This window comes from Lygodium microphyllum, chromosome 11 (assembly GCF_053477565.2).
Source record: "Lygodium microphyllum isolate KBCC chromosome 11, Lygodium_microphyllum_v1.1.10, whole genome shotgun sequence".
NCBI lineage: Eukaryota > Viridiplantae > Streptophyta > Polypodiopsida > Schizaeales > Lygodiaceae > Lygodium > Lygodium microphyllum.
In genome coordinates, this window is record NC_141145.1 from 110,000,388 (window position 1) to 110,072,476 (window position 72,089).

Consider the following 72,089-nt stretch of genomic DNA (forward strand, 5'->3'; position numbering starts at 1 on the left):
TTTTAGATGTTGCATATTTACATGACCAATTTGCTTATGACAAATTTTAATATGAGCCACAACTTTTGAACATTGTGCAAAGATAATAGCATGCATTTCAGGCAGACCTACATAGAGGATAAACAATTTTCCAGAACACTTACCTTTTGCAATCAACCTACAATCATTTCTAGAGTCCTGCACATAACAACCATCAAATATGAATCACACCTGCAATCCTTGTTCCACCATTTGATCTATAGAAACCAGTTCTTAGCTATGTTTGGTACATGCAACACATTAGCTAAGAACTTTGTTTTACCATCCTGCATACTCAAGGGAGCATTTCCAATGTGAGTAATGGAATGGATTGTATCATCCCCTATTTTCATATAGCTTGGAAACTCTGGATTGCGTATCTCTCTAAACCACTCTCTATGAGAAGTCACATGGTTAGAGGCACCTAAGTCTACATACCATACGTAATTCTTAAACAAACAATCAGTAGTCATAGTATTCATAAAATGTTGCATGACAAGATGCTACTCACTTTTTTCTCATCATTTTTGCTAGTGGAAGCATAGTTTTCTTGTGGCTTTTTTCATTTTTTGATTTCAACTTTCTTTTTGAAACAACTATTGGAAATATGCCCTTTCTCACCATAATGCCAACATTCCTTATTATCACTACAATTATGATGTTTTCGGTTAAAACCTACAACTTGTCTTATTTGGTTCTCCGTTCATTAGGATTGCCCTCTCCTATTTTGCTATGCACCATAACTTTGACCATGATCACCACCTTGGCCTCGACTCACAACCTCTACCTCTACTAGTAGAGTAAAAGAGGAATCCAAGCCAAGGTTCTTCTCCTCAAGTATTAGTATAGAGATCAAATCTACAAAGTCAGGGATATCATTCATGATATTCATAGATGACCTAAAGATCTTGTACTTATCTCTAAGTCCATCTAAACATGCTTGCACAACAACATCATCATCAACTACTACACTGATAGATCGAAGAGATTCCATAATACTCTTGATCTCTAATGCATAGTCATTGATGGACAGATTCCCTCTTTTAACTTGATTAAGCTATGACTTGAGCTATAGCTTTGTAGCCTTCGTCTTTACCTCAAACAACCTTGCTAAGTTCCTTGACGCAATAGCAAGAGATTCAAATTCTTGCAAATAACCCATCGTACAATTTGTGATACTCATAGATAGCCAATAAATCACTTTATTTTGTGTCTACTCCTTAACCTTCTTAGCATTTATCTGATTTGCATTAGCATTTTATTGAGGGACTTTGGATGCCATTGTCATGTTTCCTTCAATGTAGTTCAAAATGCCTTTGCCTTGCCCTTCAAGAATTTTGTCATCCTAAACTTCTATGCATGATAATTATTGTTATCAAGCTTCTCACTAATAATATGATTAAAGTTCTCAAACATTTTGATAAGACAAGCAACCTTACAAAACTTGCAATGTGCAACCAATCCAATACCATGTGCATTATAACCAAGACATGTAGCCTTTTTTAGTGAATGATTGCACAATAATAGCTCCAATCTACAAACTATATGTAGATACCCTCTGTGCCTATATAACTTGGAATAAATCTCAAACCTTGTAGATTGGAAATCTATAACCTTAGCACCTATAAATGGAAAATACGATTGAATTTGCTTTATATCCAAAAACTACTTTCAATTAACTTGTAGGACTAGAACAAAGGCCGACATGACATTAGATAGAAAAATTCACTACGGAAAAGCCCCAAAGGGCTTATCTATACAATACATATTGCTCTTCAAGCTCACCAAGTTTCATTGCAATTAGAGATTGTAGCTTTACTAGCCTCAAGAGCCTCCTACGATTATATTCCAAGGTAAATCCATAAGATGGAAGAGCTTCTTACCTATTGCTTGATTTCTTTCTTTCATGCTCTGTAGCCTTTACCTCAGTCTTTACTTGGCTCCTTGTAGCCCGTAGGGCTTCTTTGATACCATATAAATAGACGAGGAGAGAGAGGTGAAGCAACCAAGAGCACACACACACAATGGAAAGAAACACACAAAGAAGTAGGGTTGTAATCTTCTTCTACTTCTTTCTTCTCACAAAAGAACTTAGTTTGCAACATGATAAAATACTAATATAAAAGTCCTAGAATATAAGTACAAATGGTCACTAAGTGTGAAACCGCTAGTAGGAATAGATGAGGTGGCATAATAAATGTGCCATAACCAAGAATGGACTATGTGGGTGTAGTATAGTTATAAAATCACTAATATATTCTCCGTATTGGTTACCTAGAGTGCTAGTGACTAAAGTCTTACCACATCACTAAGGCATATAGTAGATGCCAACTTATGTGGAGCTTGACATCTCAATAGTCTACAACGCTCAAAGACTTCTCGAAACACTCCCCCATGGCTGAGTCTTGGAGGTTGTTAGCCTCACACACTTATTCAAACTTCTTCTAAAGCTATAGGGATTGTCCCCATACTTTGTACTTTCATATTCTTTGTGAATGATACGAATTTTTTCTTGGTTCCTAGTGTTGGGTGCTATTCCTAATCTACCTAGGATTGAGGCTACTAGTATTGCACTACTTCATTCAACATTGCCTGAAATATCCCAATTTCTTTGTCACGAGTTGAGCCAAATTGAGGTCCTCAGACTCTTTCCTTATTGGCATTTTCTCGCAAACAATTTCTTTGAGTGAATGCTAAGATCCACTAGACATGGTTCATCTTAATCTCTCTCCTTTAACTGTCAATCATCTGTGCCTTTATGAACCTAAATGTATTCACAAGTTCACATATTATTGGCTGAAAATTATAAGGCAAAAGTGGACTTGATTGCTTTAGAAATGGGACCCATAGATGTGATACTAGGGTATGATTGGTTGATGAGATTGGGTATGATTACTATGGATTTTTCACATTTGTATATGGATTTTATCAATGATGGATAGCTTGTTCGTTTTTAGGGAATCCATAACAAATTTTATTTTCAACTTATCACTACAAAATAGCTTAAGAAGGAGTTCAAAAAGCACTCACAAATATTTGTATTGCACCCAAATAAAGAGTATCAAATTAGTCCAAAGATTTAGTGAATAATTTAGCATTGAAGGGTCTTCTTGAGAAGTTTATGGATTTATTTCAAGTACATATAGCATTAGCTCCTATGAGAGAAATTGATCATCATATTGATTTGGTATCATTCAAAGCCAATTAATAAGCCACCCTATAGGTTGTCTAAATGCGAGCATGAAGAGGTTGCTAAGAAAATCAAAGAGCTATTGGAAATTAGATTCATTGAACCTAGTTCTTCACCTTATGCTTTACCAGACATGTTAGTAAAGAAGAAAGATGGATCTTTCAAGATTTCCATAGATTATAGAGATCTTAATGAGATCACAATAAATAATATGTACCCTATTCCTAGAGTAGATGATTTGCTAGATGAGCTCAAGGGGGTTAAGTACTTCATGAAAATAGACTTGAGGTTAGACTACCACCAGATTTGCATGAGAGAGGGTGATGAGGTGAAAATAACCTTTAGGACTAATCATAGGCTTTATCATTTCTTGGTTATGCCAATTGGATTGACCAACATCCCACTCACTTTTTAGAGTCTGATGAATAGGATACTACAGTCATTCCTCTTTAAATTTATCTTACTGCTCTTTGATGATATCCTTATTTATAGTAGATCATTAGAAAACCATCTCATGCATATGTGAAAGGTATTTGATGCGTTGAGATACAATAGACTCTTTGCTAGGGAGTCAAAGTGCTATTTTATGTAGATAGAGATGGAATACTTATGATGTATTGTTAGTGAGAAAGGTATGTAAGTTGAATCTAAAAAGGTACAGAGTATTAAAGATTGATCAACACCTACAAGTACTACTCTTAGAGGATTTCTTGATCTCTCATCCTTCTATCAGAGATTCATCAAGAATTATGTGACCATAGCAGCCCCTTTTACTGATAGATTGAGGAAGGAATCTTTCTTTTGGGATGCCATTGTAGATAAAAGCTTCAATTCATTGAAGGATCTCCTCACTTATACTCTTATTCTAGTATTCCTAGACTTCTCTAAGGATTTTACTATATAGTGTAATGCTAGTGGCAGAGGCATAGGTGCTATATTATTATAGGAGCATGGTGTTATTGCTCTTATGTAATGAAGGAGACCTAACTAATCTAACTAAGAGAGATAAGAGACCATAGCCTTGATCTACTTGAGCAATTGCAAGTGATTGAATCATTGAAAGGAGCGTTAATAGATTTGAAGTGTGTTGCACTAATTGTAGCTCAAAATTTGTCCATGCACATTACATTCAATTTAGAAAAGCAAACACAAGATTGAGCACCATCACCACAAAGTGCTTACATTGCATTGGATCATTGTGATTGAGGAAAAACAGAAAGCCCAATTATTCACAATGCCCTTGTACCCAAATGCATTAATTGGTAAAAGATTGATTGCTCTTAAAAGGAACATGAAACACATAAGTGGATTGATTTGAAAAAGGAGCCACAAAGGAAAGAGCTAAACCAAATGAAGAACAATATTTAAGCAAGAAAGGAGAAACCATGGGAGTTGAGAGATAAAGATCCTAGAGCTTGCATGTTATAGAAACCATAGAGTTTAACAAGCCTTACTAGCCAACAAGGGTGAATTAGGCAACAACCATTTGAGCATCTAGTCTGTAATGATATGCCCACTTGGCAAAATCCAAGTGAGAAGTGTCTTTCTAAGAAGCCACCATCTCCCTACTTCAATTGATAAACCTTATCGAGACTATTCAAATAAGAAGGCTTAAAGACCATGTTAGCTTTGAGCTCACAACCGCGAGATAACCTAGGGTTCGAATCTAGGAAAATTTTGAAAAAAATTCAATAGCTATTAGTGAAATACGTGAGGAGATTATCACATGACACAATAATAGAATTGGAAGAGGAATGGAGACTAGGAAAATATCTATTGCAACAAGTCTCTCTCAACTTCTTCTTTTTCTACATCTTCAAGGATAATAATTTGCCTCTTGAAAGTATTTAAACATGGTTAGATGTAAACTTTTCTCCATATTTAAAGCATGGACCCTTTTCTTTCCTTTATCTAAAGAGATCCATTGGTATAAATTTCTATCCACCACTAACTAAATTATAATAGTGCATATTCTCTCCTTGCTTATGCTCAAACTTAGGGCTGACTACTAATTTGAAATTTCTTTGCTATCTTGAAGCATTAAAGGGTAGGTATATAGGGACTTTAGGACTGCCAAAAGATGTGCTAGATCCACCAACATTTCCCCCAAAGTTACCAGGTCTAATTATAGCCTCATGCTATCCAAATAAGGGCCAACTAGAAACATTCTTATGCTACCCAAATGAGGGTTGAGTAGAAGCATCCTCTCTATAATTGAGAGCATACCATTCAGATAATTCTATTACTTGGAAAAGTGTGACTGGTTTTTCAGCCATACCATCAGCTACTAAGAGGCTAGGCTCTAAATGATATATGTACTTGTGTAACTTGACATTGTTGATCACACTTTCCATATGCATGGTAAGATTTGAGAACTAAATGGTATACTTTCTACAGAAAGTTGGGATGTCGTGTAAGGTTATCATGACATATCTTAAGGGCTATAGAATTGTGCCTTTGCTATGGCATCCAAGATATGGAGTTGTGGGTTACACTAGCTTAGATTATGCAGGACATGTAAACAATAGGAAGTCCACCTTTTGCTACATCTTCACCTTTGTTGGAGGTATTATTTCTTGGATGTTTAGGGTGGAGGAATGCACTGTCTTGTCTACTATTGAGGCTTAGTACATTGTAGCCACCACTAAGACTTGCAAGGAGGCCCTATAGTTAGGCTATTTGGTTGCAAACCTTGACATTACTTCTATGACTCCTACCTTGCATATGCAGATTCTATGAGTGCCATCCACTTGGTATACAATCCAATCTTTCATGCCAAGACCAACCACATTGGAGTGCATTATCACTTCATCAAAGAGGTGATTGAGGACAAGCACATAGAGCTTATCAAGATATCTACATATGAAATTCCTACTAATTTTCTCACCAAAAGTCTCCTAATGGAACATTATGACTCCCTTAGGAAGTTAATAGGCATAGGTTGTACTCATATGTACATATTGTACTTTTCTCCTCACATAAAGCACATTCACCTTTAATTGGGAGGTTGTTGGGGGTTAAAGGTAACCTCTATTTACCTTATACTTAGTGCTTGCACACCTACACACTACAGGTGGCGGCTGCCCATCACTGTCATCTTTATTCCTTGTTATTTACTATATTTGAATAATAAAGAGAAGGTAGATCATACGTTGTGATTGTTGGATGTTTCCATATACTGATCTTGCTTTATCTTGTTCAAACCTCCATAATGATTTTTTTTCTTTTGCTTGTGCTATTCTCTCTCACTCCTACTTACCATTTCACATTGCATATTAAATCTTCATTAGCTCATTAACAAAACCGAAAAACTCAAAGATTACCAAGGTTTCGATGTTCCATAAGCTGAAACCCTAGTGTTGGGAGGATTGACATCTATAAATTGGAGGTTGCCTAGCTATTCTTTTCATCCCTTTTGTGTAGGTCATCACTCCTTTGCAGTTCTATCCATTATTTCACACCATCCAATGGTTCTCTAGTGCCTTGTCGATTGTTGTTACACTCCTTTCAACCCCAAATGACCAATCTATAGCTGACTTCCTACTATTTGGAGACTCTACATTGTTGCATTTTAGCCTATCACTAGTTGTGGTTCCACATCTCCCACCTAATCAACTTGTGTTTTCTACTACTACTACCATGCAACAAGAGAGCTACTCTTTTTGACCTAGATAGACTCCATAACAATGATTAGCATCATATCTATCCCCTTTAGCTTGTTGTATTGTAGAAGTGCTCCTACTATTGTTGCATATTCCTAGATATCTTTGATAGTTTGATACACTCTCCTACAAGTAATGTTTTGTTGCGTACCTACTTCACTAGTGGTTATAATTTTTTAGATTTGTCTTTGGTGGACATCACTCTCCAACTACTCCCATTTCTCAACCTTTGAGTATTCTATGCATTTTGTGTTTTTTCAGTGTAAACCCTAGCATCACTTCACATGGTATCAGAGTTTGTGCTCTTCTAAAGAGTATCCTTTTGAGCTTGTTTTGTGTAAGGTATACTAAAAATACGTTGTCACATTTTTTTTGAAAAATAGAGTTTGTGCTCTTCTAAAGAGTATCCTTTTGAGCTTGTTTTGTGCAAGGTATACTAAAAATACGTTGTCACATTTTTTTTGAAAAATAAGAGAAACCACTTGTATATATTGTAAATACTTTAGTTTTGTATAGATTCTAGGTGTGTATGAAACAAGTTGTGTGTGTTATATTGCTAATCTGACAAGATCAAAGAGTCTTACACAAAGTCAAAAAGATGGGAAGCGAACAAGAATTCACAAATAGGATCATTAAAATTCAAAAGTTTTGAGAAGTAAAGTTAGTATAGGAATCAAGAATCCAAGATGGAATGTGTTGAAGCACTAAGACTAAAAATAGCAAGAAATAATAAATGCCATGTACAAAATAGTGAGCTTAATGATTAGACATTCTTGAACATTTAATATTTCTTGAGCATCAAGCTTTCTTTAATGTGCATTTAAAAGAACAAAGAATGAGTGAGCTGAGTCCCTAAGGATGCATAAGGAAGGAGTTCTTAGCCATGGGCACATTAAGGGAATCGGCCCTATCCAAATGTATAAGAGACCACCTAAATTTAAGGTGGGAAAAAATAGTAATTAAACATTCCACCAATGGTTGCACATTAACAAATATTATCCTTCTCTTCATATCATGACTCTTCTCTATAATAACTTCTCTGTGCATGTAAGCTTGGATATTGAAGCAAGGAGTGTGTCTCTAATTAAGCTAGTCTTGTTGTGATTCTCTAATTACTATTGTGAGGTTCTCCATCTCCTCTCCTCAACTTCTTCGGCCACACTTGAATTTGAGAGATAGAGAGTTCGTGATAGAGTGGGAATGCTTGAGAGCTTGAGAGATTCAGAGAGTGTTAAAAATGGAATTGAGAGGAGAGGAAAAGACTAGGAATAGAGATAACAAGAGAGAGAAGCCATGAAAGCTGCAAGAGAATGTGAGGTGAAAGAGACTATCTTGATTATTTTGCTGAATGATGAAGAAAATAAAAGCCTCTTACATCTCATACCCAACCAATGTGGCATGTAATTTCTTTTTAAAAAAAATATTAAATCTTCACAATCCTTTACATTCTGTCTCCATTTGAAGGTTTTAACAAAATGGAGACTTATTACAATGGTTGGAATGATAGGCAAGAGAGAGTACTAGTCTATTTTTGTTAAATTCAGTATTTCAAAAAAAAAAGAGGGAAACCTCAAGAATTTTTGTTAAATTGAAGATTGAAGAATGAGCCTCTTTAATATAAAACATGTAGATGTCTTCAAAATGAATTCTTGGCCAAAAGAAGAAAAAGATGCTTGCAAAAAGTAGTACACAACTTGTTGTCTACTACTAAAAACCATGCTACACAAAATATAAAATAACTTTTCATAGGCTAGTCCGAATCCTACATGCTATGCATCAAAACAAGGCTATTTTGAAGTAGTTTCAATCATGTATGTTGCAATTCATTGTATATATGTACCATAGAAAAATCTACCAAAAAACAAAAGGTTATCTACAACAAAATAAGGCCAACTATAACTAGCTCTCAGCCAAAAGAGCATGTTGAAGATATGAAAACTCTTCCAAAATGGATGATGGCCTCCAAGAAGCTTCCTCAAGTTGTAAACCCTTCCATTTAATCAAGTATTCAGGCCACTTTTAGCAATACTAACTCTCCTTCTTAAAACTCCATGGGGCGCATTTTTTCATCAGCATCCAACTTCATCTGCTCTTGGTCTTTCTTGAGATTCAACTTGCACTATCAAAGAAGGGCATGCATTAAATCCAACTCCTCTTTCCCTTGAGGATTTATCATTTCACTAAATAAGATTGCAAGAAATGGCACCTCATAATTATACAAGGCCTTGAAAGGCAAAACATAAATGTTAGAATGGGTAGAATTATTATAAACAAACTCAACCAAGTGGAGCCATGAGTTTCATGCATGTTGCATGTCATGACAAAAATATCTAAGATAAGTTCCCAACCATTTATTAACTATTTCTTTTTGGCCATTAGTCTAAGGATGGTATGATATAGATGGAGCTAACTTAGTGCTTGTTGAGCTAAAAACCACTTGCCAAAAAGTGATCATAAAGTTGGTGTCCAAATCTGAACAATGATGTGTGGTAATCCATGCAATTTAAAGATATTCTCCATGAATTGATTGGCAACTAATGATGTAGTAAATTTTCTTAGTGGGAATAAAAATGGGTTGCCTTGGTGAGTCTATCCACCACCACATAGATACTATTGCACCCTTTCTTAGTTGTAGATAAGTCAATGATGAAATTCATAGGTGCACATTCATTTTCCCTTAGGGATAGGCAATGGCTATAACAAACCACTGACTTATGACTGATATCCGTATTTGCTTGGCATGACACACATCTAGAGACATAATCTTTTACATTCTTCCATAAGTCCTTCCAGTGAAAGCTCTTGGAAATCTTATCATGAGTCTTGAAAACATCTAAGTTTCTAGTTGTGGGCAAAGAATGCATCGCCTCCATAATCTTCAGCTTGAAATAGAAAGTATAAGGGATAACAATCTTATCATTAAAGTAAATGATGCCATTTCTAAACTAAGAAGGATAGTTTTCCTCTGTGATTCCTTACTAAAATTTCTAAAATACATGGTTGACTTCTTCATCCAATAGATAGACTTCATGCAACTCTTCAATCCATTCACAATGAAGATTAGTAATGGCTAAAACTTTACATACTCACATTCTAGAGAGAGAATCAGCCACTATACTATCCTTGCCTTGCATATAAGTAATGCCAAAGCTCAATAATGGTTGAAACTTTACATACCCACATTCTAGAGAGAGAATCAGCCACTATATTGTCCTTGCCTTGCATATGAGTAATGCTAAAACATAGTTTTGTAGTGTAGCCACCCATCTACACTACTTGGAAGTAAGATTTGACTAGGATAATAAATTATTAAAGACCATATGATCACTTTTAATCCTGAATCACCTACTATACAAATAATGGTGCCATTTCTTTATTGCATAGAGGATAGCAGGCATTTCTTGGTCGTATTCATCACCGCTCTCCTTTTTTGTAAATTTGTGACTTTCGAATGCAATAACTCCATGCTCCTATAACAAGACTACACCTATGCCTCGTTACTGGGATCACATTGAATGGTAAACTCCTTAGAGAATTTTGGGGACACTAAAATAGGAGCATAAATAAGCAAGTACTTTGACTACTTGAAGCTCCGATCAACAATGGCATCCCAAAAGAAAGCTTCCTTCTTGAGTCTATTAGTCAAAGGGGGTGCAATAGTCGCATAATTCTTAACAAATTTATGAGAGATCGATGACAAGCCAAGAAATCCATGAAGGAAAGAAGTATTCGTGAGGGTTGATGACCTTTGTTTGCATGAATGAAACATTTGGTCTCCTTAACAAAATGCCTATGGTGCCTCAATACATCAAGTACCTTCATCATGTGTAGTAAATGATTCTCTAATTATCTACTATAGATAAGGATATCATCAAATAATACCAAGACAAACTTGAAGAGGAATGGGTACAATATCTTGTTCATGAGGCTCTGAAAAGTGGTTGGGGTATTAGTAAACCCAAATGTCATTACCAAATAATACTAGAGCCCTCAATTAGTCCTAAATGCTATTTTTATTTCATTATCCTCTCTCATGCTAATCTCCTTTTTGATAGCTTGATCTCAAATCTATCTTTGTAAAGTATTTTTTCTCCTTAAGCTCATCCACCAAATCATCTACTTCAAGAATGATACACATGTTCTTTACTATGATCTTGTTGAGGTCCCTATAATAAATGCACATTTTAAAAACCTCTATATTTCTTCTTGACCAACAAGACTCGTGATATGTAGAGTAAAGAACTAGGCTCAATAAATCCCATCTCTAATAATTATTTGATTTGCTCAATAACTTCCTCATGCTCAAATTTGGATAATATATAGGGTGGCTTATTCACTAGTTCTAAATGAGGTTCCAAGTCTATAGGGTGATCAACTGCTCTCTTAGGAGGAAAGGATGTAGGAACCTAAAATATGTATTTGTACCCCTCAAGATGAGCCTTCAATACTAACTTATTGGTTGATTCTTTAGATTGATATGATATCTCTTAATTTAGCTACAAGACAAATACTTGGGAGTGCTTTATAAACTCCATACAAAGTTGAGAATAATTCATAATAATCTTTTCCAAATAATTCATCACCCCGTCACAACCCAATACCATATCTATGGGGCTCATTTCCAAAGCAATCAAGTGCACCTACATGTCATAGTTTTCAGCTAAATGTAAAGGAACTTTGAGGCACTTTTGGGTGTTGATCTCCTCATCACCATTATCTACATGCACCTTAATGGGTTATTGTAATTCAATGGAAAGACATCTCAATAGGTCAATGCATAATTTATTAATGAAGCTATAGTACTACCATTGCCTACCAAAATAAAGACATTTTTCCAATGGATACTATCCTGAATTTGGAGTGTATTCAAGCTTCTAGAACCTATCCATTCATCCATAAAGATAGAATAAAGTGTTGCTACGTCTTAATCCCACCTAGATCAAAAGGAAACCCATTTGAAGTGTTGTAAAACTGCTCTTGATCAAAATCCTCATCATAGCCTTCATTTTCAATATGCATCATGGCATTTGGATATTCAATCATGTCTTCCAAATCCTCTAGAAAAATCATATTATTTGCAATCTTGTAAACACATTTTGAAGCATGATCACAAGTGAATATTTTTTCCCACACTTAAATCATAACCTTTTCTCCTTGCACTATTTAAAAATGTCAATGGGGATAAATTTTTGTGTACATTGGGCTGGAAGATTCTTTGATCTATTTTCAACTTGCTTATTTTTCACCTTACAACAGTTTGTTATCCTAAAATTTCATTGTTGCCTTGATGCATTAAATGACGGGTAAGTGGACACTTAGAACTACTATTGGACACATTTCTTCCACCATAAGTCACTCTAAATTTTCCATGCCTCATATTAGTCCTTGGCTATCCAAAAGATGGTTGAAATAAATGGCTCTTTTTGGCACTTCCTAGAATACCTCTCGGCTACCTCAATAGATTTGAATAGATTGGGCCATTACATCAACAATTTTTTTTTGGATATGACCCATACATGTACTTCTGTAGCTTGACATTTTCACTAAATGTTTTCCATATACATGGTAAGGTTTTGAAATTGATTAGTGTACTCCCTCACGGAGAGTCCACATTGTTCTAAGTTGTACCTTCGAGCAAGGCTTTCCTTTTTAATTGGGGAGACAACAACTTATGCCAAGAGTACCTTAAACTCATCCCAAGTATCTATAGGCCGATTTTGTTTTTTCATAAAGTGCTATCATGTGTGAATCCTTCTAAATGTAAAGTAAAAATTTGTATCTTTTAATCAACCATCCTTGAAACTCATTCCAAGTGTCTATAAGTTAATTTTCTTTTTTCATAAAGCACCACCAACATGTGCGAATCCTTCTAATATAGAGTGGCAAATTGTATATTTTGATCATCCATCCTTGAAACAATATCGATTAAGTTTCCAATTTAGCAATCCATTCTTTAAGTCCATATGGAGATGAAGATTGACCATTGTACTTGGGCTACACAATCTTATCTCGTAACTCTCATTCATTATATGTAGACTTTCCATTATAGAGCTCATTGTTACAATTACCCGTAAGGCCAATATTACTTGAGTAATTTCTGTCATAAGAGGGATGAGGTCTTACTATAGGAATGAGTGGTATTGGAGGATAAAAATTTACCCCATTAACATTTTCAATATGGTCCTCATTCTTATGAGGATGCTCTCCCACCTCATAGGTACTGCTATGAATGCCTATTTTTCCAAGAATGCCTTGAAAATCAACATTTACTAAAAATTGAAATTGCACTCTTTCCACATGTATTTGTGGTTTTTTTCATCCCCCCCCCTTAATTTGAATTCCTCTTTTCTTTTCTTGGAATTCCATCCACTTTTCAAATTGCTTTGCAAGTCTATGAATAGAGGACATGGTCTGATTCATAGCATTTAACAATTGCATATGCTTTGAGGAGTATTGGGTTTCATGCTCACATGATGTAGCATTCAATTGACTAAGCTCCCCATACATTTGAGCATCATCTAGGGGTCCTTGGGTATCATCCTCCAAGAAGGAATTCCTAATTTCAAGTGCATGCTCCTCTAGAGCCTTATTTTTACCCTTATGCCCTGTCATTATAGTGCAGTCTTGCAATGCCTACTATCACTAAATCAGCTGTGACTTTTTTAGGAAACTTTGACAGGCAAACCTCTTGATTCAAATCAAATCTTACTTTACCCTCTTTCAATAAGTACTTAACCTTCCAATTGGTTTAGTACAAAAAAAGTTCCAACTTCTAAAAATTGGCTAATAGAATGTGTCATAGACCTCCCCCTATTTGAATAGACCTATGGATGACCTATATGCTCAATTCTAGCCCTGTCAGCTCTCTTAAATGCTCAACAATGGAAGATTGCATCATTTCTATAAGAACCTTGAAATTCTTCTCCATGGAAGCTTCTTGAGATCTATTGGGTTTAAATACTCCAAACATTTGCATGTACTTGAAGTAATCTTACTATAAACGAGATCCAAGAGTCAAAATTTTGAAGAAAACTTCAAAATATGAGAATCTTGAAGTAGATTATCATGTGTTCCCTGATCTATGATAGCTGTTTGCAAGAGAATGCTTGTAGATGGAAAAGAAGCTCTTGATGAAGCTTAAGAAGCAACAAAGAATTCTTCAATGATTCAAGCAATGAGCAAAAGCTCAATAGAAGAAGCGTCATGTTGATATCTTCTTGTCCTTGGATGATCACGTGAAGCTTTCAATTTCAATTTTGGATATCTAGTTGATACTTATGATGAGGAGAGTCAAGCTATGTTAGCTATTATAGTACTAGAAGCTCAAGTAAAGAGATAAGAAAGAGATTTCACCATGGAAGCTTCAGCCAAGCTTGAAGGGGAAAGAAGAAAGACTCTTCCATAAAAAGTAGTTGTGGTTTAAAACTCTACTAAGTCCTATAACCTCCTTTTTTACTCAAGTACCTTCAAAATGGCAAGAAATTTGTTGATGAGCTGCTACTTTAACTGGTCTACCTCGAACTATGTCATTATCTCCTATGGAAGTCTTCAATGAGGCTTGTCTTCTTCATGTTAAAATGTGATTGGGATTGGACCAAAGACCTATACTCTAATACCAATTGTTAAGAAGGGGATTAAGAGAAGAGAGAAAGAAGGGAGAGAGAAAGATAAGATGAGGAGAGAGAAAGACTGGAAATGCAGAGAGAAAGAGAGCGAAGCTATGAAAGTTGCAAAAGAAGTTAAGATGAAAGAAACTATATTGATTATTGGTGAATGATGAAACAAATTAAAGTCTCTTACATCTTATACTAGTGTGGTTGGTATTTTATTTTCCCTAAATTATTTCCCAATCATTTACACACACACACACACACAGAGCATCTTGCTTGGCTTGATGAACAAGCAAGGAGATGAAATCAAGCACAAGCTTGAGGGGATTGAGATACACAGAGCTTAGTGAAAAGTGCAACTAATGGGATCAGGTCAAAACTTGGGAGATCTCGCGGACACGTTTACAGTTTCCTCACTTTGTCTATTGGGTAGATTATCTTTGCATATCAATTGCATTCGCATCCAATACATTTTGCCTACCTCATGTAACCTTTCTAAAAACAATGTGTTTCAAACTTTCCTAGTCATCTTTTATATTCATATTCACCATCCACCTTTCACAAGATCAAGACATAAGCACCTTTCTCTCTCTTTTACTATTTTCTCCAGTAAAATTAGGGTGGCCTCTAAACTTCCAAATTCTCACCTCACTATTTTCCCTTGCCCCCTCCCCCAAACACACACACACACACACAGACTACAAAGGCACCATTTCCATACATCATCTATCTATCTACCTTCCATGATTAGCCATCTCTTATCAACTCCATCACTATGTATCATCCAATACATCTCATATTGCAAGTAATGGTGATCAATCTTTTATTTAAGAACCCATCAACCACAACCCAAAGTACTTCATAATCAACTTACATCCCTTGAAATATTGCAAGCAAAGATTGATGGATATCTTCTAAATCAATAATGATAAAATCTCAAGCTAAAAACATCATTGTAATCTTGATTCTCTTAAAACAAATATGATTGGTAGAAAGTCTTTGTACTACAAAAGGAAATTCAATTTTTATTTGAAAAGGAACAAGAGGCTGAATTATAAGCCTAAAGTTTAGATCCTTCTAGGAAATAATTTTTGAAAAACAAAAATTAAAAATCATATTTGTTATGATTGTTCAAATGTGTTCTCATCTAGAATGTTGGTGAGGCTAGGGATGACGTTCTGAATTGGGCTATCACAAGAGTAGAACAAGAACGGCCCTACTCTATGGGAATAGTTGCAGTAGGTTCAAAGGAAAGTGTACAAGAAATTGGATCAAATATAGATAGAATGTTAGTCTAACATTGAGTTGTTTTGATTTCAAAAGCTTGATAAAAAGGGAAGAGATAATATTTGAAAGTCCTAGTCTAATAAATTGTTTGAATTTTATATGTCTATTATTATTCTCAATACCAATGTTCAAATAACTTTGGATCAATTATAGAGATTGGTACCCTACGGTGAATATGCTTTTGTAGCTTCAAAAGTGTAAAGAGCATGCATCTATGGATTAGAAAGGAGTTCTAACTAAAGTATTTTAAGTAGCACTAGAGGATATTGAGCTTAAATTTATTGCTAGTCACCATTTAATTACGACGCATAGAGTTCAATGGAGTCTTACTTGATGGTGGATTTAGAGTTGATATTCTATCAATGTCATGGGATTTTTGACATAGAGTGTGAAAGCGAGGTATGCTCTGTCTTATGGAAGAGTTCATGCTTTGTCTATAGAATGGTAAGTGACAGACTTCTTGGTTAGTGGACTTCTCTACCTTGCTTATTGTCATGATAATAAAAGTAAGTCAAGTGCAATCTTGGGAGTTAATGACCATGTGGCTTTGAGTATTGATTAGTAGTCACTTAAGTGACTTGCTTTATGGGCTATGTGTTGAAGCATGAGATCAAGATGACCATTCAACACAAATTTAGGGATGCCAATAGGACTAATTGGGCAACTGTTGTCCAACATGGCCACAAAGGTCAAGGCAATGACATGTAAGCAAGGGAAAACAGGGGAAGACAAGGCAGCGAGCTATCCTTGAAGATCTTCATACCTTACAAGGTTTTGGAGGCAATCTCTCACTTGATTCGTAGTCTCGAACATCAGAGGAACCTTCCTTGATCAAAGAGGAGTTTTGATGGATTATTTTGGACTATTCGTAGTCTCGAACATTAGGGGAACCTTCCTTCATGTGGACTATTTTGGGCTATGAATAATAGTCAAGAATAGAGCAACAAGCTATAAAATGGAGATTTGATGCTCAAACAACTTTTCTTGAGTTTTGCCACTTGATTCTTGATCTCTAACTTTGGTGGACATAATAAAGACAACAAAGATAGAGTTTCTCTTGGATTTGAAATAGCATCTATAACATGTTTTACTGCTATAATAAAACTATAATGACAATGTAAAAGTGCTTTTGAAGGCTCACAGAGGGTATTTACAAGGATTTATGCATTCCTATTCATGTGTCTTATCTACAGTGGTGCCACTTATCATCTTCCATCAACAAATTGATGTATGCATGATATTTTGAAATGTTACATACATCTTTTGGATTATGTTCAACAAAGATTATTCATATATTAGTGTGTATACTAAGCCACAGTGTCAATTTGTGTTGGGCTATCATCCCAAGTGTGTGCGTGTGCCTTTGTCTTGGGCATATCTATCAAATCTATCAAATGTATTGTAGATTGATTGCTCTGTTGAACCGTATGAAATGAAGTCACTTGGTTTCATCTCTATCTATCTCCATTAAATCTTCCAAATTCTAAATTCTCTTTCTTTCATCTTGTTCTATGTCTCAATCTCCCTACATCCTTCTCTCTTACCCCTGCGGTAGACCTTCAACCCTACACACTCCGACATCAAAATGTATTTGTCTTTGTTTGGATGTTTTGAAATTGAATCCAACATCTTTCCAAGTTAAGATGGTTATTTAGAGAAGGTTGTAAATAACCACTTGGTATTTTGAAGAATCAGGAGATTGCTATTTCATTTTAAAATATCAACCTAAATCTATTTGTCTTAGTTTGGATATTGTTTTGAAATTGAATCCAACACATTTCTAAGTCGATATGTTTATTTAAAGAAGGTTGCAACCACTTGGTATTTTGAAGAATCAAGAGATCACTATTTCATTTTTATCTTTCAAAGTTCATTTTATGGGTTTAAAGATTGTAGCCTAGAGAAGTTACGTATCATATGTTATTGGAAAGACCTTGGTTTAAGGTGGCTAAGTTGAGATTGGATTGGGATAATGAAGTTATTGCTTTGGAAAGTGATAAGAAGAAAGTGTAATTGCCCCTGATTCTTTGCAACAGTCAGTCGGATTGTTTTGGTCTCAAGAAATTAGTCTATGCTTATCATGCACATGCAGATGCTTTGAATTCAATGAACACATAAGTTAGGAAAAGCTTGGTTAACCTCCCAACCACTCAAGACAATAGCCTCTTTTAGCACCATACTAGTATCTTTAGGTAGATCCACGAACTCTATATTTAGATTAACTTTTAGTAAGTCTATTTACACTAATTGCCTATATTTTGACCCTTTGGTCCACATACCCATGTGCCCTAATGTAGGTAATGCCATGACCCCTTAACCCCATCAACACCTTAGCATATCTTCTCATTGCTTGTTATTAATGCTACAATCAAGATATTCTATGGACTGCATTTGTTTAGGACATTTGTTCTAGCATTACTCCCCCATTTGGGAGAGTTTTCTTCTTGGAAAACAAACATCCCAATTAGAACCTTCTTTGGGCGTATCCTTCCACTTAACCAAAATATGTTTGTGAACATGATTATGTGTATGATGCTCATGAAAATCCAAAATCTATTATGGTTTATGAGATCGAGTAATATAATATCTAGTAACACTACTTTGGTCCACCAACCTATCATCATTACCAAGTTGACTCAACAATTGATTAACATAAAAGACTAGATGGCACTACTTAAGGATGGTAGATCTAATTTGCATGCGACTTCACCAACATATTTAAGGATTGTAAATGGGCTACAATACCTTGGAGATAAATTAGGAAGTAGACTAAACTTCAAACTTTTTGAATATTTTGGAATACATATAAGTAGAGCTTATCACCTTGTTCAAAAGTAACTTTACATCTATGTTCATTTGTATACTTCTTATAGCAGTCTTGAGCTTGCTTGAAATTCAAGCATGCTACATTTAGCATATCAAGCTGATCCTAAAGGAAGTCCTTTAATGTTGGATTTTCTCATTGGACTATCCCACCATAATTGGTGACCAAGGTTGAAGTCCATACATAAGCATGAATGGATGAAACCCTATAGACATGGACTTAGCACTATTGTAAGAAAACTTTAAGATGGATAGATAATCTTCCCAATCAAATAGTTTTTTGCTTACATATGCTTGTTGTATATCTTCTAGAATTTGGTTTACCTGCTCAGATTGCCCAACTGTTTGAGGGTGATTAACATAACTTAGATTAAGTATTGTATTTAGCCTTTTGAGTTTAGCTATTTGAAAATGGCTATTAAATATTTGATCATGATTGCTTATGATATGGCTAGCAACCCATATAGTCAATAAATATTATCCACAAATAGCCATGCTAATTTGAGAGTTTTAATTTTTGTCTTCATTGGAATAAATTTACACATCTTACTGAGTCTATTCACTACTACCCTAATAGGATCATGACCATGATTAGTAGTAGGAAGTCCAATAATAGAATCCATCAAGAAACTTTTCCACTTGCCATAAGGAATCTCCAAAGGATGCAGAAGCCCACAAGCACTTAGCTTATTTCACTTGATATTTTTTCTCCATTTTTGGCATAATAACATATTGTTATATATCCTTATGTATTCCATATTGCTAAAAGTGTCTATGTACATGTGCATAAGACTTTCTTATCCCTAGATGACCTACACTAGGACTATCATGGCATTCATAAAGAATTTGGCACCATGTGTTTAAGTCCTAGGCCACACATATCATCGATTGAGCTCATCACTTATAAGAGAGGAGCCCTATGTAGTATTTACATCTTGTGCATGGATTAGTGAGGCATCCCTTCTTTTAACCGCATTCCATACATTTTCATAAGATTGGTCATGCTCACATTTGCCTCATGAAGATTATAATACATTACACTTCAATACTGTAAATTAGAGACCTTTGTGATATCATAGTGCAGTCAAACTCCTAAAGAAATTTAGCATATTTAACCTTTCTTCCTTTCAAATCCTTTTGTGTAGTAAACCATTCAACACTCTCTTGATTAAATACTACTTCAAATGTAATACCATAGAATAATGGTGCCATTTTTTTCAAAGCATGGATAATTGCATAGAGCTCATTTTCACAAGCAAAGTAATCCTATTGTATCCACAAGTCTACCATCTTGGAGTAGCATGGCCCCAATGTCTATGGCACTAGCATCAATTTCCACACAAAAGGTTTATGTGGATCCACTATATCCAATATTGGTGCAATAGTGATAGTGATGCCAGGAGGCATATTTCACAGTGGATTCCATGCCACAATGGATTACGTGAGGTTTTACGGTGGATTCTGTAAACTTTGTTGACCGGGGCTCATACACAAAGTGGATTCTTTGTGCGAGAAGTTGATGGGGATGCCTATTCTTTTCGGGCGTTTCATTAATTTAGTGTGTACATGGGTGATTCCATAGCAGGTGATTTCACAAAATGCATATTAAATTAATAAACGTTTATGAGTTTAGAGTGCGCACTCGTAATAAATTGAGGTTAGGATTGATTTCTAACCAGTTGATTTATTTATGTAGCTGAAGACTGCTAGGTATTCACTTTTGTCAGTTTAATTGTATTATTTTACTAACGATTGTGAATGCTTCAGTTGATGTGTAGAGATAGCAGCAATGGCGGAGGAAAGCATTGGAGGATAGCGAGTATTCGATTTATCATTTATATTTTGATGGGCGCATACCTTAGGCATGGCGCCTATATTTTGTCGCGCCTATTTATTGAGGCATTGGATATTTGTTTATTATTTTGTATGCGCATGGGCGCACGATTATGTTATTTGTACTTGGACATTGTATTGGGTATGCCTGACTCTTTGGGCACCGCCCATTAGCTTTATTTCTATTTTGTGTTAAAGCAAACTCAAAAGCCAAAAGCGAGCTATTTTGTAATATGGGCTATTATTTGAGCTTGAATATGATTAATACATAAAATACATGCTTTGTGGAGCGCTCACACAAGGCATGGGGGGAGATTGCACCCAATTGGTCTCTTGTTCATGTCGTGCAGGCTTTTTACCTTGAGTTTTGTGCAAAAAGTAGAGTTCTTTTGTTCTTGGGGACCTTCTAGCATTCACTACGCAAGCGTACCGCATCCGATCTACGCACCACTGGTATCAGAGCGAAGCTGAGATCAAGAGCTTCCAATCGCTACCCATCTTGTGCGAAGGCGGAGCTCCTGGAACGATCGAGCTCTACGGTCAATCTCATCGCGAACGGTCGATACGGGTGGATTCCTGGCGATCAAGAACCTCTGTTTCCATCATCAGATCGTGAAGGAACGGCCTGCAGCAGCGGAGGACCACGTGGATATCTCCTACATCAAGTCGTCTTCAAAGAGAGATAAGACTCATAGCTTAAAAGCTTAAAAGCTTTAATTCAAAGCTTAAAGAAGCTTTAAAATCTTCACGATTTTTATTTGGCGCCTCAGAGGATGATTCCGAAATTTTCGCCGGGCTGAAAAAACGCCCCCCCTAAAATTCGCTGTTTTGATTCTGATAAGCCACAAGCTTAATCACTTAAGCTTTCAAATCTCACAAGCTTCATAAATTCTGCAAGTCTTTCAAGTTCAAGTTCTGCAAGTCTAATAAATCAACCAAGTTCTGCAAGTCTTGGTACTCTACAAGTCACATAAGTCTGCAACTCTGCAAGTCAGACAAGTCATCTGAAGTCAGAACTGACTTGTGTTCAAAACTCATAGAAGGGCTGTTCCTGCGCAGAAACTCCGAACTGCGAAGTTGTTCATTGGAAGGTACTCTTCGCATATGTAGGTTTGCTGAACCATTTTCAGCACATGCAGAAGGATAAAACACAGATTTTTCAAAGATTACAAATCCCGCAATAGCCAAAGACGAAGATTGTGAAAGCCACACCCAAAAATATATAAGCCTTGTACACCCGAACTTGAGCTATGCTCATCCCGCTAATTTGATTTTGAGAGTTTGAGGTCTTTTGAGTTTTGCAGGATGACGGAACCACATATGGATGATTTAATGGCTGAAGGCGATCTTCCTGAACCTACGATGGAGCAAAAACTGGATTTAATTATGATGTAGTTGGATGAAGAACGACAAGCTAGGCAAGCATTACAAGTTCAATTGGCTAATTTACAAAGATCGACTACCGACAAAGAGGAACCTCAATCTGAAGACCTTATTCGACGTACCATCGACACGACTCTTGAAGCTCAATCCATCCGCAAGGAAACAAAGATAAGTAAAAGAAATTTCAAATTCTGTACTTTCAATGGCACTCAAGAGGGAAAAACTGTTCTTGCATTCATCAGTCAGTTTGATGACTACTTTCATGAGGAAACATATGCAGAAAAAGATAAAATCAAGTGTGTCACTAATCATTTAGTGGATAGAGCATCTCTTTGGTGGACTGTGGTTCATAAAAGTATAGATTGTCCCATTACCTGGGAGAATTTCAAGAAGTTTATGCAGAATTTCCTTCCTTCACAATTCCATGAAAAAGTCATAAAGCAATGGGACCTTCTTCAGCAACGAGATCGTGAGCCTATTCCTCAGTACACCGAATGCTTTTGGAATGCATTACTCCAGTTACGCATGCTTGAAGACGTACCTGAAGTGACACACAAGTGCAAGTATATGTCTGGATTACTTGGGCATTACTACGCTGAAGTTAATATGTTCAAGCCTGTAACTCTTGAATACACAATTTCTTTAGCTCATGACACTGAAGACAAGCTTCAAGGAAGAGACAAGCGTCCACAGCAATTCCAAACCAATGGTAACTATGGATCTAAGCAATTCAACTCAAATTTTAGAAGATTTAATCAAGGTCATTTTCCTTCATCATCTTTCCGTAAAACTTGGGCAAAACCACCTGCTTTACCATCCAATACCAACCAAAACCCCAAGCCTATTCCACAGCCAAATCCTAATATCCCTAGACTTCCTGCCATTGCAAACAATGTAACCAAAGCCAAACCTATAGTGTGTTATAAATGCCACCAACCTAGTCATCTAGCAACAAATTGCCATTCGAAGAAGCCACCTGTCCATATCAACTACTTTGGAGTAATGGAAGATGACGAACATGAAGAAATGCCTGATTTCACGAAAGATGAGGACGACATTACTATTCCTTCAGATACTTTACCAGGTATGCCAACTCCACATTCTTTATTGACAATGAAATGTTTAGTGCATGGAAAGGAAAAGATTATTTTGCATGATGATGGTAGTACTCATGATTTTATTTCTGCAAAACTAGTGAAAGAATTGAAGTTACAGACTGTTCCTATGCATTATCGCATTAAAGCAGCATTCTTAGGCACTAGGTATAATGGAACACAGGAAGTGCATGATTTAGAAATTCAAATTGGCGAATACACTGAAAGAAGGAATTTTCTAGTTGTACCATTACAGTCCAGTGATATTATTTTAGGTATGCCTTGGCGTCATCAGCATAACCCTGCTATAGATTATTCCACATATTCAATTAATATTCAATTTCAAGGAAAACATATTACATTGTATGGTATGCATGCATCTAATGTTTTTCCACTGCTTTCGCATACTCAAGCTAAACGTGCATTACGCAAAAGTAGTAAATCTTATCTCATTTGTGTGAATGAACTGCAAGCTAAAGAAAATCATATGCACCTTAGGCATAAAGAATTTCTTACACACTTTAAAGACTGTTTTGCAGAAGATCTACCACCTGGTTTACCTCCTTCACGTCCAGAAGACCATAAAATAGATTTGATTCCTGGTACACAACCACCTTGTAAAGCACCATATAGGCATAACCAGATAGAGCAAAAAGAAATTCAAAATCAAGTTGAGGAATTACTAAATAGAGGATTGATTAGACCTAGTAGTTCTCCATTTGGTGCACCTGTTTTGTTAGTAAAGAAGAAAAATAATACCTATCGTATGTGCATTGACTATCGTGCTTTAAATAAGATCACAATAAAGAATAGGTATCCCATTCCTAGAGTTGATGACCTTATGGATAAACTGCAAGGTTCTGCCATATTTAGTAAAATAGACCTTAAATCTGGTTATCATCAGGTAAGATTAGATAAGTCTGACATATTCAAGACTGCATTTAGGACACAATTTGGTCATTATGAATTTTTAGTGATGCCTTTCGGATTGACTAATGCACCTGCTACATTTAGTAGAATGATGAACCATATATTTCTAAAATATCAGCATTGTGTTATTGTCTTCTTTGATGATATTTTGGTGTTTAGTCAAAATGAGAAAGAACATTATGAACATTTGTCATTGGTTTTCCAGTTATTAAAAGATAATCAACTGTATGCCAATCCGGAAAAGAGTGAGTTCTTTAAAACAGAAATTGAATATTTAGGTCATATCGTATCATCAGATGGTATAAAGGTTGACCCTAAGAAAATAGAAGCAATATTGAACTGGCCTATACCTAAAAATGTGCATGAGTTACGATCATTCCTAGGTCTTGCTAGTTTCTACAGGAAGTTTGTGCGTAATTTTTCATTACTTGCTTTGCCTCTGACTAAACTTTTGAAAAAAGGTATTGTTTATCATTGGTCCGATAATCAACAGAAATCCTTTGACTTATTGAAACATGCATTAACCCATGCTCCTGTTTTACAATTGCCTGATTTTAATAGACCATTCTTTTTAGTAGTGACTGATGCTAGTAGATCAGGAATAGGAGCCGTACTTATGCAAGACAATCATCCCATAGCCTATTCTAGTTGTAAACTGAACCCTCCGAACTGAAATATTCCACATATGATAAAGAATTATTAGCTGTAGTACAAGCTTTAAGACAATGGAAACATTACTTAATGGATTCTGAATTTATGATTAAGACCGATCAACAAAGTATTAAACATTTACTTAGCCAACCTCAAATATCTGACTGACATATCAAATGGGCAGCCTTTATTCAGAGTTTTCATCCTATCATTCAATATCAACCCGGTAAAGAAAATGTAGTGGTTGATGCATTAAGTAGAAGACCTGCCATTCATAATATTTCTGTTATATCATTTGATTCTTTAACTCCTATGAAAGATACTTATCATCAGGACATTACTTTTCATGCTGATTGGAATAAATTAATTCAAGATAACTGGATTCCTATTGATTCACTGTCTTATAATGATGGATTCATGTTTTATGAAAAGAGATTATGTGTTACAGTTCCATTCAGATCTTTTGTTTTGAATGAGATTCATTGTCCTCCATATCAAGGTCATAGAGGTATCATATCTACTTTACGTACATTAACTGAAGATTTTTATTGGCCGCATATGGACACTGATGTATCTAACTTTGTTTCTGAATGTTTGATTTGTCAAAGAGTTAAGAGACATCATGGTAAACAGTATGGATTACTTATGCCTTTATCTATTCCATCAAGACCATGGGAACAAATTTCTATGGATTTCATTACTGGTTTACCTAATACTAAAGCTAACCATGATATGATTTGGACTGTAGTAGATAGGTTTAGTAAACAAGCATATGTCATTCCATGTAAGAAAACTTTAACAGCATCTCAGGCAGCACAATTGTTTTTGAAAACTATTTTTACTAACCATGGATTACCAAAGGTTATTATTTCTGATCGTGATTCTAGATTTTGTAACAACTTTTGGATTACTTTGTTTGCTAACCTAGGCACAAAAATTGATTTCTCATTTGCATTTCATCCTGAAACTAATGGACAAACAGAAGCCACTAACAGTACTATACTAGATCTTTTACGTGCTTATACTATTTCTAAACCACAAACATGGGATACACATTTGCATTTATTACAGTTTGCATGTAACAATACACCACACACATCTACAAAGAAAGCACCGTTTGAAGTGATTTATGGTTATAGATTGTCTACACCTATTGCATCTTTATCAAATAGAATTCAGAGTGCTGATGATATTGCTAGTATGCACGTTACTATTTTTGATGAGGTTAAAGACATGATTGCCAAAGCCCAGCAATCATATACCAAACAAGCCAATAAGAAAAGACAAGCAATGAATTTCAAAGTTGATGATTATGTTTGGTTGAGAATAGAAAAACATAGATTACAAAGTGTAGATAGACACCCAGTTGTGAAATTAGCCCCTAGATTCTATGGACCATTTAAGATCATTCACAAAATTAATGACAATGCATTTAAGTTAGAATTACCACCTCACTGGAAAATTCACAACACATTTCACATTAGTTTATTACGACCCTTTAGAGGCCAACTACCTATACACCCTGTTTATGAAAACCCACCTTTGTTAGAGGAAGAGACTGAAATACTTGAACCTGAAGCTATCATAGACACTGACTTTATGACCACTAGAACTGGCAGAAGATATTCTAGATATCTAGTCAAATTTAAGAACCATCCTGTAGAGGAAGCCCAATGGATGCACGCTAGAGACTTAAATGCTTTCCCCACTCTGCTAGCTCCACATTGAGCTAATAGCAATTGAGGTCAATTGCTATCCCACCCCTGGGGTATGATGCCAGGAGGCATATTTCACGGTGGATTCCGTGAGGTTTTACGGTGGATTCCGTAAACTTTGTTGACCAAGGCTCATACACAAAGTGGATTCTTTGTGCGAGAAGTTGATGGAGACGCCTATCCTTTTCAGGCGTTTCATTAATTTAGTGTGTACATGGGTGATTCCATAGCGGGTGATTCCGCAAAATGCATATTAAATTAATAAACGTTTATGAGTTTAGAATGCGCACTCGTAATAAATTAAGGTTAGAATTGATTTCTAACTAGTTGATTTATTTATGTAGCTGAAGACTGCTAGGTATTCACTTTTGTCGGTTTAATTGTATTATTTTACTAACGATTGTGAATGCTTCAGTTGATGTGTAGAGATAGCAGCAGTGGCGGAGGAAAGCATTGGAGGATAGCGAGTATTCGATTTATCATTTATATTTTGATAGGCGCATACCTTAGGCATGGCGCCTATATTTTGTCACGCCTATTTATTGAGGCATTGGATATTTGTTTATTATTTTGTATGCGCATGGGCGCACGATTATGTTATTTGTACTTGGACATTGTATTGGGTATGTCTGACTCTTTGGGCACCGCCCATTAGCTTTATTTATTTTGTGTTAAAGCAAACTCAAAAGCCAAAAGCGAGCTATTTTGTAATATGGGCTATTATTTGAGCTTGAAGATGATTAATATATAAAATACATGCTTTGTGGAACGCTCACACAAGGCATGGGGGGAGATTGCACCCAATTGGTCTCTTGTTCATGTCGTGCAGGCTTTTTACCTTGAGTTTTGTGCAAAAAGTAGAGTTCTTTTGTTCTTGGGGACCTTCCGGCATTCACTACGCAAGCGTACAGCATCCGATCTGCGCACCAGATAGCTACTTTGAGTTTATCAAAAGCACATTCTTGTTCCTCACCCCAAGGGAAGTGTGACCTTGGGCTTTCAATTGGTTTATCATAGGAACAACTATCTTAGCATAATCATTGATAAATTTGTGATGAAATCCTACCAAACCAAGCAATTATTTGTAACACCTCTAGATATCTAGGATGAGGCCATTGTAAGATAGTTTGAACCTTATCCTAGTCCATCCTAATACCTTCTTCATATACTATATGGCCAAGGTAGTAAAATTCCATCTTGAAAATTTCACATTTACTTTCCTTTGCATAAAATGTATGCTTCTTGAGAAACTCAAAGACTAAGTGAGATGTTTCCAATGTTCTTCTTTAGAATGACTATAAATAAGAATATCATTAAGGAAAACAACAATGAAACTTCCTAGTAGAATATCTATATTGTGCAATGTTCTTCTTTAGAACAACTATAATTAAGAATACCATTAAGGAAAACAACAATGAAACTTCCTAGTAGAATATCTATATTGTGCATTATAGTAAAACTAGAGGCAAACCAAGAGGAAAGTAGAGAATAAGAACAAGAGTTCATAATTGAATATCATAATGAGGAAACTTCTTTTAAAGGCAAGAGAGAGAGAGAGGAGAGAGCATGTAGTTAATTTGTCACTGGATACTGTTAAAGAAATATCCATGGCATCATCGATATAAGCGACAAAATTGTGTGAAGAAATAAGGGAAGACAATACATTGTAAAAATAGACATCTCCTATTTCATTATGTTTGGCCTAATAATTTAAGTTTAACTATAATATAAGAGGGGATAGCGGAACATCTTATTCACCTAGTAACAAAACATGCATACCATTCTCCTCAATTGCTTTAGTTTTATGCTCATAACTATGTTTCAACATGCTGCTCAAATTGTCCAACCACTCTTCGCCTAACACTACATGTACTATAGTCATTTTAATGACTTGAAATTTCACTTTCATAGTATACCCTTGCACCTCTAATGAAACATCCCGTACATCCTTGTCACTCCCATTCGTAAGAGAGATGACATAAGTATGAGTGTTAGGCACTTAGGGCAAACATAGCTTCTTAACCAACACATAGTAAAGAAAGTTATGAGTTGATCTATCACCCACTAGAATATGGACTCCATCATACCATACATATGGACCAAATCATGGGACCAAATGTGGATGACCAAGGGGAAGTAGTCAAACAACGCTCATACTCATCATTTTGATGGCTAGCTCATAGAACCGAATACTTAGAGCATGCTTTGAAAGGAAGCAATTGCACCATGTGCACTACTTTCTCTTTGTTCATATTCTTATTAGGCTCATTCCCTTTGAGTTGTGGACAATCCTTATGTTCATAAGGGCCTAAGCAATTGAAGCACAACTTCTCCTTACATGTTCTCACAAGCTCTTCACTTGAGAGTGGCCCTTTAGCCCCTTTGGGCTTCTTATTAGCATTCTCATCTTTTGGTGCAACATTGAGCATTATCCTTCCTACTAATGCCAATGCAAATTTTGAACATGCTAATACATATGCAAATGTTTTCCTATCTAATGCATCATAAAAAATATATGCACTCTTGATGGCATCTTCTAGTACTTTAGGATATTGAGTTCTCACCTTGGCCTTGTACTCATTGTCCAAGCCTCAAATGAATCCTCAAGAATGAATTCATGAATTGCATACTTTTGTAGGGTGCACTGCCATAGATAATTATGGTACACCATGAGGAATTCAAAAACTAAGTTTGGCCTCATGCAATGCACCATGCAAAAGACAATAAGAAATTCACTATTCAAAACATTTTCCCTCTAGGTTGACACTATTCGTGTTGCCAACTTTCAACATTGAAGATAAGGAATGTAATGATTTGAGCCCATGTCTCTTAAGCTTGGGACATGAAATCTCATCTTAGATGTAATGTTCTAAAAAAATCCTTTTCGCATGTACTACCTCTTGTTAGGAAATAAGGATAATGAAAAAATTTTTTATTCCCCTTATCCCCCCAGCCGACTGACGAGCTAGAGGGGGAGGGGAATAGAAGGAGTAATTAAGCTCCTTGGTGGAGCTTGGAGAGAAGGGGAAGGCATGCGTGATGCCACGCAGGGGAGGGAGGATCCCCCTCCCCTCCCTTATTTAAATCGAGGGGGACGAAGCTGAGGGGGGACGGACGACACACTGTGAAGGGGCCGCCGGAAGATCAAGAGGACGAAGCTGCCGTGAAGGGGGGGCGTCGCCGCTGAGCGAGAGGGGGGAAAGGCTAGAGGAAGGAGGCGAGTTCTGTTGGTCACGCCGGGGAGATCAAGAGGGAGTGAGGTCGCCTCCATCTGCCGTGCCACAGTCTACTGGTAGTCGCAGCCGTGTAACGGCCTCCAAATTTCCCCCACGTGGAGATCTTAGCCTCCTCCTCCACGTGGTCTTGAGCTTTCGAAGCTTCCAAAGGGGGGGCCTCTTTAACCCCCCTTCCTATACCCTACTACCCCCTTTCCCCCCCCTTCCCCCCCCCCCCCCGGTTTTTTAAAAACCCTTAAGGCCCTTTCACCCTCGTGCAAAAAAACCCCTTCCCTTCACTTTGGTGTCACTCCCCCCAAGAGCACAAAGGCCTTAAGGGTCTTATTTCTTTTCCCCCTGTGTATAATCCCTAAAAGCCCCTTCCCCCTAGCTTCGAACCCACCCCCCCTGTGATTTAACCTTTAAGCCCTTTCTTACGGGCTTTAAAAAAAATCCCTTTCACCCCCTTCATGTGCCTTACAAAACCCTTTTTATTACCCCCGTGTATAAAGCATTATATACCCCTTCCCATAGTTGGAACCCAACCCCCGTGTTTTTTTTAATTTTCCTTTAGCCTTCCTCATTGGCCTTGGAATCCTTTCCCCCCCCTACGTGTGTAAACCCTCATAAGCCCCTTTTCTCCTAAATTGCCTAAGGGTCCTTAGACGCTTACTTATAACCTTTACGGTTATTATTTTCCCTTAAAGCTCTCCTACACCTTGTGTCTTTTCCACACCTTGTTATTCCCGTTCGTGCGAGCTTACAAAGGCCATTAAGCCTTCCCCATGGCTTCAATGGGTCTTAGTTGTAAAAGTTTCTAAAACACCCTTTCGAATTCACGAATTCAGGGAGGGAGCCTTCCAAAAACTACTTTTGACGAACGGTGCAAGGGAGCGACGGTGGAATTCTAAGGAGGAGTTGTAAAGCTGCTTCCACGTTCGACGGACCACATTTGCGATGCCTCCTAAGAAAGTCCAAGGCGTAGCCGCGGGAGGATCATCTCCCGGTATCCATGTGGATATCTCACCCCAAAATCAGGTTTTTCTTCTTGGCTTTAATTCGGTTTTAAGTCGATCATGCAAAGAGAAATTGTTAGGGATAGGATATATTTGTCCGAGTTATTTGTAATGAAGGAGTTTAGCTTATTTGAATGAATGATAACGAATAGAACTTAGTTTCCTTCGAGTTGCATCAAGCATTATAAATTATGAGCATCCATTTACTATAGTAGTATATTTTAGTCCTAAAGGTGTAGAAATAATATCTTGCACCATTAGCCTTATTCCTTTCGCAACGAGTCATTGTAAATGGTTAAATTCATGAAAGGTTTCTTTCGTTGCCCAAATTACTAGAAAGTTATCTTTGCTAATTGCACATCTTAGCAAGGCAAATGTTGTTATTTGGCATGAGTTCATCTGTAAGGAAACAGAAGTTTAAATTGAACTGTATTGACTGAAAAAGTAAATTGTCACAAGAATAGCAAAACTGTGACAAGAGGATTAAGATTACCTTCCAAAAATTATCCAAACCAATCTAAACATAGAAATATTCATACCCTAAGCACTTGACTATTTTCCTTATTGTAGGGTCAAACAAATTCGTAAAGATAAAGAACTAGGGCTGTCCCCGAGATCCTTAAAAAGAAACCCTAGGCCCGACATACGTCAACTTAAAGGATCTAAAACGGATTACTCCATCGCAGGACTTGCGCAGCAAGTACGAAATCATTTAGTCTTGTGATTGATTCACAAGGAGAAAGGGTAAAAACCCTCATCAAGGATGGCAGATCCCTACGCAAGTTATCTTGCAAAAGGACGTATTTTTGGATATCCTTCTAATTAAGGAAAGTTGTAAACCGGAAACTAACATATCTAAGGAACTTTAGGGTTGACCAAGTTGGGTTAATAAGGTACGCCCTACACCAGAATGTAAAGGATCTTGCCAATTTACAAGACACCTTGGAAACGAGTGCTGATACACTCAAAAGGAAAGAACACTTCCTTAGCAATTTGCCAAACAACTCGGTTGATTAATGGAAATGTTTGTGCTTGCTAGAGATTTTAGGGCTCTGTTTGAATTATGAATTACAAATTAAATGAGTACCTATACTTAGCAGGTTAAAGGCCTGAAGGAAGAGGCAGTTTCAGTTACCCTCGACTACCTGCCTAACCCTAACCAAGGGGGTTGTTCACTGCGCCGAGAACGTGGACCGAACCTGCCGCGAGAGGTCTCTCCGTTGAGCTCTACTTGGAGTAGGAGGACGCTTGGGTGCCAGGGGGGGCTCGGGCCGTAAATCCCTCGCCTTCCAGGTCCTACACAAGAGGCTAACGTGACTCGGGATTGGATCTCGAGGCCCGCATACTAGTTTACGGGCAGAAGCTTGGAATAGTGATCCCTGGGAATCACTGGATAGCCTTCGGGCGGATTATGGACAAGCCTACGGGCGGAACTCCTTGTATTTCAAAGATAAAATGATGAAATGTTAAAAAAGAACTTGCTTGATATTGTTTTTCTATGTCACGTGATAAGATTACGTGAAGGAACCAGTGCTTAACAGGATTAATTAAAGAACCTGATTGTTATATGTCAAATTAATGTGTTAGATAATTACATAACTAAAACAAACCGAGGAAAGTGCGGAGGATAGACCATGGGTCCGTCCTACGGTTGGGTGGTCCCGGTTAGCCGGGAACTTTTCTCAAAAATCCCAAAGAACAGCGGGATGATCATCAAAACGAATAGCGAGAGCGATGACCTAGAGTTACGTCTGACCCGATTTACGCTGTTTTAGGGGAACGGAATGGGACTATGCCTTATGGCAGAGAGGTTGAGCCTTGCATCCCTCTCGTTTCCCATTCTCCTTGAACCAAGTGCAGCGTGAATCCGCTTCGGACCTGGCGTTTCTGCGTAAAGTAGTTCGCTCGGGTCTGACGCTAGTTGCTGTTAGCTAATGACCAATCAGGAAAACCCTAATTCCGATCGATCCTAAGTGGGGAACGGCCAGGATACTTCCGCTACGTGGCAGACGCGGAAAGACCTAGATCGCAAAACCCGTAACATTCCATGGGAGTGTCGGGCGGATTTTTCTAGACATCCTTTCCGATGGACTGCTAAGATGTGTCATGGATGATACTAGGGGACACGTTACAATTGGTATCAGAGCCGACCAATAACGGAATTGCTTTTATAAAATCTCAATTAAATGAAGTAAAGAAATTGTTGCTGTCCAAACATTTCCTTACCTTCAATGCTGTCTTGCAGAGTTATGAAGCATGGAACAAATTTTTAGTATTTCGGGTCATGTTTATGACTGCAATGCATTCCCCGCTTTATAGACAAAGAACTGGGATGATGAACATCCTGGAGCAGATTTATAATCCATCACCTTTATACATAGAACGAAGATGGACAGGGTCTTCAGGAATCTACTATATAGCCGCCCACCAGTTTGCTTATCTACAGACCAACCTAAAGAGGATCAAGTGGTTGGAAGACTTGAAAGTCGTGAAGCTGTTCATTTTTGTGGAAGCTCACGTAAATTCAACTTTACATATTCAAGGTCGGAAGGTTGAAATGAACTCATATGTATATGAGGAAGTAACCCGTGTAATCCCAGCCGACAGGATTAAAGTGTTGGGCCGCCATGAGAAGTATGGATTCCAATGGAAAGGGTATCCTAAACTTCCAATGAATTATCGATTCCTAAAGATCCATGACCCAAAACCCTACTATTACACAGTTCCTGTAGACAAATGCAATACAACGTTGTTCTCCCCAAACTGAATGTAATGATTGGATTATCATCACATGAAACGTTGTATAAGGCTATGCCCATGTAAATACAAATAAAGACTTCTTTTTATCAGTATCTGGCTGTGCATAAGAGTTGTTAAAAAGTTAAGTAGCTACATTGTTTACGAGATAGCTGAACTAAAAATGAAAGATAAGCTAACGTCGATTATCATACAATAACATTAAGAAAACTTTTATCTAGACACAACCCCAGGTACAAGTTCCAAATTCACCTCCTACATCAAATACTGCTGTGACCCAGGAGAAGAAGTTCCTCCTCAAGCAGATAAAGCCACCCGAGTTTGACGGAAGAGGCAAATTCGTCCATGCTGATGCTGAAATTTGGATTGAATCCATGGAGGATTACTTTGAAGCAGCTGGTACTGCACCTACCAATCAGGCCATGCTCGCCAAGTTAAAGCTCACTGGCGAAGCCAGACTTTGGTGGAAGCAATGGTGCAGGGATCAAGGGATTTCAGAGGGGTCCGTTACCTGGGAGAAGTTGAAGAAAGCCGTGCAGGGAAGATATTTACCACCTGCATATCGTACGCAGAAAATGAATGAGTTTTACGAGCTAAAACAGCTAGGACTCACTCTTCCGACATTGCAAGATTGTTTATCAAGGAGATATTCAAGCTACATGGGTTACCTAGAAGAATCATTAGTGATCGAGATTCCCTCTTCACATCACACTTCTGGAGAGCTATCTTTGAAGCTATTGGGACTCAACTCTGTTTTAGCACCGCCTACCATCCCCAAACGGATGGCCAAACAGAGCGAGTAAATCAAGTCATCGAGGATATGCTTAGGGCATACTGCTGTCGAGAGCCGAAGAGGTGGATTCAATACTTGCCATTAGTTGAATTTTCCTACAATGCTTCTTACCAGCAGAGCATTCAGATGACCCCTTTTCAAGCATTATATGGTCATGATTGCAGAAGTCCCCTAAACTTTTCTGATCCAACCCTAAGAGTTGAAGTGTCAAGACAGATGTTAGAAGACATGGATGATCAAATAAAGTCAATAAGACAAGACATACAAGCGGCCAAGGATAGACAAAAGGCATATGCAGATTTGAAACGTCAAGAAAGAGTCTTCAAAGAAGGAGACATGGTCTTCATTCGGGTACGCCCTAAAAAGAGTTCTCTATCCCTAGGAGAATGCAAGAAGCTAAGTCCAAGATATTGTGGGCCGTACAAAATCCTCAAATGCCTAGGACCCAATGCTTATAGATTGCAACTCCCAGAGAACCTAAAGGTTCACAATGTATTCCATATCAGCCTATTGAAAAAGTATGTACCCAACCCTAATCATGTACTTGATGACCAACAAATTGTAATGCCTAGTCAATGAGTCCTTGAACTAAGGCCGGATAGGATCTTAGATGTGAGGGAGAGACAGTTAAGATCTAGAACCTTAAGAGAATGCCTCGTCCAATGGAAAGATTATTCCAAAGAGGATGCCATCTGGGTAGATGAAGGCACTCTCATCCATCAATATCCCCAGTTTATCTCGAGATGAGGACATCTCGATTCCTCTAAGGGGGAGAGAATGTAACATTCTAAAAAAATCATTTTCGCATGTACTACCTCTTGTTAGGAAATAAGGATAATGAATTTTTTTTAAATTCCCCTTATCCCCCCAGCCGACTGACAAGCTAGAGGGGGAGGGGAATAGAAGGAGTAATTAAGCTCCTTGGTGGAGCTTGGAGAGAAGGGGAAGGCATGCGTGATGCCACGCAGGGGAGGGAGGATCCCCCTCCCCTCCCCTATTTAAATCGAGGGGGACGAAGCTGAGGGGGGACGGACAACACGCTGTGAAGGGGCCGCCGGAAGATCAAGAGGATGAAGCTGCCGTGAAGGGGGGGCGTCGCCGCTAAGCGAGAGGGGGGAAAGGCTGGAGGAAGGAAGCGAGTTCTGTTGGTCATGCCGGGGAGATCAAGAGGGAGTGAGGTCGCCTCCATCTACCGTGCCAAAGTCTACTAGTAGTCGCAGCCGTGTAACGGCCTCCAAATTTCCCCCACGTGGAGATCTTAGCCTCCCCCTCCACGTGGTCTTGAGCTTTTGAAGCTTCCAAAGGGGGGGCCTCTTTAACCCCCCTTCCTATACCCTACTACCCCCTCCCCCCCCCCCCCCCCCCCCCCCCCCCCCCCCCCCCGGGTTTTTTAAAAACCCTTAAGGCCCTTTCACCCTCGTGCAAAAAAACCCCTTCCCTTCACTTTGGTGTCACTCCCCCCAAGAGCACAAAGGCCTTAAGGGTCTTATTTCTTTTCCCCCTGTGTATAATCCCTAAAAGCCCCTTTCCCCTAGCTTCGAACCCACCCCCCTGTGATTTAACCTTTAAGCCCTTTCTTACGGGCTTTAAAAAAAAACCCTTTCACCCCCTTCATGTGCCTTACAAAACCCTTTTTATGACCCCCGTGTATAAAGCATTATATACACCTTCCCATAGTTGGAACCCAACCCCCGTGTTTTTTTTAATTTTCCTTTAGCCTTCCTCATTGGCCTCGGAATCATTCCCCCCCCCCCCCCCCCCCCACGTGTGTAAACCCTCATAAGCCCCTTTTCTCCTAAATTGCCTAAGGGTCCTTAGACGCTTACTTATAACCTTTACGGTTATTATTTTCCCTTAAAGCTCTCCTACACCTTGTGTCTTTTCCACACCTTGTTATTCCCGTTCGTGCGAGCTTACAAAGGCCATTAAGCCTTCCCCATGGCTTCAATGGGTCTTAGTTGTAAAAGTTTCTAAAACACCCTTTCGAATTCACGAATTCAGGGAGGGAGCCTTCCAAAAACTACTTTTGACGAACGGTGCAAGGGAGCGACGGTGGAATTCTAAGGAGGAGTTGTAAAGCTGCTTCCACGTTCGACGGACCACATTTGTGATGCCTCCTAAGAAAGTCCAAGGCGTAGCCGCGGGAGGATCATCTCCCGGTATCCATGTGGATATCTCACCCCAAAATCAGGTTTTTCTTCTTGGCTTTAATTCGGTTTTAAGTCGATCATGCAAAGAGAAATTGTTAGGGATAGGATATATTTGTCCGAGTTATTTGTAATGAAGGAGTTTAGCTTATTTGAATGAATGATAACGAATAGAACTTAGTTTCCTTCGAGTTGCATCAAGCATTATAAATTACGAGCAAGATTATCCATTTACTATAGTAGTATATTTTAGTCCTAAAGGTGTAGAAATAATATCTTGCACCATTAGCCTTATTCCTTTCGCAACGAGTCATTGTAAATGGTTAAATTCATGAAAGGTTTCTTTCGTTGCCCAAATTACTAGAAAGTTATCTTTGCTAATTGCACATCTTAGCAAGGCAAATGTTGTTATTTGGCATGAGTTCATCTGTAAGGAAACAGAAGTTTAAATTGAACTGTATTGACTGAAAAAGTAAATTGTCACAAGAATAGCAAAACTGTGACAAGAGGATTAATATTACCTTTCAAAAATTATCCAAACCAATCTAAACATAGAAATATTCATACCCTAAGCACTTGACTATTTTCCTTATTGTAGGGTCAAACAAATTCGTAAAGATAAAGAACTAGGGCTGTCCCCAAGATCCTTAAAAAGAAACCCTAGGCCCGACATACGTCAGCTTAAAGGATCTAAAACGGATTACTCCACCGCAGGACTTGCGCAGCAAGTATGAAATCATTTAGTCTTGTGATTGATTCACAAGGAGAAAGGGTAAAAACCCTCATCAAGGATGGCAGATCCCTACACAAGTTATCTTGCAAAAGGACGTATTTTTGGATATCCTTCTAATTAAGGAAAGTTGTAAACCGGAAACTAGCATATCTAAGGAACTTTAGGGTTGACCAAGTTGGGTTAATAAGGTACGCCCTACACCAGAATGTAAAGGATCTTGCCAATTTACAAGACACCTTGGAAACGAGTGCTGATACACTCAAAAGGAAAGAACACTTCCTTAGCAGTTTGCCAAACAACTCGGTTGATTAATGGAAATGTTTGTGCTTGCTAGAGATTTTAGGGCTCTGTTTGAATTATGAATTACAAATTAAATGAGTACCTATACTTCAGGTTAAAGGCCTGAAGGAAGAGGCAGTTTCAGTTACCCCCGACTACCTGCCTAACCCTAACCAAGGGGGTTGTTCACTGCGCCGAGAACGTGGACCGAACCCGCCGCGATAGGTCTCTCCATTGAGCTCTACTTGGAGTAGGAGGACGCTTGGGTGCCAGGGGGGGCTCTGGCCGTAAATCCCTCGCCTTCCGGGTCCTACACAAGAGGCTAACGTGACTCGGGATTGGATCTCGAGGCCCGCATACTAGTTTACGGGCAGAAGCTTGGAATAGTGATCCCTGGGAATCACTGGATAGCCTTCGGGCGGATTATGGACAAGCCTACGGGCGGAACTCCTTGTATTTCAAAGATAAATGATGAAATGTTAAAAAAGAACCTGCTTGATATTGTTTTTCTATGTCACGTGATAAGATTACGTGAAGGAACAAGTGCTTAACAGGATTAATTAAAGAACTTGATTGTTGTATGTCAAATTAATGTGTTAGATAATTACATAACTAAAACAAACCGAGGAAAGTGCGGAGGATAGACCATGGGTCCCGTCCTACGGTTGGGTGGTCCCGGTTAGCCCGGGAACATTATTCAAAAATCCCAAAGAACAGCGGGATGATCATCAAAACGAATAACGAGAGCGATGACCTAGAGTTATGTCTTACCCGATTTACGCTGTTTTAGGGGAACGGAATGGGACTATGCCTTATGGCAGAGAGGTTGAGCCTTACATCCCTCTTGTTTCCCATTCTCCTTGAACCAAGTGCAGCGTGAATCCGCTTCAGACCTGGCGTTTCTGCGTAAAGTAGTTCGCTCGGGTCTGACGCTAGTTGCTGTTAGCTAATGACCAATAAGGAAAACCCTAATTTCGGTCGATCCTTAGTGGGGAACGGCCAGGATACTTCCGCTACGTGGCAGACGCGGAAAGACCTAGATCGCAAAACCCGTAACATTCTATGGGAGTGTCGGGTGGAGTTTTCTAGACATCCTTTCCGATGGACTGCTAAGACGTGTCCTGGATGATACTAGGGGACACGTTACATTAGAGTAACCACCAGCTCTTTTAAGTTCTCCTTCCCATTTAGTGCTTATAGGGCTAGTAGAATTATATAGAGGTGAGTATCACATGTTGTTGTGGGATGAATCAATTCTGAGAAATTTAAAAGCTGATGAGTAGCAATCAGGCTTTTCTTTTGTGTCTTCTTATAGGTTGCCAATTTCGGTGCCTAAAAATTTAGGCAAGCACCTTCATTTTTCCCTAGTGTGGCCCCAATTTCAATGAGCCACTCTATGTAGTTGAATGAGACGTGTATTCAATAGTGGTACCTCTTTTGTTTGTGGGGGATTCTTAAAATGTTCTAATAATTGGTACTACCACACAATTGGTCCTCATACCCTAGGTGTGTTATATCTCTAGGTTTGTTGGTGGCCTTGGCACATGAGGTGTGATGATAGAGCTAGATGGAAGTGCAAAGAGAGTTAAGGTAAATGCTTGTTGGATCCTCCATGCTCTTAGCACACAAGGGGCCGTAGCATTACAAGGGCGATAAGAACTTGGCAAGGACAAGGATTGTCGCCTCACACTTGCAAGGGATTAACTTGAAGAAAAAGAAAAAGAACTTGAATCTTTATTGTAAGAGGATAGAGTATAACAATATATTGTAAGAGGAAAGAGTATAACAATATATTTCTTGATACATGATTTTGATACAATGATGTCTACAATGAAACTAGGTTCATGATACAAGACAAGGCAAGATCTCGATATAAAACTAGACTAAATACAAGATACAAGGCTTGAACTAAAACTAGAGAGGACTAACCTCGTGGGCCTCACAATTGGTATTAGCAAGACTAAAGGGCTTGTAGCCCAATATCCTTGACATAAACATGATGACCTCATCAATGATATAAGCATTGCTAATATAAATGGTGGTGATAGTTGATACAAGTACTATTTTAGAATCGTCAAAAGAATCTTCTAGAATCATCTTGGAATCTTTTGGAAGTTTCTCAAATAAGTCTCTAAAAGATACTAGATTTCTTACTATCCATGATGCATAGGACGTAATAAGCATTGCTTTTTTTTCATTGCAAGAGCTGATTGGCCATGGCAAGAATTCACTGTGTCGGTTGGCAAAGTTAAGCTTGAATCCTAGCATCACACTTGTTCTCGATGCTTGGTAAGCACATTCATTTCCATGTCAAATGTAAACACTCTATCTGTATCCATGAGTCCATCACCAAGGGCGTGTGCAACGAGCACCATGAAACAACCACCAATTTTTTAAAAATATAATGTGGAATATATTAGATAAATATGCACCAAGCCATACTCGAGTAAATTTTACATGCACAAGTTTACACAATCAAGTTTACTAGCATGTGGTTAGTTTATATGACCACTCTTAACTTTATGTTATGACTTTAGGGAGTTTTCACTTCAGGTTTCAACTTAGGCGTGGGGCGGCTCTAATACATAGGCAAATAATACTTTGCATCAACCACCAAAAAAGATTTAGTTTGCAACAGAACCTTATAATTACAAAATGAAATTATAAGATTAGATTGGGAGTTATGTAAGCTTATCTACTTTGGTAGAAAGGGCTCAGTGGAGGTTGCGGCTATGGCGACGGTGATGAATTTGGCTGCTCCAAGAGCCCTTACAGTCTTTCATCGTCCTCAGCATCAACAACAGCAATCCGCTACAGCTCCTAGCCGGCCGCTTCTCGGCTTGCGGCGATCGCTATCTTCACCCGCCGCCGGTGCCTTATCTTCTTCCTCGTCTTCATGTTTTGCAGGTATTATTCTTTCTCTCTCTCTCTCTCTCCTCTTCCCTTGTCGCAGTTTCACCGCATTTTCTTGTCTCTTTCATCAGTGGGCTGTTGCATTCCTTCCCAATGTGCTCTCTCGCACCTCATTTTTGTTGAATTGATCAATCCTGGCAATAGAAGGTTTCGACATTTTCCCATTTGGTAAAAGGGATCTTTTCCCTTGTTTTCCCCTACATTGTTCTACATCATGAGCTTCTACTCGGGAGGCACCGCATACTTTTCTATGGGCGATTGGATGCAGGGGGTTCCCGGCCCGATATTTTCTTGTTTTTCGCTATAGCATTCAACATCGTGAACTTCTGCTCGGGAGACACCTCATAAGTAGCTAGGTGCACTTGGGGGCAACGGGCTGCTGCTGGCCCGGGGTTCCCTTGTTTTTCTCTATAGTGTCCAAACATCATGAGCTTCTGCTTGGGGGTGGGACCCGGCAGCCCGCCATCCCCAACTGCACCTAGCTAGGTATGCGACTCGTGGAAGCTCATGATGTCGTCATAATTCACAATGTAGAAATTTGTCAAAAACCTCTTGTGTGGAATCTACCAGGTTTTTAATCCTTATTAATCACTCCTAATGTACTTGGATCCATTACCCTGTAAAGATGGTCATTTATTGTTAACGTACATTGTTCTATTTTCCTGATCGATGCAGGGTTCTCTTTGGTGCCAAGGCTCAGCTTTCAGGGGGGTTTTGTCAACAGAGGTACACTGGTGAAGGTCAGGGCAGGGAAACCAGCTCTAGGTTGCACCAAAAGGTCAAGATCACGCAAGTCACGTGCCCGAGCATCTGGGTTCAGAGTTCGTCTTCAAACACCTGGAGGAAGGAATGTTCTGCGAAGAAGAAGAGCTAAAGGCAGGAGGGTGCTTTGCCCAGCCAGTAACCCTAACAGTGGCAAGAGGGCTTAATCTGAAGTCCGTTGAATTTGTTCCATGATTCAATTGGCTGAACCAATGTATTAGAAGGCAAGCCGCAAATCTTCATCTTGCTATGTGAAGATTGTTATCAACTCTGCAAGCAAAGTTTCAAGGAAGCCATTCAACGGTGTTAATCTTATCATACAGCCATAGTGCAAGATCAATTTTCATGAAGATGATAGGGTTTTGATACGATAACCTTGTAATGCTTTTTTAAATCTCAGTTCTGATAACTTCATGAGTCACTCGTTTTTTAATAGGTTAGTGTTTCAATACCAGCTAAGTTAGTTCTTGCAAAACTCTTCCCTCATTTTTGATGACTCCATGTGCCATTCATGTTCTGATTTGTTAGTGTTTCAGAACCAGCTAAGTTAATCATTGACTGCCTGCATCTTTGTGTGGCACCATCGTTCCATGATCCATCATTTCTTGAGCCAGGTACTGAGCATGCACTTCAAGAGCACCCAGGCTTTATGCTGTCAGCAGTGGCCTTTTAAGCAGATTTGTTAGCTTATTAGTATGCAAGTCAACAGGCAATCTTATTATAAGATATGACATTGCCGACAAGGATGTGAAAATGATGTAGTAACTCAGGTCTGTTGTCAGGTAAGTTGTGTTGGAGCATAAAGAAAAACATCTGAAGTGCCTACTATTGTTTAATAGATGCTTGTGCATCCCAAGGGCATGATGATGACAATGATGATGATGATTTGTCAAGTTGATTGGAAGCCAGAGGCAACACGATGGCCTTGAATCAGCTTTGACACACTAGCATCTCCTTTTGTTAATCTAGGAGCAGCTCAGTTTTTGGGAGGTTTCCTCGACAGCGGTACACTGGTGAAGGTAAGAGCTGTTCTGTTAGCTTATTGGTATGTGAATCAGTGGGTAATCTTATGATAATAGTTGACACTGCTGATCAGGATGCAAGAATTCTGTAGTAGTTCAGGTCTGTTGTCAGGTAAGTTCTAGTGCAGCATGAAGGAAAACATCTGAAGTACCTAACTATTATTTAAAATATGCTTGTGCATCTCAAGAGAGGGACGGTGATGATGGTGCCAGTGGCGATGATGATGATTTGTTAAGTTGATTGGAGGCTGAAGGCAATGCCCTGGCTTGAATCAGTTTTTAAGCACTACTGTCTCCTTTTGGTAACTTTGGAGGTGTGTTGCCCCAACGTCAATATGTAACTTTTCTATTTGATAATGTTAGACGATAGAGTGTGCTTAGGAGGCACCGATGTGCAAAGGTTGACTAGGTCGGTGCAATCTTCACTTGGTTGGCCAGCTGTTCTTTGTCCTTGATGACATGCCAGAGTAGGTGCATTTTGCCTTTCTCTCATTTGGCCTTTTCAAGATCATGTTGTCCTTGGTGAAAATACCACTACTTTTTGCTAAGATTCAGGCTGGAGTAGTCTATGATTGGCTGGAAAAAAGTCTATTTTGAGTTTCAACTTCTCCTGCTCCTTTGCCTCATAAGAAATCATGATGCCTTCACATGCAGAAATATGATTGTTGTCCAATTGGTGGCATGAAGAGACTTTGTGATCAAGTATGTTCTGCATTTGAACAATATTGGATCCAAGTTTGCAGTTGTACACAATCAATTAGAGTTGTCCAACTGTGATTTGTGAACAATAGCTGTCCAAAGAGGTTGTTGTGCATTAAAGGTTTTGGCCAGTAATGTGCCTTAGTAGTCATTGGTATGTGCTTCTCATGTGGACTCTGGAGCAGCTAATGATTGTGCATGAGAAGTTGTATCTTGAATTGTTTGTCATTGATTTGGGTTAGTGTGTTTGGGCCAGAAGTTGGATTTTTGTTCTTTGTGCAAGATACAGTTGTAATACAGTGGGTTGTTTGTGTAGGCAATGTTATTTACCCAGACTAGATTGGATAGCAGTCGTGGGATAGGCTGCTGACGTACCCAGGCTCATGCGTGAAGGCTCATGGAGAATGCTGTTACTGTTTGGCGGAGTGTTGTCAAATTTTTTCCTACCAAGCTGAAGATTAGATTGCTGTCATGGGATAGGCTGCTGAACAGTAAGAAGGTTTGTGCATGAAGCATCAAAAATCATGCTCCACTACTGTTTAGGAGATTGTCATTCTCTCAATCATCAAGGGTGCGCCTTATCCTTGTCCTCAAATTGCAGTTTTGGGGTTTCTCTAGACTTTTCTTTCTGTTGTGACCTTTATATAGTCAATCACTTCATTTTCCATAGTTGCTGACACTTTCTTGTGCAAGTGCATGCCTAAGGTTGCCATGCTTGTATCAGAGCCTGCTTGTTAGGCTCCTCTATTTCCTTCTCCTCCATTGCAAGCAGTCTTAGCTGTGTTATTAGTTTTGGTATGTTTATAGGTGGCGCAAATGGTGGTAGAGATGGGACTAATACAGGTGACATTGCACATTTTGGTCTCAGAAAAGCAGCGGCATCACAGAGAAGCAGTGCCCCTGCTGGTAGTACTTTATTGGTGATGTGATAGCCATTGTGCTGATGGGAGACAGCTTATCTAATACTACTTTCTTCATGTCTCTGCCACCTAATTGTCATGGACTGCTGGCTTGCAGGGCAGGCTGTTTTGAGGTGGCAGATAGAGCAGCTATGGTGGCATCTTTGGTGGTGAAGGGCAGATCTGCAGTTTTTCTGCAGACCAGCTGTTGTGGCTTCTTCTTATCTTTCCCACAGTACATGTGACAACTCTGCACCTGCATTTTGACTTACAGTGGCACTCATGTTATGCGGCAAGTGGGACTCAAGTTTTCACCTGTGGTCAGACTATGCGGCTGGTTTAGTCTATGTGGTTGAAGGGACCTTCTTTTAGGCAGTGATGTGTGGGCTGTCTACAACTTATTTCAGGGGGGTTTTGAGCAGGTCTATGTCAACTGTTTGCTGGCCTCTAGCTGTTTTGTAGACAATTCTTGATGTAAGATGCTTGGTTGATTGACACAGTTGGAGGTTCTGGCCTCATTTTGATCCCCAAGATTGGCTTTATGGATCAGGGTAAACTACATGGTTGCAGGTTGTGAAATATTTTTGATGCAATGAGGTGCAGCCTGAATGTCCTGAGTGTCTTTGCAGGCCCAATGCTGACATTGATGATAATGATGTGCTTATTTGAATGGCTAGGCATTTGACCCAGTGTGGCAGATTGGGAGAGTGAGATTAGTAGGCCTTGACCGTCATGGCCATGGCAAATTCTTTCATTCTGTTCATCCAATCAGGAGATTTGGAGACTCTGTGAAACAAGTCAGAGAATAACAGCCAAGCTAGGGTCATTAACATGAAAAGTTATGTGTACACTCTCCCTCAATGAGGGGATTAATCCACCACAAAGGTGAAGGCCCTTAGTGGCAGTTGGCAGTCGTCAACTAAGAGTAATCAGCAGTATGCTGGGGGCAATGATGGACAGGTACAGGCCCATCCAGCTTGCACCGAGCAAGCAAAATAGGGCAAGTCAAGGTACCATTCTTGTGGTAAGAACCATTACACTATAAATCCCTATGAGCAGATGACAAGGCTCAGCACAAGGTCAGATAGGCTTCAAATTGTTCTTTAAGTGATGGTTACAAGCTTAGAAGCTATGAGCATATAGGTGTTTCAGGTCCCACTGACCATGAGTAGGCCTTCTATTGTAAACGCCAGCTCCCATGTTTCCAGAGTGTCATGTGACCGAAACTGTCCTTTCATGAACTTAGAAGGGCAGACAGTAGAGATGGGAGCACCACCCATTGTGGCAAAGGCCCTCTTCCAAATAGTAACTTTCCTACATAGGCTCTGGACCTTGCCGAGACAGAGATACTCCCAGCTCTGACTAGAGTCGTCTAGACAGCTAGCATTACAAGGGGATACTAACTGCTGGTATGCTCGGACAACGGCATGGTTACGGCTACATGGATTACACATGGATCACCTCCCACCACTACAATACAGCTCTGATTGCCCTCACTTGGAACTTAGTCTCGAGAGAAGCTGAACTATATCATCGAGATGGACATTATTCAAATACACGAGATGGACATTATTCAAATACACACAACCAGGTGACACCTACTCAGGATCTGGGGATGAAGATGGCTTTCTACCAAAAGCATCTTCTCCACATATCCGCTAATGGCTTTGTTGTCCACAAGAGATACATGGATGCACACCTATCTCATGGCGTACGATGCACCATTGTCCCGGTGACCATGAGTAGGCCTTCTATTGTAAATGCCAGCTCCCATGTTTCTTTTAGAGTGTCATGGGTTTGAAACTGTCCTTTCATGAACTTAGAAGGGCAGTAAATAGAGTGTCGGCACACAAATACTCTAAAATAATGTACAGGTAAAGTTGGTACACACCCTGTTTTTCAGCACAAAGCGTAACTCCACCATGAACAGAATCCACTTAGGCCTATTTGAAGATATCGTAGCTAGAAATATGAAGAAATAGGATTCAGCACATACACTAGGGAAACCATACATGATGCAACTAAAGCCTCAACTCTTGAGGCTCAAAACCCTGAGGATTCTGAAGATGAGACACAGGTGAGCAGGAAGGCAGCAAGAGTAAAGGTAGCAGGAAAGGCATCTGAGTGGGATTTGGGGGGTGCTTAAAACTGTTAATCCAGAAAGCCCTCAAGGAACCCTGACATTGGCAGCACATAGAGAAGCAAGCAAAACAACGTCCAGTGTATCCACAAAACAGGGCCAACCATCAGAAAGTGAGGTCATCCAAACTTCACAAACCAAGAAAATAACTCTACAGACCCAAAGGCAAAAAGAGATGGAGGAAAAGAGGAAAGGGATGAGGAGGCTCAATGGACTGAGTTGGAAGCCATTCAGAAGAGAAATCCCCAGGAGTCTATGCTAGTAGTACTTCCGCCCTTCTCAGCACTCTTACTTGATATCCCACTCGCTAAGGAAAGGTGAGGTGGATCGAAGATAGCTGGTTCCTCAGCCCTACTTGGCTGTTCAACAGATTTTTGGATGGCCAAGTTTATGTCTTCTGCCTCTTTCCTTTTTAGTCCCCCTTCTTTTTCTTAGAGCCTAGCTTGTCATTCTTCCTCCATCTGTTTAAATTCCTATTTTGCTCTTTCTACTGCCTTTTCTTCCTCCAATGCAGTCTTCTCAGCCTCCCATCCTTTTGGAAAGGGTCTTTCTTTTTGTTGTCTTTGGTAGAGGTCTTAGCTTTCCCTTTCCCTTGTCTTCTAAAGGGGTCTCCCAAGCCTATGGATGGCAAATGAAAGCAAAAGGAAAAAGGAGAATCAAAAGTATGAGGAAGTGCTGTAACAATACCACATGGAAAAGGAAAACAAAGAGGCTAGAGGCCCAATGTGAGAATGCCTTTCCCACTTGAAGGAAGAAGAGGAGGCATCACAGATGAAACAAAGACCACTACACATAGTTGAACGCTTGGAGGAGGCAAACCTAAACAAGAATAACTCATATAAAAATTAGCACAGCTATCAAGGGAGAATGAGTTGCAATGCACCAAAAGGGAATAGTATGCAATCCTAGACTCCCTAATAAGGTGGTAGGACAGAGGTTTGTAAAAGGCAATGAAGAAAATTGAACAAATGGAGAAAGGAAGCACAGAAACCATGAAGGATCTAGTATCTAGACTAGCAAAACTAGGCTATGGAAGGAATTTTCCCATTGATAGAGCTAGGGTAGTGGAAAAGTTTATGAAAATACAACAATGGAGCTGAAAACTTTGATAGATATCATCGATCTGGGTGAGGAAGACATAGTTGAGGAGCTTAAAAAGAAATTGTAAATCACAAGGGAAGCCCTTCGAATTGACATGCGATTAATATCGTACCAACTTGAGCAAGGGTGCACGAAAGATAACATTTTGCATGGGCTCACGAAAGATGACATTTTGCAGCAACTTAGGGAAGAAGGGTCCACGAGCAAAGAGTTGAACCAGATGGGGTTCATAAGCCATGAAGAGCCTCCCTGGTCATTGCCAAGACTTGAAGTAGGGGATTGGGATATGACAAATGCCATGGAACTCACATCCCCATAACATTTGCCCATTAAACACTCGCTAGACGAATTTGCTTCTTCAATTGTAAGTAAAGACCTTGAGCAAAAGAGAAAAGAACAATTGGATGAAGTAAAGACACAATCCGATTGGAGGAAGAGGATTCTAAAATCAAACATGTCATGGATAATCTTTTGCAATGCCCTATCTTTAGGAAAAGGGAATCCCACTTACGTATTCCACCCATGGCAATAGGAGTAGACAATGCTCGTGGTGGTAGAGGCCTTAGTGGTGGTTGTTATGAGCAAAATCAAGGGCAATCTCATGTCTCATAGAAGCAGTCACATGCAGGCGGTAGAGGCTAGTCTTGAGGCAAAGGGAGCCACAAAGGACGCGGTAGATGAAATGCATGTTATGATAATAGACCGAAATGTTATATTACATATGAATGCCCAGAAAAGAGAAGAGGTGGGAATAACAAGAATGGGAGAAGATAGCATAACAACTATATGTCTATCACTAATCAAGTTGATAATGAGAGGTTATTTGTTACGCCACACATGATGAATAATATGAATACAAATACATCAATAGTGAATGATGATATATGGTATATAGATTCACGTGTCTTTTACCATATGATATCTTGTGGAGAATGGTTTAGAGAAATAGAACATTCTAAAATGCTTGGTTGTGTGGGTATAAGTGACATACTGTGAAGAATGGTCTAGAGAATTAAAAAAATCTTGAAATGCTTAGTTTTGTGACAATACAATGCATCCTATTGCTTGTGTTTGGAGTATCCCATTGTTTATGTAGAGAATGGAAAAGTTAAAAGCATTTGGTTGATGTGTTGCACTTGTTGCTTAACATTACAAACAATTTGGTTTCTATTGGGCAAATGGTTGAGTAGGGATTGCAAATGAAGTTCAATCAGGATTGCTGCTTTGTAGACGATTTCAAGAATGGGTGTAAATTAGTTGCAAAAGGCAAGCATGTGGAAAGAATGTTTAGCTTGGATATAAATATACCTAAGTTGAAGGCTACTATGTTTGCACAAGGTGCATGAGTTGTGGTTGATATTAACGTGTGGCATAAACATATTCACCATGTAAATGTGTAGCAGTTGAAGAATATATAGTCACGTGAAATTGTAATGGGCTTACCTAAGTTCAAAGTGGCTAATACATAGAAAGTCTGTGAAGCATATCAATTTGGAAACAAATAAGATAGGCATTTTCTCATGATAAATATGTGAGCACTCATTTACTTGGTGTTATACATTCGGATGTATAGGGTCCAAATATTGTATCAATGGTTGGATGTAAGTATTATGTAATCTTTATTGATGATATTACAAGGTATGTATCTTATGAAGGAGAAAAGTAAGGTGTTCTCTTACTTTCAAGATTTTAAAAATCTAGTTAAGAAACAAATAATTGTGTAAATTAAGTGCCTAAGGTTAGATGGAGGGGAAAAGTACATCTCCAACAAACTCAATAGTTTTCAAAAATAGTATGGAATTCAAAGGTAGTTCACATGCAAGTATACAACAAAATGATGTTGCTGAAAGGAAGAATAGGTACATTACAAAAATTGCACGAGCTTTGATAGTTAAAAAGAACATGTCTTATTATTATTAGGCTAAAGATATCTATATAGCTATGTACATACATTATGAACATGACTCCCATTACAGTAATGCATGATGCGACATTAGATATGTTTATTGGTAAATAACTAGATTTGTCACATGTTAAAAGTATTTGGACGTATTGCATATGTACATGTGCTTAATGAGCTAAGAAAGAAGTTGGATCCACAAGTTAATGAGTGTATATTTGTTAGCTATTTCCTTGAGCAAAAGGGTTACAAGTACTATAATCTAATTACATGCAAGATATAAGTGAGTAAAGAATAGATTGTTGCAGGTGATGTAAGAGAAATGATGATTGCAAAAAATATTGCAGGTGATGTAAAAGAAAAGATGATTGCAAAAAATGTGGGTCCATAGCATAAACATTGAGCGGACTAGAAGAGTCATTTTTTAGTAAGCCTACCAAGGGATAATGGAGTAGTAGGTTGTGTGCAAATAACACTAATACAATTGCAGAAAATGTATCACAAAAGAGAAAAGAAAAAGTTGTTGAGCCACTTGGTGTTCAGGATGTTTTTGTAGGCTATTCACATGACGATGGTGAGACTAATTGCCCCAATCAAAGTATGGATGAGGAGTTTGGTATTCTAGTCACTTTGTAGACCTAGTGTAAGGAAAACTATGGTTGATATAAAGAAATCATAGAGTGCTCTGTAAGTGTATAGGTCAATGAGAGTAAGGTATCTTATAAATAAGTTGACATATGATGGTTACATCGCTCACTATTATACGTATATAGCGAATGTTATAAAACCAATTGAACCCACTTTTGAGGAAGCTATTTATCATATGGATTGGGAGAAAGCCATGGATGAAGAAATAGTTGCATTGGATGTAAATTAGACTTGGGATTTGGTACCATTACATGAGGGAAAGAAAGCTATAGGATGCAAGTAGGTTTACAAAGTAAAATATAATGCAAATGGAAGTGTGAGTAGATATAAAGCAAGGTTGGTTGCCAAAAGTTATGCATAGGCTTACGGGATTGATTATGAGAAAACAATCTTGTATGGTGAGTTGTAAGAAGAAGTATATCTAGAGCAACCATGGGGTTATAACAACATAGTTCATCCCAATTATGAATGTAGGCTATGCAAAGCCTTGTATAGGTTGAAACAAAAATCAAGAGCATGGCATGACAAGATAGCACGGTATCTTCTCTATTGGTTTTCATATTGGAAATGTAGACTACTTGCTTTATGGGCATCAAAGTGATAGGAGTATTGTTGTGATTACCTTGTATGTGGATGATTTGACTATTGGGGGACTTGATGATAATGTGCCAGAGGTGGACCATGTGAAGAGTCTCCTCAAGCAAAAATTTGACATGAAAGATATAGGAAAGTTGAAGTACTTTCTTGGCATTGAGGTGATAAGAATATCTAAGGGAGTATGGCTCTCACAAAGACAATATAGCTTTGATATATTGAGGAAGTACGGTATGGTTGATTGTAAGCCACAATTTGAGTGTGAAGCTAAGTGCTAATGTGGATGAGATATTGGAGGATCCCACCACGTACTAGAAGATTGTGGGAAGTTTGATATTCATTACTATCACCAGGCCAGATTGTGACTATAGAGTTGGTTTGTTGAGTTAGTTTATTCAAGTGCCTCTTAAGCCTCATTTGGACAATGTAATGCATAACCTTGAGATACCTTAAGGCCACATTGGATTATGATATCTTTTATGAGGCTAATTTGGTAGTGCAGTTATTTGATTATATCGATGTAGATTGGGTAGGCCAGGTGTCTGATAGGGAGTCCACTAGTGGCTATGTGTTTTTCCTTAGGAGTGGGGTTTTGACTTGGAGTAGTAAGAAACAACCAACTGTTGCATAATCAAATACATAGGTAGAGTACATGGGTGTTGCTATGGTAGTATATGAGGTAGATTGGATGCAAAAAATACTTGATGATTTGGGATACAAAGTTTTGTTATTTTTTGTGATAACATGGGTATCATTCAATGGGTAAGGAATCCAATTTTTCATGCACACACAAAACACATTTGCATTCATTATCATTTCATCAGAGAGCAGGTTTTGAAAGGTGACATTGATCTTGCATATGCGAGCATATAGGAGCAAGTTGTAGATATTTTCACCAAGGCCCTAGGAGCAAAAAAACTTTGATGATTTTAAAGCTTACATGGAGTACAAGTTAGAGAGTTGAGCGTCAGAGGGGTGTTGAGATAGCAAGCTCAATATGAGCCAATATATACTTGGATGATCTTTGCTGCGTTCATATCATTGGCATGGTTGGTGCTTGTATTGACATATGCTTCTTTATAGCTAGACATTAGTTCTTCCATCTACCCAAGTTATGGGATATCTATCTAGTCATCTTTCTAGTTAGTGTGTTCACACTATAGGCCACTTGCATATTTTGTATATCCTATTCTCTCTTTGTTCTTGGTATATTGTTATAGTATAGAAGAAGAATGAAAACAACAAAAATTAGGGTTTTCAATTTTTTATCATGTGTGTATTCTCTCTGTGTTGTGTGTCTTGCAAGAGCTCAAGCGTCCTATCTCTTCCCCTATCTTTTCAAATAAAACATCATTCAATCACTGAATTTAACAAGTTTTGAGCTTGTTTTGGATAAATAATCAATTGATAAATAGAATCTCACACAATCAAGTACTTTGACAATCCAATTCACTAGCTAGTCATACCTCTTACTAGCTAGTTTGATACTAAACCTACCCAACCATCACGCTTATGTTATAACATTCAAAATTCAACAAACATCAGATAATTTTTTATAAAAACTCAAGAGAATTTAAGCATTCATTCACTTCAAATTCATGTGTAATAAATCTTCCAATGTGCTACCTATTAGTACCGTTGATGACTAGCTAGTCATAGTTGTACCTATCTCGATAATATGTTTACTCCAAGATATTATAATTTTATAAATTTTTAAGCATAGAAAAAATCCATTAATTATTTTTAGCTAACTTTTCAATGATGCTTCAATCAACAATGCTCTCCCACTTATGTATACACACTATCTTTTGGACTACCTAGAGTAGGCCGCATCTAGCAACCAGTTGTTGCAGCCGCCCACACTTGACCCATGTCATGCTTTGAATTTTCCATGATAAAAGATGATAAAAATAAGTGAGGAAACAATTAAGAACATGTAATTTTTTATTTTCCACTTTGAAGCATGCAAAAATTCTAAACACTTACTAATCACTACAATGTTCGTACCGATGATTACTCGACACGTGATGGAATACATTCTTAATTTTTTTTGAATTTTTAAAGGTTAGAAAGAGAGATCCTAATCTAAAAAATCAGATCAATCATACTTATCTATTAAAGAAAACCAAGAATCCTTGGATTGGTTCCTTCCAACCGATCATTCTATCATATGACATGCAAGATTTCTGCATCAACCTCATCCTTGTGAGAAAACCTATCACTCTCAAGCCCAGTGTATTCCTCTTACGATCAATGGTTAGCAAGATTGATTCAGAGAAATTTTGTCATGTCTCAGAAATGGAACCATAATGTAGCTTTTATCAACTATCTTGCCAGATCTAGAGGGATGAGTGTATATTGATTCATGCACCCTCAAGCAATTGATCACTCACAATCTCTCAACTTGCAAGCTCTCCTACCATGAATATCCAATAGCTTTGCTCATCATAGATAGAATACATAACTTTGCCAAGATATGCAAAGATAATCTACCCAATAGACAAAGTGAGGAAACTGTAAGCGTGTCCGCGAGATCTCCTAAGTTTTCACCTAATCCCATTGGTTGCACTTTTCACTAAGCTCTGTGTATCTCAATCCCCTCGTGCTTGTACTCGATTTCATCTCCTTGCTTGTTCTTCAAGCCACACTAGATGCTCTCTCTCTCTCTCTCTCCATGTAAAGGATTGGGAAGATTAAATAATTTAGGGAAAATAAAATACCAATCACACTAGTATAAGATGTAAGAACTTTCATTTGTTTCATCATTCACTAATAATCAATTTAGTTTCTTTCATCTTAGCTTCTTTTGCAACTTTCATAGCTTCTCTCTCTTTCTCTCTACATTTCTATTCTTTCTCTCTCCTCATCTTATCTTTGTCTCTCCCTTCTTTCTCTCTTCTCTTAATCCCCTTCTTAACAATTGGTATTAGAGTATAGGTCTTGGGTCCAATCCTAATCACATTTTAACATGAAGAAGACAAGCCTCATTGAAGACTTCCATAGGAGATAATGCCAAAGTTGGAGGTAGACTAGTTAAAGTAGCAGCTCATCATCAAATTTCTTGCCATTTTGAAGGTACTTGAGTAAAAAAGGAGGCTATAGGACTTAGTAGAGGTTTAAACCATAGTTACTTTTTATGGAAGAGTCTTTCTTCTTTCTCCTTCAAGCTTAGTTGAAGCTTCCATGGTGAGATCTCTTTCTTATCTCTTTACTTGAGCTTCTAGTACTACAATAGCTAACATAGCTTGACTCTACTCATCGTAAGTATCAACTAGATATCCAAAATTGAAATTGAAAGCTTCACGTGATCATCTAGGGACAAGAAGATATCAACATGACACTTCTTCTATTGAGCTTTTGCTCATTGCTCAAATCATTGAAGAATTCTTTGTTGCTTCTTAAGCTTCATCAAGAGCTTCTTTTCCATCTACAAGCATTCTCTTGCAAACCCTAGCTATCATAGATCAAGGAACCCATTAAAATCTACTTCAAGATTCTCAGATTTTGAAGTTTTCTTCAAATTTTAACTCTTGGATCTCGTTTATAGTAAGATTACTTCAAGTGCATGCAAATATTTGGAGTATTTAAATCCAATAGATCTCAAGAAGCTTCCATGGAGAAGAATTTCAAGGTTCTTATAGAAATGCTGCAACATTGTTGAGCATTTAAGAGAGCTAAAGGCTTCTTATTATTGAAGTTTCTCTAACTTTCAAGTGATTGTGGCTTGACATTGAGCAATATTGGACTCTCTTGAGCTATGGAATCCATTATGGGAACTATAATTCGAGGCTTTCATGTCTAATGGATCAAGGTTCTATCAATAATCATGCAAAAGAATTGGAAGCTTTTTGAAGAGGAGTCATCATCACTTAATGCTCTTATTTGCATTGGGCCTTGAAGGCATTCTACATTAAGCTCTTCATAAGGTACTCTCTTGATTCTTGATCTCTCTTCTTCAATCCCATTGTTGAGCCTATATCCATTTGTTGGAGAGATTCAAGAATTAGGTTCTTTGTTGGAATTTAAGCCATCCTATTGCTTGAATGCAATTTCATTCTAATTTAGTAGCTTAATTGTTCTTAATCTCTACATTTGGATTGAAAATTGATCATGGGAATCCATTATCGTTTATCTCTTCACTCTAAAGCATAATCTTGTTTTTATGTTTGCGTTTGATCATTGAAAGTTCATAAATCCATGGTAAAAGGGTAAGTGGTAACCGTGAGTCACTGCCTACCCCCGATTAGTCCCTTCTTCCCATTAGTTAGCTTAGAATGATCTTGCTGTGTTCAAATATCCACAAGGAAAAAGTGAATGTCGAGTGAGATACGAGACAAATAAGAGGTGACCCTTCCTCGTATTGAGGATCTTGAAGGGGTGCAAAACTTAGCTTGAGGAGGAAATTTACACAACCCCTCAAGTCTCAAAGCCCATGTAGGGAGCCAAAGAATGCTATTTTATCCCTCACAGAGGTAAAAGGTGGTGGAGGATTGAAGACAGGGTCATCATTGAAGAATCAAGTCCATTCTTAGCTTCTACAATGATTTACAAGGCATCCCTCATTCCATTATAGGTTACATAGATTGTTATAGGTGTTGTAGTGAGAAACATGACATTTACATGTTAAAATACAAGTATTCTAATTTATTTTGAGCCTCTTATAGGTCACACGTAGGTCCCTTATTATTGTAAAATATTCTTATTGTCCAAGTAGTGATCCCACAAGGTTTGACAGGGCTAGAATTGAGCATATAGGTCATCCATAGGTCTATTAAAATAGGGGCAGGTATGACAAATTCTATTAGCCAATTTTTAGAAGTTGGAACTTTTGCTGTATTGAACCAATTGGAAGGTTAAGTACTTATTGAAAGAGGGTAAAGTAAGATTTGATTTGAATCGAGAGGTTTGCCTATCAAAGTTTCCTAAAAAAGCCATAGCAGATTTAGTGATAGTAGGCATTGCAAGATTGCACTATAATGACAAATAAGGCTCTAGAGAAGCATGCACTTGAAATTAGGAATTCCTTCTTAGAGGATGATACCCAAGGACCCCCCTAGATGATGCTCAAATGTATGGGGAGCTTAGCTTAGTCAATTGAATGCTACATCGTGTGAGCATGAAACCCAATACTCCTCAAAGCATATGCACTTGTTAAATGCTATGAATCAGACCATGTCCTCTATTCATAGACTTGCAAAGCAATTTGAAAAGTGGATGGAATTCCAAGAAAAGAAAATAGAAATTCAAATGGGGGGAAAATGAAGAAATCCACAAATACATGTGGAAAGAGTGCAATTTTAGTTTTTAGTAAATGTTAATTTTCAAGGGATTCTTGGAAAAGTAGGCATTCATAGCAATACCTATGAGGTGGGAGAGCATCCTCATAGGAATGAGGACCATACTGAAAATATTAATGGGGCAAATTTTTATCCTCCAATGCCATCCATTCCTATAGTAAGACCTCAGCCCTCTTATGGTAGAAATTACTCAAGTAATATTGGCCTTACGAGTAATTGTAACAATGAGCTCTATAATGGAAAGTCTACATACAATGAATGAGAGTTACGAGATAAGATTGTGCAGCCCAAGTACAATGGTCAATCTTCATCTCCATATGGACTTAAAGAATGGATTGCTAAATTGAAAACTTAATCGATATTGTTTCAAGGATGGATGATCAAAATATACAATTTGCCACTCTATATTTAGAAGGATTCGCACATGCTTGGTGGTGCTTTATGAAAAAAGAAAATCAACTTATAGACACTTGGAATGAGTTTCAAGGATGGATGACTAAAAGATACAAATTTTCACTTTACATTTAGAAGGATTCACACATGATCACACTTTATGAAAAAACAAAATCGGCCTATAGATATTTGGGACGAGTTTAAGGTTCTCTTGGCATAAGTTGTTGACTCCCCAATTAAAAAGGAAAGCCTTGCTCGAAGGTACAACTTAGAGCAACGTGGACTTGCCGTGAGGGAGTACACTAATCAATTTCAAAACCTTACCATGTATATGGAAAACATTAGTGAAAATGCCAAGCTACAGAATTACATGTATGGGTCAGATCCAATTTTTTTTGTTGATGTAATGGCCCAATCTCCTACCAATCTATTCAAATCTATTGAGGTAGCCGAGAGGTATTCTAGGAAGTGCAAGGAGAGCCATTATTTCAACCATCTTTTGGATAGCCAATGACTATTATGAGGCATGGAAAATTTAGAGTGACTTATGGTGGAAGAAATGTGTCCAATAGTAGTCGTAAGTGTCCACTTACCCGTCATTTAATGCATCAAGGCAACAATGAAATTTTAGGATAACAAACTATTGTAAGGTGAAAAATAAGCAAGTTGAAAATAGATCAAAGAATCTTCTAGCTCAAGGTACACAAACATTTATCCCCATTGACATTTTTAAATAGCGCAATGAGAAAAGGTTATGATTTAAGTGTGGGAAAAAATATTCACTTGTGATCATGCCTAAAAATGTGTTTACAAGATTGCAAATAACATGATTTTTCTAGAGGATTTGGAAGACATGATTGAATATCCAAATGCCATGATGCATATTGAAAAGAAAGGCTATGATGAGGATTTTGATCAAGAGCAGTTTTATGACCCTTCGAATGGGTTCCCTTTTGATCTAGGTGGGATTAAGACGTAGCAACACTTTATTCTATCTTTATGGATGAATGGATAGGTTCTAGAAGCCTGAATACACTCCAAATTCAGGATAGTATCCATTGGAAAAATGTCTTTATTTTGGTAGACAATGGTAGTACTATAGCTTCATTAATAAATTATGCATTGACCTATTGAGATGTCTTTCCATTGAATTACAATAACCCATTAAGGTGCATGTAGATAATGGTGATGAGGAGATCAACACCCAAAAGTGCCTCAAAGTTCCTTTGCATTTGGCTGAAAACTATGACATGTAGGTGCGCTTGATTGCTTTGGAAATGAGCCCCATAAATGTGGTATTGGGTTGTGATGGGTTGATGAATTTGGAAAAGATTATCATGAATTATTCTCAACTTTGTATGGAGTTTACAAAGCACTCCCAAGTATTTGTCTTGTAGCTAAATTAAGAGATATCATATCAATCTAAAGAATCAACCAATAAGTTAGTATTGAAGGCTCATATTGAGGGGTACAAATACATATTTTAGGTTGCTACATCCTTTCCTCCTAAGAGAGCAGTTGATCACCCTATAGACTTGGAACCTCATTTAGAACTAGTGAATAAGCCACCCTATATATTATCCAAATGTGAGCATGAGGAAGTTATTGATCAAATCAAAGAATTATTAGAGATGGGATTTATTGAGCCTAGTTCTTTACTCGACATATCATGAGTCTTGTTGGTCAAGAAGAAATATAGAGGTTTTTAAGATGTGCATTTATTATAGGGACCTCAACAAGATCATAATAAAGAACATGTGTGTCATTCCTAGAGTAGATGATTTGGTGGATGAGCTTAAGGAGAAAAAATACTTTACAAAGATAGATTTGAGATCAAGCTATCAAAAAGGAGATTAGCATGAGAGAGGGTAATGAAATAAAAATAGCATTTAGGACTAATTGAGGGCTCTAGTATTATTTGGTAATGACATTGGGTTTACTAATACCCCAACCACTTTTTAGAGCCTCATGAACAAGATATTGTACCCATCCCTCTTCAAGTTTGTCTTGGTATTATTTGATGATATCCTTATCTATAGTAGATAATTAGAGAATCATTTACTACACATGATGAAGGTACTTGATGTATTGAGGCACCATAGGCATTTTGTTAAGGAGACCAAATGTTTCATTCATGCAAACAAAGGTCATCAACCCTCACGAATACTTCTTTCCTTCATGGATTTCTTGGCTTGTCATCGATCTCTCATAAATTTGTTAAGAATTATGCGACTATTGCACCCCCTTTGACTAATAGACTCAAGAAGGAAGCTTTCTTTTGGGATGCCATTGTTGATCGGAGCTTCAAGTAGTCAAAGTACTTGCTTACTTATGCTCCTATTTTAGTTTCCCCAAAATTCTCTAAGGAGTTTACCATTCAACGTGATCCCAGTAAAGAGGCGTAGGTGTAGTCCTGTTATAGGAGCATGGAGTTATTGCATTTGAAACTCACAAATTTACAAAAAAGGAGAGTGGCAATGAATATGACTAAGAAATGCATGCTATCCTCTATGCAATAAAGAAATGGCACCATTATTTGTATAGTAGGTGATTCAGGATTAAAAGTGATCATATGGTCTTTAATCATTTCTTATCCTAGTCAAATCTTACTTCCAAGCAGTGTAGTTGGGTGGCTATACTACAAAACTATGTTTTGGCATTACTCATATGCAAGGCAAGGACAATATAGTGACTGATTCTCTCTCTAGAATGTGGGTATGTAAAGTTTCAACCATTATTGAGCTTTGGCATTACTTATATGCAAGGCAAGGATAGTATAGTGGCTGATTCTCTCTCTAGAATGTGACTATGTAAAGTTTTAGCCATTACTAATCTTCATCATGACTGGATTGAAGAGTTGCAAGAAGTCTATCTATTGGATGAAGAAGTCAACCATGTATTTTAGAAATTTTAGTAAGGAATCACATAGGAAAACTATCCTTCTTAGTTTAGAAATGGCATCATTTAGTTTAATACTAAGATTGTTATCCCTTATACTTTCTATTTCAAGCAGAAGATTATGGAGGCGATGCATTCTTTGTCCTCAACTAGAAACTTAGATGTTTTCAAGACTCATGATAATATTTCCAAGAGCTTTCACTGGAAGGACTTATGGAAGAATGTAAAAGATTATGTCTCTAGATGTGTGTCATGCCAAGCAAATACGGATATCACTCATAAGTCAGTGGTTTGTTATAGCCATTACCTACCCTTGAGGGAAAATGAATGTGCACCTATGAATTTCATTATTGGCTTATCTACAACTAAGAAAGGGTGCAATAGTATCTATGTGGTGGTGGATAGACTCACTAAGGTAGCCTATTTTTATTCCCACTAAGAAAATTTACCACATCATTAGTTGCCAATCAATTCATGGAGAATATCTTTAAATTGCATTGATTACCACACATCATTGTTGAGGTTTGGACTCCAACTTTATGATCAATTTTTGGCAAGTGGTTTTTAGCTCAACGAGCACTAAGTTAGCTCCATCTATAGCATACCATCCTTAGACTGATGGCCAAAAAGAAATAGTTAATAAATGGTTGGGAACTTATCTTAGATATTTTTGTCATGACATGCAACATGCATGAAACTCATGGCTCCACTTGGTTGAGTTTGTTTATAATAATTCTACCCATTCTAACATTGATGTTTTGCCTTTTAAGGCCTTGTATAATTATAAGGTGCCACTTCTTGCAATATTATTTAGTGAAATGATAAATCCTCAAGGGAAAGAGGAGTTGGATTTAATGCATGCCCTTCTTTGATAGTGCAAGTTGAATCTCAAGAAAGACCAAGAGAGCAGATGAAGTTGGATGCTAATGAAAAAATGCACCCCATGGAGTTTCAAGAAGGAGAGTTAGCATTGCTAAAAGTGGCTTGAATACTTGATTAAATGGAAGGGTTTACAACTTGAGGAAGCTTCTTGGAGGCCACCATCCATTTTGGAAGAGTTTTCATATCTTCAACATGCTCTTTTGGCCAAGAGCTAGTTATAGTTGACCTTATTTTGTTGTAGATAAGCTTTTGTTTTTTGGTAGATTTTTCTATGTCACATATATACAATGAATTGCAACATACATGATTGAAACTACTTCAAAATAGCCTTGTTTTGATGCATAGTACGTAGGATTTGGACTAGCCTATGAAAAGTTATTTTAGATTTTGTGTAGCATTGTTTTAGTAGTAGACAACAAGTTGTCTACTACTTTTTGCAAGCATCTTTTTCTTCTTTTGGCCAAGAATTCATTTTGAAGACATCTACATGTTTTATATTAAAGAGGCTCATTCTTCAATCTTCAATTTAACCAAAATTCTTGAGGTTTCCCTTTTTTTTTTTGGAATACTAAAAATAGACTAGTACTCTCTCTTGCCTATCATTCCAACCATTGTAATAAGTCTCTGTTTTGTTAAAACCTTCAAACGGAGATAGAATGTAAAGGATTGGGAAGATTTAATAATTTAAAAAAAATAAATTACATGCCACATTGGCTATGTATAAGATATAAGAGGCTTTTATTTTCTTCATCATTCAGCAAAATAATCAAGATAGTCTCTTTCACCTTACGTTCTCTTGCAACTTTCATGGCTTCTCTCTCTTGTTATCTGTATTCCTAGTCTTTTCCTCTCCTCTCAATTCCATTTTTGACACTCTCTCAATCTCTCAAGCTCTCAAGCATGCCCACTCTATCACGAACTCTCTATCTCTCAAATTCAAGTGTGGCCTAAGAAGTTCAGGAGAGGAGATGGAGAACCTCACAATAGTAATTAGAGAATCACAACATGACTAGCCTAATTAGAGACACTCCTTGCTTCAATATCCAAGCTTGCATGCACAAAGAAATTATAGAGAAGTGTCATGATATGAAGAGAAGGATAATATTTGTTAATGTGCAAGCATTAGTGGAATGTTTCATTACTATTTTTAGGTGGTCTCTTATTCATTTGGACAGGGCCAATTCCTTTAGTGTGCCCATGGCTAAGAACTCCTTCCTTATGCATTCTTAGGGACAATAATGACCTATTCAGAATGTTTTCTTGGCTCACTTATTCTTTGTGCTTTTAAATGCACATTAAAGAAAGCTTGATGCTCAAGAAATGTTAAATGTTCAAGAATGTCTAATCATTAAGCTCACTATTTTGTATAGGGCATTTATTATTTCTAGCTATTTTTAATCTTAGTGCTTTAGCACCTTCCATCTTGGATTCTTGATTCCTATACTAACTTTACTTCTCAAAACTTTTTGAATTTTAATGGTCCTATTTGTGAATTCTTGTTCACTTCCCATCTTTTTGACTTTGTGTAAGACTCTTTGATCTTGCCAGATTAGCAATATAACACACACAACTTGTTTCACACACACCTAGAATCTACACAAAACTAAAGTATTTACAATATATACAAGTGGTTTCTCTTATTTTTCAAAAAAATTGTGACAACGTATTTTTAGTGTACCTTGCACAAACCAAGCTCGAAAGGATACTCTTTAGAAGAGCACAAACTCTGATACCATGTGAAGTGATGCTAGGGTTTACACTGAAAAGACACAAAATGCATAGAGTACTCAAAGGTTGAGCAATGGGAGTAGTTGGAGAGTGATGTCCACCAACGACAAATCTAAAAAATTATAACCACTAGTGAAGTAGGTAGGCAACAAAACATAACTTGTAGGAGAGTGTATCAAACTTTCAAAGATATCTAGGAATATGCAACAATAGTAGAAGCACTTCTACAATACAACAAGCTGAAGGGGATAGATATGATGCTAATCATTGTTATGGAGTCTGTCTAGGTCAAAAAGAGTAGCTCTCTTGTTGCATGGTAGTAGTAGCAAAAAACACAAGTTGCTTAGGTGGGAGATGTGGAACCACAACTAGTGACAGGCTAAAATGCAACAATGTAGAGTCTCCAAATAGCAGGAAGTTTGCTATAGATAGGTCGTTTGGGGTTGAAAGGAGTGTAACAACAATCGAAAAGGGGCTAGAGAACCATTGGATGGTGTGAACTAATGGCTAGAACTATAGAGGAGTGATGACCTACACAAAAGGGATGAAAAGAATAGCTAGGCAACCTCTAATTTATAGATGTCAATCCTCCCAAAACTAGGGTTTCAGCTTATGGAACATAGAAACCTTGGTAATCTTTGAATTTTTTGGTTTTGTTAATGAGCTAATGAAGATTTAATATGCAATGTGAAATGGTAAGTAGGAGTGAGAGAGAATAGCACAAGCAAAAGCAAGAAAAAAAGTTATGGAGGTTTGAACAAGATAAAGCAAGATCAATATATGGAAACATCCAACAATCACAATGTATGATCTACCTTCTCTTTATTATTCAAATATAGTAAATAACAAGGAATAAAGATGACAATGATGGGCAGCCGCCACCTGTAGTGTGTAGGTGTGCTAGCACTAAGTATAAGGTAAATAGAGGTTACCTTTAACCCCCAACAACCTCCCAATTAAAGGTGAATGTGCTTTATGTGAGGAGAAAATTACAATATGTACATATGAGTACAACTAGATAAGGGAAGAGATCATCTCATCCTATGCCTATTAACTTCCTAAGGGAGGCATAATGTTCCATTAGGAAACTTTTGGTGAGAAAATCAGTAGGACTTTCATTTGTAGATATCTTGATAAGCTCTATGTGCTTGTCCTCAATCACCTCTTTGATGAAGTAATAATGCACCCCAATGTGGTTGGTCTTGGTATGAAAGATTGGATTGTATACCAAGTGGATGGCAATCATAGAATCTGCATATGCAAGGTAGGAGCCATAGAAGTAATGTCAAGGTTTGCAACCAAATAGCCTAACTATAAGGCCTCCTTGCAAGTCTTAGTGGTGGCTACAATGTACTAAGCCTCGATAGTAGACAAGACAGTGCATTCCACTGCCCTAAACATCCAAGAAATAGTACCTCCAACCAAGGTGAAAATGTAGCAAAAGGTGGACTTCCTATTTTTTACATGTCCTGCATAATCTAAGCTAGTGTAACCCACAACTCCATATCTTGGATGCCATAGCAAAGGCACAATTCTATAGCCCTTAAGATATGTCATGATACCCTTACATGGCATCCCAACTTTGTGTAGAAAGTATACTACTTAGTTCTCAAATCTTACCATGCATGTGGAAAGTGTGATCAACAATGTCAAGTTACACAAGTACATTTATCATTTAGAGCCTAGCCTCTTAGTAGCTGGTGGTATGGCTCAAAAACCAGCCACACTTTTTCAAGTAATAGAATTATCTAAATGGTATGCTCGCAATTATAGAAAGGATGTTTCTACTCAACCCTCATTTGGGTAGCATAAGAATGTTTCTAGTTGGCCCTTATTTGGATATCATAAGACTATAAATAGACATGGTAACTTTGGGGGAAATGTTGGTGGATCTAGAACAAACATCTTTTGGCAGCCCTAAAGTCCCTATATACCTACCCTTTAATGCTTCAAGATAGCAAAGAATTTTCAAGTTAGTAGTTAGCCCTAAGTTTGAGCATAAGCAAGGAGACAATATGCACTATTATAATTTAGTTAGTGGTGGATAGAAATTTATACCGATGGATATCTTTAGAGAAAGGAAAGAAAAGAGTCCATGCTTTAAATATGGAGAAAAGTATAAATCTAACCATGTTTTAATACTTTTAAGAGGCAACTTATTATCGTTGAAGATGTAGAAAAAGAAGAAGTTGAGAATCAAAATGTTGTTGGAAATGCTAAAAATTGAAGATCATGATGAGGATTTTGATCAAGATCAATTTTAGGACCCATCATATTGCTTTCCTTTTGACCTAGGAAAAAATGTATCTATGGATCCATGGATAGGTTCTAGGAGCCCCGATACACTTTGTATGCAAGGATGCATCCATGCAAAAAATGTTTTCATTTTGATAGACAAGGGCAATATCCATAGTTTTGTCAAAATGTTAGTTATTGAAAGGTTTAGATATCTTCCCTCACTAATTTATAGCAGCCCATTAAGGTGCAAGTATCCAATGGCGAAGAAAAAAGTAACACCCAAATGTATTCACAAGTTCACATATTATTGGCTGAAAATTATGAGGCAAAAGTGGACTTGATTGCTTTAGAAATGGGACCCATAGATGTGATACTAGGGTGTGATTGGTTGATGAAATTGGGTATGATTACTATGGATTTTTCACATTTGTATATGGATTTTATCAATGATGGATAGCATGTTCATTTTTAGGGAATCCATAACAAATTTTATTTTAAACTTATCACTACAAAATAGCTCAAGAAGGAGTTCAAAAAGCACTCACAAATATTTGTATTGCACCCAAATAAAGAGTATCATATTAGTCCAAAGATTTAGCGAATAATTTAGCATTGAAGGGTCTTCTTGAGAAGTATATGGATTTATTTCAAGTACATATAGCATTACCTCCTACGAGAGAAATTGATCACCATATTGATTTGGAGTCTCATTCAAAGCCAATTAATAAGCCACAATATAGGTTGTCTGAATGTGAGCATGAAGAGGTTGCTAAGAAAATCAAAGAGCTATGGTAAATTAGAATCATTGAACCTAGTTCTTCACCTTATGCTTTACCAGACATGTTAGTAAAGAAGAAAGATGGATCTTTCAAGATCTGCATAGATTATAGAGATCTTAATAAGACCACAATAAATAATATGTACCCTATTCCTAGAGTAGATGATTTGCTAGATGAGCTCAAGGGGGTTAAGTACTTCATGAAAATAGAGTTGAGGTTATACTACCACTATATTTGCATGAGAGAGGGTGATGAAGTGAAAATAGCCTTTAGGACTAATCATATGCTTTATCATTTCTTGGTTTTTTTAGAGTTTGATGAATAGGATACTGTAGCCATTCCTCTTTAAATTTATCTTACTGCTCTTTGATGATATCCTTATTTATAGCAGATCATTAGAAAACCATCTCATGCATATGTGAAAGGTATTTGATGTGTTAAGATACCATAGGCTCTTTACTAAGGAGTCAAAGTGCTATTTTATGTAGATAGAGATGTAATACTTATGATATATTGTTAGTGAGAAAGGTATCTAAGTTGAATCTAAAAAGGTACAAAGTATTAGAGATTGATCAACACCTACAAATACTACTCTTAGAGGATTTCTTGATCTCTCATCCTTCTACCAGAGATTCGTCAAGAATTATGTGACCATAGCAGCCCCTTTCACTGATAGATTGAGGAAGGAATCTTTCTTTTGGGATGCCATCGTAGATAAAAGCTTCAATTCATTAAAGGATCTCCTCACTTATACTCTTATTCTAGTATGCCTAGACTTCTATGAGGATTTTACTATATAGTGTAATGCTAGTGGTAGAGGCATAGGTGCTATATTATTATATGAGCATGGTGTTATTGCTCTTAAGAGATACAAGCTCAAAAAGAAAGAGATGGCTATGAATGTGCATGATAGAGATGTTGGCCATCCTCCATTCAATTAAAAAGTGGCACCATTATTTGTATGGCAACCAATTCAAGGTTAAGAGTGATTCATAAGTTCCTTATATATTTCCTCTCTCAATAAAATCTCACTCGTAAGTAGCATGGATGGGTGGTCAAAGGCTTTGATCATGCAGTAGATGGATGTTAAAAATGCCTTTTTACATGGGGAGTTGCAAGAAGCTTGCTTGAAATGTTGAGCTCTTTGCTTAGCTAGCTCTCTTGTTAATTATGCCTCCACGACTCACTAAAAGTGTGGAGCACTCATCCACAAGCCTAAATGACATTATCATGGGTAAAACCTCAAATATAATCTCTCCACAATTTAGTGATAATGCTTTAGCTAATAAGTATTTATCATACATTTTCTACCATATCACTATACACAATGCTAGTACTCTTAAATAGGATTTCTATTAGTGGATGGATGAATAGTAGATGTTTTATATGATTGTCATTGTAGCATGTGATATAGATCTACTAGTAGATGATCTAGGAGATCTAGTAGGGTAATCAAGGTCTAGTAGTAGATGGAATAGATGACCACATTGATGAGCTTGTAGATTTACAAAGGTGTCAAAATAACTACTACTCAAAGTAGTGAATGCTAAAAAGAGTACCTTCTAAAGTCCAAAAGTGTGAAGGAAGCTACCATGGGCATTAGGGGTTACTAAAAGCATCATTTTCATGAGTTGCCATCAATAGTAGCTACCAAAAATAGTAATGACAAAAAATAAGTAGTGGTTGACAATTGTAAAGAACAAGAAGAGACCAAGGTAGGAGAAAAAAAACAAACATTGTAACTTTTGGAGGTATTCAAGGACCCAACTTCTTTTTCTATTTTTAGTATTGTGTCCCATCCATAGAATTTTAGGGTTGAATTTCAAAAATCTCATAATAATTAGAAAATTTTTTATTGCAAAATTTGAGAGCCATCTATAAAAATTGTGAAAATCTACAAGTAAGATTAAAATGTCCAACAAGCCTTATTAATGGACTAAAGTATCATGCAAACCAAATAGAAGAATCATGCATTGTAAAATTTTGGGGGTAGGTCACGAAGGTCTAGCTTAAAATATCGTGCATTGTAAGTGGCAAAGTGAGGGACAAAAGGGTTGAGGATGCCCATATAAAAAGAAACCCATGTGTATAATGTTTAAATTCAAATAAAGAGGTCATCCTTATGTCTGCAAACTTGTGAGCTCTTGCTTTGTTTTTCTTCCTATCTTACTTCTACCATAGTCGAAGCATGAGAGAGAGAGAGAGAGAGAGAGAGAGAGAGAGAGAGAGAGAGAGAGAGAGAGAGAGAGAGAGAGAGAGAGAGAGAGAGAGAGAGAGAGAGAGAGAGAGAGAGAGAGAGAGAGAGAGAGAGAGAGAGAGAGAGTATTAGGGACATTGGGAGAAGCCTCCCTTTTCATTATGATCATTTAGCTCAACCTTGATGGATAGATAGATAGTAGCACAATTGTTGATGTGTTATGATCATAAAACATCCTTTGGTGCCAACATGAATTAGACTAATACACTTATGAACACACATCCAACTCAAACTCCAATTACACCACTAAGAGATGATAACATGAGCCACTCAATGTAAAAGTGTTCATTTAGACAAACTAATAAAAATTTATAACAATTCTAAGCTATTTTGTTAAAAGGAAAAATATGCATTGCATATTTCATGCTTATTTGTGGATTTTAATCTAATAACGCTAAGGGAAAGTCACTATCAATTTAAGTGTCCAAAGATAGGCATATTTTCTCTTATCATACAAGATGGTTATGTGTTACTATCCCAGTAACATGGCCTCAAATTTGAAGTGTTTCTCAAGTTTTGACTTGGAATGCCATGGAGTTTCTCTCTTTTATTTTTGGAAGGTTGGATAACAAGTTTTTTGTATTGTCTACTAGCCATTTGAAGAGTGATATATTTTTAAACCTTTTGTAAAAGGATAAAACCTCTTTCAAGGGTGTTGGAACTTCCAAATAATAGGCTTTCAACCAATGCAATGAGTAGATTAGGACTATTAATGCATTCAAGTGACAATTATCACTTGTATAGGTATGCATTTTAGTGAAATGCTTTTCTTAAAGTAGATCCACCTAGCCCTTAAACCTATTAAGTGTAGTTCCACTATCACATCTAGAAACTGATTCTTTGGACACTCTCCAAAGTTGTAGGAATTCAAAAATTTTTGTCTTCATTTCTTACTTTAATAATCTTACAAGCAAAATATTTGTAGCCACCTCTTTCTCATACCTATTGTATCTTTGGGGTTGTATCCAAAGACCTCATGACATAAGATCACTCCCTTTGTATGTGCTTTTGTAGGAATCTTGAGAAGTCTCAAAATTTGTTGTAAATCAGTATAAGTGAGGAAAAAAAACCCAAGGTATTTTAGCATGATTCCTTGAGTCTACTTATTCAAATGATATTTTTTTGGTCGGACACCTTTTTGCTTGCACCCCTTGCACCCGATCGCATTGCAGACACTTCCTACAATGTCTAGGAGCATTGTTTGCATTATTCTTGAGATGGTCATTGATCTTCTTAACATTTTAAGAGGTATCCCTTACCATGCACTTGGGTGGCATGTTGAGGGAAGACCTCAAAAGTCATATCTAACTTGCTTTTGAGAAAGTTATTGCACCTTTTTGACTTGGCACATCTTCTAGACACTACATACATTGAGCAAGAGTGTTTGTCGGAGTTCTCAGTCACCCAAGACTTGTAGAAGCCAAAAATATCAAAGATACTTTGCCTCAGTACCTAGAGGCTATCTATCTTAGCATTCTTACTTTGTTGGATACCTTTTTCTGTCATCTTTTGGACTCCAAAACTCTGTCTATACATGCAACATTTTTTTTGAGGGCACTGCATGATTTTGCATAATCTAAGACTCAAGTTGATTGTCCAAAAGTTTAATATAATCAATTTTGAGCTTTTCCTAGGCTAGACTACTCCTCTTCTTGATGCTAGACCAAAAGTACTCAACAAGATAAAAATTGTTATTTCTATAAGGAATGGCTTGACAATGTATTTGGACTTCCATTTGTGTTCTTGAATTTGGACTAGCATTTGGATCTTTTAACTCTCGCTTGCTTCAAACCGCCTTGTGTAGGCATGCAGACCTTGCTCAAAAGCATATGTATTCAAAGTTTTGATCCATGAATACTTGCACTTTGTGTTTTGGAAAACCTTTTGATGGGAGCATCCTTGGCTTGGTCCCTCTCAGTATGTTCCCTCATTGTAGATTAATCTAAGGGCATTGTACTTGCATCTCCTTGATCTCTAAAAGGCTCAAAAAGTAATCACGTAGATAAAATCTAGTATTGTAGAGTAAGGAATACTTAGAGTGTGCATTTGATACCCCTTTATGTATTTGGAAACACCTTGGAAGCTAGAGTTGGACACCTAATGTGTCTACTTCCCATAGACTTGTCTAAGGATCCTATTTTCTTGTGTAATCCTTTTAAAAAGTTATTTAAATATTCCAAAGAGAAAACTCGAGGTATTCAATACCTAAAGGTCTGATTCACATTGCATACACCCTTCAAGTCCAAGTTTTTCATGCTTTTATGACTCAAGGACACTACAAACATTGCTTCTAGACCCATTGCCTAGCCTCTACATCATCCTTGCAATTGATTGGAATCCGATGTGGATTTCAACATGCCCAATCATTAGAATGGAAACCTTAGATCTCCCAATTTTGAACTCCTATCCATCCTTGAGCTTAGCATGGCATACTAGCACTTGTGAGACACATATCCTATTGGATATGCTATAATGACACTGATCCTTGCCTCAGTGTTACTAAGAAACATGAAAGCACCATAAAACCTTACAATCAATTTTAACATTTTGGAATCTTAACCTCCTGTACATCTTGCAACTATACTTCAAGACCAACTACTCTTGGCAATATAATTTATCTTGTTATTGTACCCAGAAGAGACACACATAAAGGTTTCAACTTGAGGTATGAATTCCCTTAAAGATATCATTTTTTGTGAAAACCATTATTACATGGAGCTAACCATATGAAATTGAATGCACTCACACATAGGAACTTGCTCGCCCAGCACCCCACTTGAAAGATCTTGTTGTGCTGAGAAAAGCCACTCATGCCTTTGCGCTTCGACATAATTAGTCCTAGGATGTCTTTAGTCTTATTTCCACATCTAGAGACCTCGAAGGAAGACATTGAATTAAGCTCAAATACTCCTCAAAACACATAGTAAACACTATTTAGCTAGAGGGAGTTCTCCCTTTTTCCAAGCAACCTCTTGAAGCAAGACAAGGAAATCGAGCAACATGTTGCAAACTAGTATCATAAGAACACGATTGCAACATAGAAAAGAAAAATAAATGTTGGAGATATTGTACTATGTTTGCAAAATGACTATTTCCTTTTGACTTTGCTTGTCATGATAATATAATTTCTTGTAAATACAAATGCAAATATTTCTTTAGTGGACACGATTGCATAACACTTTGAGCACATCCTTTAACAAATCAAACTTGACTATGTAGCAAGATATGGATGACACTTTAATGAGATGTCCAACTCCATTGTGTATGAGGATGGAGTACCATCACTATCGCATATATATGTATTTAATTTTCAAAAATAAAAAATCAAACAAAATGAGAAATATGAAAATGAAATAAATGCAAAACTGACATTTTAAAAGTAAACATGATTATAAAGTACAAAATGACTCTTAAAGTACTAAAAGTCCATATCTATGGCTCCAAATGAAGAAAGCCAAGTATTTTGCAATTTTTTGAATTAGTTTGCATGGATTTTCACTCATCCAATCCTCAACTTCACACAAATAAGATGGTATAGTGAGGTGAGGTTCCATAATGTAAGATATCTAAAATTAAGGAATGGAAATTTCAAATGCAAACAAGTAGAAAGTGTGCCATAATTAGTAACCATCTAAATTCTACTAATGTTGAGAGTAGAAAGGTCTAGAAAAAAATAATGTCTACTACCCATGATTCTCCTTCATAGTGCTCATGTGCCTGAACATGGAGTCATCCATTGATGAAGGTTCACAATTTTTGGAGAACCCTTTTTTGAGGAGATCTAGATCCTTTTGGAAGGTTCACCTTCAAATTTGATCTCTCTAAGACCATCTTCATTTCCTCTTTCAAACTCTAGATCTCCGATTGAAAGACAATAATTTAATGCTCCCAAGCATGATGTGTACCTCTAAACACTACTTGTCTTGCACACAAAATACATCCTAATAATATTTCTAACACAAAAGAATGGTTATAGTAATTGACATCAATGTGGCCTCATTGAGTCCTTTTCTTAAATGCAAAATCACTTGAGAAACCTCCAATGGAAGGGTGGATTAATTAACAGTGGTAATGTTTTGAAATATCTCGATTTTCCAATGGGGGTAGCTGTATGTGAATCTAGCTTGACCTTTTGGATACTTGAAAAATAAAAGGGAAGATAAGTAAGTAGAAGCTCACTAAGTGGCCCCTTCATGTCGAATTAAAAATCTTCAATCTCTTCATCTACCTTGGGCGATCATTCCACTTGCCTCTATTAAGCTAGAATGTAGGTGATCACAACCTCTGAGACTCTATGGTAGGTTTCCTTTTGAAAGGTGAGAATAGATATAAGAATTTTAACTTTTGTGGTTAAGAATAGGTGCAATAAATATGTTCCATTGGTAAGAATAGGTGCAAGAAATATGTTCTACCTATATCCATGCAAGTACTAAAATTCCCAATGAGTGTAAGTACCTTAAAGTTATTGGATCCTAGAGAGGCATATGTATTTCATAAGAGAAAAATTATTGAGCACGTGCAACTAGTGGACACCCCTTGGGAATGCATGTTGATGGGTCTACTAGTGTTGCACAAGTAAAAACTATGCTCATCTTGGAGCCCCACCAAAAGGGATATCATCCAACCTCAAGCCATCACCAAAGTCAAAGCCTCAAGATTCATAGCCAATCTTCTTTTGTCCTAGATTTACATCATCAAGAAAGCAACAAAAGCAACTGTGTCATAGAAGTGTCAAAGGATGAAAACATCATTTGATATTGGAAACTTGATTTTGGATTTTTGGAAGTGCTAGGAAAAAGGAGTCTCAATATATCCAAGTTTGGATTCACCAAACTTACAAATCAAATTGATCAAAATAAGTCTATAGTCTCATTTGAAGGGATATGTATGGGATCTAATTTGACAAACTCTCATAGGCTTGAATGGGAATGTGTAGCACTAAGATGTTGTGGACTAAAGCTAGCTCAAGGCCACTACAGCCACCTCCATATTAGGAATTAGCTGGAAGGAAGTTCTTGGATAGTCTGATTCTAAAACCATTGAAAGGAATTAGCTGGAAGGAAGTTCTTGGATAGTCTAATTCTAAAACCATTGAAAGTATTGTATCCAATAGTAGACAAGTAACCCCATCAGACTCATGTAAAGGGTGGGAGATAGACTTGCAAGAGGATGTTCTTAGAAGTTGCCTTGATGGAAATCAACTGCTTAAGTTTTCTATTATTAAGGACAAGGTATTTCTTTGAAGGTAATGACATGTGCTATTTTCAACAAGGAAAAGTTGAAGAAAAAGAGGTTTCCTAATGGTAAATGTTGTTATGGGAAAGATCAAACATTGACAAACGTGTTTTGGAATGGATGCCAATAGATGTGGAGAGAAGGGTCATATTTCCCCAAATTGTCCAAACCCTAGAATGTCCATGGATTAAAATCCAATGTAATGGCAAAGGCCACATTGCTAAGGACTATCCTAGTCTCAACTCTGTGAGAAAAGCTAATGCTATTGATAATCAATCAAAGGCTTAAGAACCTGCATCCAATTTGGTGGAATTAGACATTGCCACAATTACACATACTAGTAAAAGAGAACCATTAGTTCTAGAAGAAAACAATACACTTACAAGAACGGTAAAATCTAAGATCCTAATATAGCCACTAAGTAGTAAAGTATAGGAAAGTGTAGTACAAAGGGCTCTAATGCCATAGAAGGATATAAACACAGTGCAATAGAAAGTAGGACCACATGTCAAAGATAGGAGACATGCAGATGCCTCTAGCCTTGGGTGAAGCAATTATGTAGCCCATT

General features: G+C 37.6%; 1 protein-coding gene and 1 long non-coding RNA gene across 3 annotated transcripts; both read left to right on the forward strand.

Moving 5' to 3' along the window:
* The first annotated feature begins 39,796 nt into the window (after positions 1-39,796).
* Positions 39,797-41,179, forward strand: LOC148029228 (Ribosomal protein L34). The gene is made up of 2 exons (XM_087688001.1): positions 39,797-40,043; positions 40,725-41,179. Exons 1-2 carry the CDS (start codon positions 39,869-39,871, stop codon positions 40,976-40,978), a joined length of 429 nt encoding a protein of 142 aa, XP_087544127.1. The 5' UTR covers positions 39,797-39,868; the 3' UTR covers positions 40,979-41,179.
* A 377-nt stretch (positions 41,180-41,556) lies between these two features.
* LOC148029229 (uncharacterized) lies at positions 41,557-45,428 on the forward strand. 2 transcript variants are annotated; one of them, XR_015692393.1, is made up of 2 exons: positions 41,557-43,438; positions 43,550-45,428. It is a non-coding gene; the product is annotated as an uncharacterized LOC148029229 (long non-coding RNA). The 2 variants fall into 2 exon arrangements; XR_015692392.1 differs by having other exon boundaries at positions 43,555-45,428.
* The last annotated feature ends 26,661 nt before the right edge of the window (positions 45,429-72,089 follow it).

What these genes read in the sequence shown, in the direction of transcription:
- LOC148029228 (XM_087688001.1), top strand. Translation starts at nt 39,869, where the DNA reads ATGGCGACGGTGATGAATTTGGCTGCTCCAAGAGCCCTTACAGTCTTT. An exon ending in CTCGTCTTCATGTTTTGCAG is followed by an intron (nt 40,044 to 40,724) that starts GTATTATTCTTT and finishes TGATCGATGCAG; the next exon opens with GGTTCTCTTTGGTGCCAAGG.